Below are 72,089 nucleotides of genomic sequence, written 5' to 3' on the forward strand. Positions count from 1 at the left end.
CGCGTATCTGCAGTTCTGTAATATTGTATACTATTTTTTTGATTTTTTTTAACTAAGCTAAAGGATGATATACAATGCAAGTTTGTAATGCTTTGTTGGGGTCTTTGGGGTATAGAAACGACAGGGTTTGGAAGAGAGTACCATTTGTCAGTGATTCAGTTGTTCATAATGCTCTATCTTTTTGGGCGAATTAGAAGGTGGTGAATACGATGGATAATGGAAACACTGGAATGCAAACTATTGTGACCAAATGGAAATTACCGGATGCAGGAAGGTTGAAGATGAATACATGCAAATGCTGCTTTTGATGTGGAAAAAATGTTACGGGCCTTGGTTGGATCTTGCCTGACGTTGAAGGCCGCTTCTTAGCATCTAAAAGTCTCCGTATTCCTGGACAATATAGTGTGTTGGAGGCCAAAGTGTTCCGTATTCGGGAAGCTCTTAATTGGTTGAAAACACTGGAATGGGGGACGTGAACGTTGAAACGGACTCACAATTATGTTTTTATGCTTTACATTTGAATTCTTTTTATTCTGCTTTTGATAAACAGGGTTAACTTTAGTTTTATTAAACAATCTGCGAATCGTGATGTCCACACTCTTGCTCGGAAAGTTGTTTCTATGTCAGGTTGCGGGGAGTGGTTTGATAATCCTCCTCATTATCTTGTTGCTATTCTTTCTTCTGATTTAATGAATGAAGTTCATTTCTTCAAAAACAATAAACAATTAATTTTACTAAACATTTTTCTATGAACCAATAACACTATCTGTCACTACCACTACTACCACCAATCGTTATGCTGTGGAACCGCGTCCACCTTGCAAGGTGGACACTGTTCTACGACATAACAATTGCACTTGTGTGTTGGGCCGGATCAATATGAAACTGTAATACTTATACTGAAAAATGTAATACTAGTAAGAAATAAAGTGTGTGTTACTTTTGATGAAAAATGTAATACTTTTAAATCAAATGTAAAAGTATTATATATTTTCTCAAAATATTACATTTTCTCTTATAAATAATGTTGACAAGTGTTTGTTACTTATAAGAAAAATGTAATAATACTTTTGGAAAAAAAATATAATACTTTTAAATTATAATGTAGAAGTATTATATTTTTGACAGAAGTGTCAAATATGCCCATCTACTACTGCGAAGTGTGCGAAGTGCTCAATTCCCACACCATGAACTAAATTAAGTGTCAAATGGGTCCATCTACTAGCTAAATTTGTTCGATTAATTTTTTTTTTGTAGGTTACAAACAGGTTGCATATTCAATTATTAAAAAATATATTTATAAAAAAAAAAAAAAAAAAAAATCAGCCACCGGCTGTACGGCGCGGACAGCCGATGGCTGAAATTCTTTATATATATATATATATATATATATATATATATATATATATATATATATATATATTAATAATCGAATAGGCAACCTGTTAACAACTTGTAAAAAAAAATAATCGAACAAATTTAACTGGTAGATGGACCTATTTGACACTTAATTTAGTTCGTGGTGCGAATTGAGCACTTCGCAGCAGTAGATGGGCCTATTTGACACTTCTGTCTATATTTTCTTCAAAATATTACACTTTCTCTTATAAGTAATAAACATTTTATTCTTGATTAGTATTACATTTTTCAGTATAAATGTTACGAAGTATATTTTTATTTGACCCAATTCATCTCACGGACAACGATATGTGAGATGGTCCAATAATTTTTGCACAAATATCAATTTTGGTCCTACGAGAATTAGCAAAATGACAGTTTTGGTCCACATGTTTAATTCATACCAATTTTCATCCACGACTATTATTTTAGTGTCAAAATTCATCACGTCGGCCACCACTCCGTTTAAGACATGCCGAAATCTAAAAATTTTAAAGGGTATTTTCGTCCCTTTCAACTTAAAATTCCAATTTGAGCATGAATAAATAAATTTAAGTCCTAAGATCGATCTCAATTTGTAATTCTCTTCTTCATCCTACCTTAATTTGAGGAGGAGAATTGCGAATTGAGATCGATCTTAGAGTTTCAATCTCTTTATTCATGTTTAAATTGTGATATTAATTTGAAAATGATAAAAATACCTTGAATAATTTCATATTTCGGCATGTCTTAAACGAAGAGGTGACTGGCGTGATGAATTTTTGCCACTAAAACAATAATTGTGAATAGAAATTGATACTAGAACAATAATCGTGGATGAAAATTGATATGAATTAAACATGTGGACTAAACCTATTATTTTATTAATATTTGTGGAACCAAAATTGGTATTTGCTAGTTTTTGCTTATAGGAATTGTGACTTTCAAATCCTGGTTCAACCAAACAAGCCACAATACAAACAATTATAAATTGCCCGGACCTCCGACGACAAAGCTGCGCCCAACTCGTAAAGGAGGAAGAAGACATGGCTAGCGCTGGAGGCAAGGTTTCGTTCAAGGTCATCCTCACTTCCGATCCGAAACTGCCCTTCAAAGTGTGAGTATCCACGCTTTTGCCCTTCAATTTTTCTTGATCATTTTTCTTTTCTGAATTTCATTTTTGCGAATCTGTTTAACATCCGTTCAAATTCACCCTCGTTGTACTCTACTTCAGTTTCAGCGTCCCGGAGGCCGCCCCATTCACCGCCGTTCTCAAATTCGCCGCCGAGGAATTCAAAGTACCTCCCCAAACCAGCGCTATCATCACTAATGGTATTTGATTTTCGTATATGCATACGCATACAAATATATGTATATGTTTTTTCTGTGTCTATATTTATGAACAAATTTCAATTTTGTTGTGGCTGGTGGTTTTTAAAAATAAAAAATAAAAAAGTTTATTGTTGAAGCGTGTCTAACATATTGTACTACGTTTTGATTTCTACCTTGCCTCATGATGAATTGCAGAAATTCTTGTTGCACTTTTTTCTTCTCTTAGGCTGTTGAATAAAATCCCAATTGAAAAATAAAGGAAAATTAAATATTATAACAAATTTTCATTTACAGAATTAAAATGTGTAGTAAAATTTGTTTACTACTGCTTGTTACTGGTGTTTTTTTTTTAATATATGGGTTTTTTCTTGATGAAAATTGACTTTATTTTTTTTGGTTTTCTTTGTTTAGATGGAGTAGGAATCAACCCTCAACAAAGTGCAGGTACCTTTATTCTTCTCAACTTTATTCTGTATTAGTGCCTTGTGAAGTGCTTGGAATTATTTTTTATTTATGGCATCTTGCAATGTGTGCTTCTGGGAATAGGAAGTAATTACCAGTGATGCATAAGCTAACAGTCCCGGAGAAGTAATACAACTTTGTCAGGGAAAGGGATGGTATTAAAAGAACCCATGCAGTATAAAAGGATAGAAGCTTCTCTAAGGAACAACATTTTGTTTTTTTTCTTGTTAGCAACTTATTTTGCTCTAGGAGCAATTCCTGGTTGACATTCATATGTGCATTTTCTTAGTTATTTGTGGTATCTTTATTATAACCAAGTTATTTTAGCAAGTTCAAAATCCAGGTCAGACAAGTATTTGGTATCTATGCACTTTTCTCTTTCCTCTGTCATTTCCTTAAGTCTATTAATGGGCACACTTCCAAGTTTGGTAGTGTAAATTCCAAGGTCTATAAATGCCCGTCAATCTGCTTTTTTTTTTTTTTTTTTCCTATCCTGTTAGGCTCATTGGTGGTAATTATGGTGCCCACTTCCCATTCGGTTATTATCTATTGTGCTATGTGTGATGCAAGCACACTTGACATTCTTAGGTGCCACCCTGTTACTTAAGGTTTATTAATGCTGTTATATCTGATCATCAACATGTTATGAAGTACCCAAGAACCTATTGAACTTTTTAATGTGATCTTGTATGAGAATGTAGAACTCCCATTGACATAGTACCAGTCACGTAACTAACAGGGGAAAAGAAACAAAATCTAGAGGCTCAAACAGTGTGAAGTGAAGGAATTTTATATTTTAATTAGATGAAATAATGATAATAATGCAATATGAGCAAGTTGCCAAGTTGGATTGCATAGTGCCCTTGGAATGTGTATAGGCCGATTGATCCCCACTATAAGATGCCTGTTTGAGGTTCTTGGAACATTTTTCAGTCCTTACATCTTAATGGTTCCATTGTGGTTGCTACAATGATTTTCTTCATCACATAATGGTCTTGTTGGCTCTCCTAAATATAGAGTAAACTAAATGGTTAATTGGACCGTGGACATTAAAGATTGTAAGTTAAACTAGATCTTGGCTCCTTGGTTTTCCTGCATCTTTTAGTTGGAGCAAATAGTTTTCCTTTATTTTGTTTTGTGTAGGTGTGTGTTTATTTAAATAAATACACATACACTTACACACATATATGCATACATACATGTATGTATGCATATCTACATATATATATATATATATCAGAGTGGAATAAGTGGATGACTATCACAGGTGACTCACATTATAATTGGTAAGCTATTATTGGTTCAAGGAATGATAAACAAATACTCCGTAAGTAAATAAATACAGATCAAAGAGCTATGGAATGTAGGTGTAAGCAAAAGGAAAAGACTTTCTGTGTGTATTGTATTTCACATTGTTGAAAAGGGATAGATAAGCCTAGATATAAAGAGTAAATGACAAAGATATTACTGCAAGCAGCAAAGGCAATTTGATTAATTTCATGGGTATTATGTAGAAATTTAGTTAAGTTCAGAGGTTGTCATGATAGCAACCTCTAGCTATTGTAGGTGTTTACAGTGTGGTGCCTTAATTTTGAACGAGAATTACCCATATTCTTGCAAGTATTCTTGAGTAGGTGGAAGGAGTAACATGTAATATTGCTGCAAGTTAGTGGCATAAGTTGACTATAATTACTGCATTAATTCTTTGTTGGACTTATCCTTTTTCTATTAGTCCTACATCCATGCTTTGTCTCTCTCTATTTTCTGTTTTCTACAGATCTCTTATGTCACACTAATTTTATGTCTGTCTGTAAAATTTATCCTCTAAAAGTTATCAATTCTGATAATCAACGCAAATAAACATGAATAAATGTTGGTGCTATAGAGTTTGTGTTTGTGTTGACTATGGAGATAATATCCCTTTTGTGGAGCTAAGAGCCTAAGAGAGAATATTTGTTTATGGAGTTGTCCCACTCTCAATTGGATTTTGTAATAGAGGATAAGTATTCTGTATTCCTATGAGATGCAAGAAAGGGCTCCTTTGATGATGTAGAGTTCTTTTGGCACGAAGTCTGAGAAGTGAACGAGGAAGGCATGTATGACTTGACTTCTCCAATGTCCTATTCCTTTAGGTCTTTTCCTCCCAGGCTGTTGAGTTTGCTAGAGATTCTTACTCCTTTAGGTTAACTTTGTATTCCATGATTACTAGGAGTACAGTATTTCCTTCGTCTTTGGTCAATCATTATACCATGGACCATGGTCCACTTTAAGTTCATTATTAGTATACTGAATGTTCATTTCCATTTTTTGTATACTGAAATTTCATATTTAGATGTACTACCAAAAAATGAGCTTTCAGTACGTTAAAAATGAACATTTAATATACTAAAAATGAGCATTTATCTGTGATCCACATTGCGATGTGGGCCATGGTCCATAGTATAATTTTCTGTCTCTGGTAGGTTGGGGATGAGGTCCAGTGAGCATGAAGATGTCTTCTTTCAACTAAGTGCCACTGTAGGACTTAAAAGTTTTACAGTAAACATAACTCTGAGAAGATAGATTGGTGGTTTTGTGTTTTGCCAGACCTAGGAGATTTAACCTCAGCATGATCAGAATTTCCGATAATGAAATTTATGTGACACATTTGAATGGTTTATCATTTATACGATCAACATTCAATTTTGTTGTTTGTTAATATTGTCTTGTTGTGCATTGATTCCATGATTTTTAGATGAATTAAAACTTTCTTTGCTTTATTTCAGGAAATGTTTTCCTCAAACATGGATCCGAATTGCGCCTGATTCCCCGTGATAGGGTAGGAGGTTCTGCCTAGATGGATAAGGTGTCCTCTTGAGCTAGTCAAGAGACTAAGTCTGTATCTTATCTTCCAGACTCATTTTACTTTTGGCAAGTAATTTGTTGTCAAGTTCCTATGTTACAGTGTTATACTCAGACTAGAGCTGTACTGGGAAGTTAAGCTGAATAAATGTCCTAAACTTTGAACTGAAGTACATTTAAAGTTTAAAGCATAGCATGGAACTTCTAAGCTAAACATGGATCAGGGTTCATCTTATATTGTAGATCTTGGTAGCAGCTTGGTCTAAAATAATTGGCTACTGAACGTAACTTGAAAATGCAATTAGATCACTGGACGAAAATTTTTTACAATTAAGCCACTAAACACTCCAAATGTATGCAATTTTACTTAATAGCAGATTACCATCCATTTCAACATAACAACATCATGTTTTTGTTTTTTTTTTTTTTGGGTAGAGGGGAAGGTGAAGGATAACATCAGGTTTGAGACGATCGAAATTGCCACTAGCCACAAATTATGTTGTGGAATCGTGTTCACTTTGCAAGGTGGACATGGTTCCTTAAACTATTCATAATTATGAATATATAGTTCAAAAATTATGAACATATAGTTTTATAATTATGAACATAGAGTTGTGAACATAATTATGAACATATAGTTCTATAATTATGAACATAGAATCATGTCCACCTTGCAAGGTGGACACGGTTCCACAACATAACGATTGATGTTATACCATGGATTAGGGTCCACTTTGCATTGTGGACCCTGGTCCAAAAATTATTTGTCCGCAATTAGCATATTATATGCATTCAGTTAATAAATTACATGTATGTAAACAAATTGAAGACACATAATATGTTAAGGGAAAAAATGTAATTTTAGTCCCTCAATTGTTCTTTACTAGCAATTTTAATCCCTAACTTTTTACCGTTCTAATATACACCTATAACTCTTAAAAAAAGTTACAGTTTTAACCCATAGAGCAACAAAACAATTAGACTTTATTAAAATTAGACTTACTACATGGTATTTTAGTAATTTTTAATGTTTCTTCTTTAATTATAACATTATTTAGTCTCGATATTTCATTTGTAAAATAAAAAACATGATTTTAACTTGGTCGTGTAGAGAAAATAGGAACGATGTTCCACAACTGAAAAGAAAAATTTTAGGGAAGAAGGTTGTCAAATCTCTATTTTGCAAATGAAATACTAAAATTGACAATGTTATAAAGAACAAAGATAATAAAATTTTAAAATATCCATGAACTAAGTACAATTTTAATAGAGTTTAATAGTTTTGTTACTCCAAGGGTTCAAAATACAACTTTTTTGAAAAGTTAGGGGTGTATATTACAACGGTAAAAAGTTAGGGACTAAAACCGCTAGCAAAGAACAATTGAGGGACTAAAATTGCATTTTTTCATATGTTAACTACAGTCACATAATATGTTAATGACATATTATGTGACTACAATTAACATATTATGTGCATGTAGTTAACATATTATGTGTCTGTAATTAACATATTATGTGTATTCAATTATTTGCAAGTATATAAATTTGTTAATTGCAGACACATAATTTGAACGTTATTTTGAATTAGGCTCCACAATGCAAGGTGGACCATGATCTATAGTATAATTTGCAATCAATACAAACCTTATATATAATTTTATAGCATAAATGTAATACTTTATAACAAAACAAGTTAATTTTATTTTTCGTCTAAGATTTATAAGTTTCAATTCACTTTTAGTCATTATTTTAAAAACATTTCCTTTTGGTCCTACTAGTTTTGTGGCATGACCATTTTTTGTTCTCCATCAACAAAACCATTTAAATGGCATTAATACAAGGGTATTTCAGTTTATTCAATTCTAAGTGTTAATTCATTTTTTTCTTTTTAGGTCTTCGATTTATATGTGTCATTTCACTTTTAGTCAATTTTTTTTTTCAGAACATCCCCGTTGGTTCTAACATTATTTTGACATGATTAAACGACATTAAAAATGACGTTATTAACCACTCAAAATCCTCATTTTTTCCTTCTGGGTAATAGAACCTTACATCTTCAAAAATGTCATTTTTAGTGTTATTTAAACATATTTATTGACGTAGAATAAAAAATAGTGATGCTACAATAATGCTAGGAACAAAGGAAATGTTCTTACAAACACTATAAATATAGGACAAAAATAAAATTAACTCTAACAAAACTATAATAGATAGTTTATAAGAAATAATATTACTAGGAAAAATTTCTTATGAGATCGTTTCAAAGACACTCATCTATGAGACTGGTTGAATTTTTTTAATAAGTATTACATTTTATATCACAAGTATTGCAGTTTTGTTCATAAGTAACTCGTCAACCCTTAATATTACATTTGATTTAAAAATATTACATTTTTTATCATAAATATTACACATTCTCAAGTAACGATCAATCAATTTATCAATAATTAACATTATAATTTTATCATAAGTAATTGCTCAACCTCAAAATTATTTTAATATTACATGTTTCTTTAATAAATAAATATTACAACTACAATTTCTCTTATAAATAATAAATAATTTATTCTTTATTAATATTACAATTTTCACTATAATTACGGAGTATTATATTTACATCTTGAATTAATTTGTGTCATTTTGTGAGATAGTGTCACAGAAAACTTATCCATGAATTAATGCTGTTGGACAATAACATCAGTGTACTATATTACATGATATTATATTCACTTATTATTATTATTATTTAAATTTTTGAATACTATAGACTTTATTACAGTACTTTTCAACGTATATATTTCTGTCAATTAATTTTTATTTTCCGTTCTATTCTCTGACAGCGCACAGTCTCTATTGCATGGCCTCAAAAATCGCCGTTGATTACGGGGCTACCACCGACGCTCAAACTCCGACCTCGCCGCCCCCTTCGCCGGCCCACCGCCACTCTCGGCGGAAGCTACAGCTCCACTACCGCAGGCGAGGCGGGTTTCTCTTCTCCAACCGCCGGATTCTTCTCCGGTGCTCACTGCTTCTCCTGCCACTCCTCTACTTCTCCGGCCTGATCAGCTGCCTGCGCCCCCTGTTCTCCCTCTTGCACAGTCGTTCACCGCAGGGCGCCGTCTACCGCAGCCACGAGATCTTCCGGAGGCTATGGACCGACATTGATGCCGACAATTCTTCTACTGTTGAGGTTTGATTAGTTCCTTTTTTTCGTCTGCTCTCTCATTTTCTCTGATTTTTATCTTTTTTTTTTCGTATAAAATATTTTATATTTATCGAATTAATTGATTGCACGGGACTCTGTATGTTATCTGGACTAGAAAAATGCTAATTTCATAGGGAATGGATGATTTCATATTTGTTCTTTTGTTTGTTTTCAATTTTTATTTATTTTCTCACTTTTTATTTCATCACATTATGCAGTTGTCACATGTCTGGATATACAAAAGGAAGCTAAGAGAGCAAAGGCATTGCTCAAACACTTCTGCTGCTCTGCGTCTAGGTATTTCATTCTTCACTCTTCAGACTTTTTATATTGTTTTCTGACCTTGTTCATTGTAAGATGGATTTTGCTTCAGAAAATGGTTGGTTTTTAAGTGGCTATTCTTCATAGATGAAGATATTTGCATTATGAAGGAGACCTGATGTGAAATGTTTAGTGTCTTCAGAGTCATCCAATCTTTACATAATTATTGAGGCTAATGGTGGCCTTAATCAGCAAAGATCATCGGTGCGTGATTTGTATATAGTCAACCAGCAGATTTTCTAGTTTGGTTTCACATTTCTCCAAAATGTATGCTGATCACATCATGTCACCGTCATAATTGCTTAATCTGCAGATCTGCAATGCAGTGGCAGTTGCTGGGTTATTGAACGCAACACTGGTCATCCCTCATCTTGAATTTAACAATGTTTGGAGGGACTCTAGGTGAGTTTGTGAGATTTTCATCCTTGTTTTATATTGTTCCCCTTAAGGTTCACTCCTTGTGTGCTAGATTTTCACATTTTGAGATTGATGTCTTTGTCATCTCTTTAAAAATTTGTCCAAGTTCTTTTGAGAGTTTGTTATTTCTGCAAGCTTGAGGATGTTCTTCTGACCTTCTGTGACTACTATGCCTGGGAAAGAAATTAAACAAATTATTCCATGTGGAACATAGCATTTTCTTATACATGTGTGGAACATTATGTGTAAAACATCATTTCATAATGGAGCTGTCTCTCATTCCTTTTTCTTTCTATCAAAACCAAGTCAAATTTTGTACTCTAACATTTAGATTTCTTATAATTCTTATATGCTAATATATTTAACTGTCTAACTGCATTTAACATGTGATTTTATGTCACTGGATTCCAAAAGCAGGACCCTATTTTCTAAGCAAGATCTGTATCTCTTGGCATCACTCTATCCATGATTCATTTGTCTCTACACGTATTTGATATTTACCATATATGTTTACCAGAAGCTTTCATTTTTACTACATTTTTTATGAGCATTCTTTCATTTTGTACACTTCAGTGAGTTTGCTGATATTTATGATGAAGACCATTTCATTTCCACCCTTAAAGACTATGTCGAAGTGGTCAAAGAATTGCCTGCAGAATTGATGGCAATATATGGGTACAACATCAGCAATATCCCAAACATTCATGTCCAGGCTTGGGCACCTGCCAATTACTACTTGGAAGAGGTCTATCCTTTCTTGCTTGAGGAACGGTAACTACTTATCACTTTCTCTGTCCATTTGAATTTGATTAAATATTTCCTGTTCAATTAAGAATTTGAAAGATCTATGTTGTCAATCATTGGAATCACCTACCAAGAAGCACTACATTCTCTTGCTCCTTTCTTTCAAACTAGATGTACAAATACATTAACCTTGCATAATTGCTGTGCAATAATACTTATTCTGAACAAACTAGATGCACATTGATATCACCTCTTTTTTTATTGTAGATACACATGCTAAAAAGCCAAAAAGCACCTGTTGATTCCCCTGATGCACATTATTTTGTTGATGCTTTCCCATCTTTTCTTTAGCTGAAAAGCCCAAAGGTATAGCTTCAAGGAAAGTTTGTGTGTAGAACCAAAATGTTCAATGTGCTTTTGGGTTACTTCTTTGACATGGTTTGAAGCTTGTACATTTTGTTGAAATATGATATAATCATCTTCTAAGAAAAGCAAAGGAAAAAAGTTGCATTGCCCATAATCAATAAGCTAGTTATACTTAATGTAGTTTCTTTTACATAAATGCAGAGGAATTACATCCCATTTTCAAGTTGAGTATTCTGTGTGTATGCGCGTGTTGTTTATGAAACCACATATCAATTTCATTTTTTTCAATGGTTAGAAGAAAATGAAATAGGACCCTATTGCACTCAGAAAAAGAATGGTACAACATTATATCTTATTGGATAATTGTATTTCATAATACAGGGTTGTTCGTATTTCTCCTTTTGCAAATAGATTGGCAGTGAATGTGCCATCTCATATTCAGTTCTTGAGATGCCTAGCTAACTATGAAGCTTTGAAATTCTCTTCTGCTATATCAATCCTTGCAAAGAAGTTAGTCAGCCGAATGATTGAGAAGAGCTCCAGTTTTCAAGGGAACTATGTGTCCATTCATCTTCGATTTGAGGAGGTATAATCATCTCTCTATGTCCCCCATAGTGTTCTACTTTGTTGAAATGTTCTTTTCTTGTAACATTTAATATCTGATATCATGGTCAAAAGTTGCTCTTCATTCTCTTATTCTGTAGGACATGGTTGCCTTCTCATGTTGTGTGTATGATGGTGGAGAGGCTGAAAAAGCTGAAATGGATGCAATACGTGAAAAAGGATGGGGAAACAAGTTCAAGCAAAGAGGTCGTGTAGATTATCCTGGTCTGAATCGTATAAATGGAAGATGCCCTATCTCCCCCTTAGAGGTTAGATATATTTACACACTCATATATTCTAATAATTTTCACATAACTTCACATATTTAGAGGATTAATATTGAATCAATTTTCACAATATTAAATATCAAAAGTGGTGCTATACTGCTATCTACTTTATTCCTCCACTGTATGGATAAAAGCCAAAATTATTGTGCCAACTTCAACAGTTTTCTATATTTTCTAAATCAACTTTTTATTAATATCTATAATGCTTTTGTCTTTTTGAAACTCGTAAACTTGCATGTCTTAGCCTCAACATTTATTTAGTATTTATTCACACTTACACTAGAAACTAGAAAAGTTAGGATATTTATTTGCTTGCTCTCAGTTTCCAATGTGTGCTTCACATGAATTATACTTTGTTTGAATTTTTTCCAATATTTGTTTCCTAATACTTGGAAGATCTTTGATTCAATTAGATTCAGATTTTCTGTTTGTGTATATCCTAAGTACTATTTTGCTTTGTATGTTAATTTTTGTCAGGATAGGTAGGAATGATGCTTAGAGGTATGGGATTTGCCAAAGACACTCCAATTTATTTGGCTTCTGGGAAGATTTACCAAACAGCGAGAAATCTAGCCCCTCTTCAAGAGATGTTTCCCCTCCTACAGACAAAGGATACACTTGCAACCACTGAGGAGCTTGCTCCATTCCAGGTATTAAATCTTGGCTTAAGAGCTTTACTGCTGTTATATTGTTCACTAGACGGAGCTATCTCTTACATGACTAATAATGGATTCTAGAATGTTAGATGTACATGATGTTAGAAGATCTAAACATTGTTTCTTGGGGACTTACAAAATCAAAGTGTTAGTGTCTTAGATCAAGAGGATACTTGATTTAGAGGATTTGGGAGGCTGCTATATTAGAAAGGACGTGCAATATATTATGCGAAAACTCAATTGGGAAAAACTATGAAAGTCGCCTCTTTTCACAGCATCTCCCACTTGTGATTAACTAAGCATTTCATTTTTTGGTTTTCTAGAATTACTCATCAAGGTTAGCTGCTCTGGACTATATGGTATGCTTGTTTAGCGAAGTGTTTGTCACTACTCAAGGAGGAAACTTCCCTCATTTTTTGATTGGTCATCGGAGATATCTCTATAATGGGCATGCCAAAACTATTAAACCAGACAAAATCAAGCTTGTCGCTTTACTACAGAACACAAGCATAAGGTGATTGATATCATTTCCTATAATTTTGCATAAACTTGATTTCCTTTTTCTATTATTTTTTCCACCACTAAACTTTAATGGTTATAATCTCCATGTTGAGCATATAGCCATTAATGTGCAATCCAACTATTAGCTTAGGCTTTTAGTTGAGATGGAGCACATGCTTCAATTTAGTATCAGACTTTTAGTTGAGATGGAGCACATACTTCAATTTGGTATCAGAGCTAAATATATTTTAGAACTCCTTAAACAAGGAGATGAAAAAGGATTTTAATTAAACAGAGATGATAACCCATGGCTGTCTAGAATTCTGTATCTTTTTATGTTTTGTCCTTTTCTGTTAATTCCTTGTTCACTTTGCTGAAGATCCTGAAAATTAGTCATTATTGCTACATAGTTGGAATGATTTCAAAGATCAGATGGGATCAATGCTAGCTGAGAGTGATCGCAATAGCATCTTAGTACCGAGAGTGAAGAAGTCTTCAAGAAAGGATTCAATCTACTCAAATCCTCTGCCCGAATGCAGTTGTCTCTGGGAATCACACAGGTCAAACGCTCTAAAGGGTTCATACCTCATGGTAAATCAATGATTCTCATCCTATGAACATCAGCATTTGTTTATTTATGCTTTCTCCAGGTAGTGTTAATTGCTATCTCGTGTGTCTCTGTTGAAAGTCATGAACACAATACACAGATAACTGTTTGGGTGTGACTGACGCATAGTGCAAGGCAATTCTCCGGGCACTAATTTAAGATAAGATCTATGAAACATACCCTCCTTATAGGTTTTCTAAAATTAGAGATATTGGTTTGTCTCAATAGATGAGAATATGATGTTTCTCCTAGTGGAGATTGCAGAGGGAGGAATATTTCAAGGTCTGAACATTCGTATTTCCTTCACTGCAAAACTTTGCGCAGTTTAAGAATATGAAATTCGGGTAGATTGTATTGTTAGAAGTTTTTACTCTTCTTTTCTTTTTATTTAGTAGTATATTTCAAATAGTGTTTGTTCATGAATTGTTTAAGTAATTTTTGTTACTTTTCAAGCCAACGTCAATGACTACATATTTTGGTTATCTTTGATTTTGGAGATTTTATATTGGGAATATATTCAAGTTTTGGTTCCTCTCGCAGATGATGGAGGTGAAATAGCGATATCATTTTAATTTGTTTTGGTATTTTAATTGGCTCGGATAAAAGAAGCAAATTAACCAAAATTTGAAATCTTGAGAATTGATGGGGATATGAGTTATGGGCTGAACTTGGTGGGCTTGGTCTGATCCAGTAGAAGAAAAGGTGGGTCGAGGGAGGTGAGTCAGGGCACGGATGGGTGTCGGCAAATTATTGTAATGGACCAATGGACCATGGTCAGACCATGAATATTAGGTACATTTTTAATATATTATAAGTACATATTTTTGTATTGAAGAGACATTATTGTTATATTGAAAATACATTATATAAAATAATATATTCTTAGTATTTTAAAAATGTACTTTCAAAAAATGTACTTTATGTACATAAATAATGTACATTTAGTATATTAAAAATGTACTTTTTATTTATGATACATACAATTGTGTGGAGCATGGTCCATGCAATAATGATTGATGGGTGCGTGCCGCCGGCTACTGTGTAGCCTAGCGGCCTCCGTTTTGCTTGGTTGCACGGGTTGGGTGGTGCGTGACTAGTTGGGTGGTAGAGGGGCTAGCCCGACGTTCATCTAGGGGCGTTTGGGGTGGCGCGGCCAAATGGGGTGGTGCATGCCCCGTCGTCGCCGTGTCCTCCCCCTGCCCCTACCTTCTTTTGTGGGGGTGGGGCTAGTTGTCTCTGCGTGGGGTCGGCCATGTGTGGTGTACGTGGCTAGTGGGAGAGGAAGGGATTGACAACCTTACACGTGGATGGCACAACGAGGGCATGGTTTGCTATAACAGGGACGATGCTCTGTCTCTTTAGGACATCATGGTTTGAGCATTACAAGCCATCTGGTTTGGTTGTCATTTGCCCTCTCTTATAGTCTATATACACCATCATTTGATTCCCGCTAGCTACACTATTATCCCTAGTATTTCCTAATCCATGGACTATAGTATTTATTATTTATTTAATATTTTGGACGTCATTTTAAGCCGGTATTTAGGACTTTATAGCACTCTTTTGGGCCTAGTGCCCTAAGCAATAATACTGCTATTATTTTACCCTCATTCTATATATTTATACTTGATTTATGGTGGGTCTGTCCCGGCAAAACCATCAATTAGTTGTTTTTGTACCTGTAAACAAATTGAAAACACATAACATGATAATTACAAATGCATAACATAATAACTACAAACACATAAATCGTTAATTGCAAGTACAAAATAAGTTAATTGCAGATACATAAGATGTTGGTTAACATTATATCTGTTTGCAGTTAACATATTTTGTACTTGTAGTTAACAGTTAATGTGTCTGTAGTTATCATGTTGTGTTTGTAATTGTTTATCGGTGCAGAAACTGTTAATTGCTGGTACAAAATGTGTTACAATAACAGCCATTAACGTTCGTGTTTCATAAACTTACAAGGCCCGTCTAGCTCAGTTGGTAGAGCGCAAGGCTCTTAACCTTGTGGTCCTGGGTTCGAGCCCCAGGGTGGGCGTATTTTTAGATCTTTAACCCTTGTCATTGTTTGACGATAACAGCCAATTATAAGAAAAGATGTAGAGCGGGATTAATTTTCATTACAAAATAATGGTTTTATTTACATTGCCTGCTATACAAAATGGTCAATTCATATATATATATTTACGAATTAATACTCAAAATGGTCTTCGACTATAGTAGTGTTTCTCAATTTCGTCCTAAACGACTTTAGTGATCTAATGTAATTCCAGATTTTTGTATTTTTGTTCAATGTAGTCATCCGTTTGTTATTTCGTCAAATTGGTGCTAAATAGAGGGTAATTCAATAATTTCAATATTGGCCTCTCTTTTACCGTTTATTTAGTGCCAATTTGACGAAATAACAAACGGATGACTACATTGAACAAAAATACAAAAATCTGAAATTACATTAGATCACTAAAGTCGTTTAGGACGAAATTGAGAAAAACTACTATAGTCGAAGACAATTTTGAGTATTAACTCGTAAATATATATATGAATTGACCATTTTGTATAGCAGGCAATGTAAATAAAATCGTTATTTTGTAATGAAAATTGATCCCGCTCTACATCTTTTCTTATGATTGGCCATTATCATCAAACAATGAAAAGGTTAAAGATCTTCTCAAATTCACCCACCCTGGGGCGCTCAAACCCAAGACCACAAGGTTAAGAGCCTTGCGCTCTACCAACTGAGCTAGACAGGCCTTGAAAGTTCATGAAACACAAACGTTAATGGCTGTTATTGTAACACATTTTGTACCAGCAATTAACAGTTTCTACACCGATAAACAATTACAAACACAACATGATAACTACAGACACATTAACTATTAACTACAAGTATAAAATATGTTAACTGCAAACAGATATAATGTTAACCAACATCTTATGTATCTGCAATTAACATATTCTGTACTTGCAATTAACGATTTATGTGTTTGTAATTATCATGTTATGCGTCTGTAATTATCATGTTATGTGTCTTTAATTTGTTTACAGCAGAAACAATTAATTACAGGTACTGAATGTGTTAACTGCAGACACATAATTTTTGGATTAGAGTTCACAATGCAATATAATCCATAATATAACAATTGAACATAACCCTAATATGCTCATTTTTTTTGGCCAATTGAAATAATTTCAATACTTAACAATCAATTTCTGATAAATTATATTGTGAACCATGAATAAATGTTCATTTTTAATATATTGAAAGCACAACATTATGAGTTATGTGAGTTTGAAACACTGCTAAGTTTCTTACCCTCAGGTCAATAATAGAGTAGATTCTTTGTTTGAGCTAATTCATTCTATGGGGTCCATGTCATGTTACAGCAAAGAGTTGTTTCAAATATTTTGCAACCTTTTTGGATGATTTTTCTAAATATTTTCTAGCTATTTATCCCTTCAACACTTGAAATAGTGCACATAAAGATTGATCTTGAATCAAGAATATAAATAGTTAGATGCAATGCCATCCTTCATAAAATTTGAGATGCATATATCCCACATCAACCTTTTGGTGAGAGTATCAAATTAGTAAACATTCTATCATCACTGGAGACAATGGCATCAAAGTAAGCAGAACACTAATATGTGATATTTTTACTCACAGCAGTATCTACTTGTATAACAAAACAGGTGAAGTTGCAACAGAAGTTTTTAAAGCCATTAATGAGCTGACCCAAAATCAAAGTGTACCAATCCTCAGGGCTCAGGCTGTGTCATCTATGGAGAAGTGCAGAAAAACAGAAGAACATATACACAGGAATATGTAATTTAGAGCAACCAACCATGCATTCATCTCAAGCACCTTTTTGAGGTAGTGTTTCGAAAGCAGATACCGTGTTCTCGAATTTGATACGATGAAGTGGTGCACCACTCTGTTTGATAGCACAGGCTTGCTTGTCTTCAAGTGGGCAACGAGCTTTCAACATTGAAAATACATGATTGTTTAATCTCCTTGCTTTCTTCATAGCCTCTAATAAGCTATCCAATCCCTTGTATAGTAAAATATATACAGATTTGTCAGAAAACATATTGGTACAACCGTACAACTACAAGTTTTTGTGATGTTATAATCTCTGAACATGCTCCGATACCATGTTATAATGACATATGGGCCAAACCATACTAAATTCAATCAATTAGCTAGTCTAACCTATGGTCTTATAAACCCATACGTTCTCTCTTAACTTAATCAGTTAATCATACAGTTACAAAAAAGAAAAGAAAAGAAAATGAACAAGTGTCAAATAGGTCACTGAACTTATTGCTTTTGTGCAATTGGGTTACTGAACTTAAATAAAAAGTATACAATCGAACCATCAAACAAACAAAATATATGCAATTAGGACATTTTTATGATCTCTTTTAATGCAATTTAAGTTGAAAACATTTCAATCTTTCAACCCAACTGGTATGACAAAGGAAATGGCGATTCTTAGTACATCTCATGTAAGTAATATGATTGGATTCTATCGAGAAAACTGTCTCAATTGCACATATTTTACTTGTTTAATATGGTTTAATTGAACACTTTTTAAGTTCAGTGACCTATTTGACACGTTTTCCAAAAGGAGATTATATTGGTATCAATTGCAGTACCATATCCATAACAGGACAAACCACCAGAAGGAAAACTTATACCTGAACAAATGGAGGACTTTTTTGCGGTGATATGATTGCAACTGCTTCTACCTCTGCAACATTGAGGACTTGATGTGAAAAATCAAAAAGTTCAAAGTGGAGTTGCTGACCAAGCAAGTAGATTATTGTGCATCCACCCCAGGCAACCGAATCGCCCAACATTTCATGGCTGCTTGATTGCAATAACACAGATTCCTCCAAGTATTCCTGAATTTAGGAACTCCCATCAGATATGCCCATCACCACAACAGCTACTAAAAAAAAGATGGCATATAGCTAATTTAACACCATCAATCAGTTTTTAGACAAACTTATTTTCAAAGTTCCAGATATGTAATGAGGTGAAATGCTTTGTGACTATCAGCAGGACCAATTGTCAAATGACTATGACTGCACAAACATTGATTTACTTATGTCACGCGTAATATTTATCGGGTCTGAAATAGCAATGCAATATAGTCTCCAAATCATCCAAAAGAAGCTCTTTATTGCATTATCTTAGAGTTTATCTTCAGTGTTACTAGTATTTTTAAAAGTATAAAATTTGTCGACAAAAGGAGGCACAAAGCTTAAACCAAATAGAACCTGAAATTGTACTCATTAAACAACCAACACAATAATGAAGCAGCAAATAAGGACTTGGGCAAAGAAAGATTTCAAAAACTTTTCAGATTTAAAATGAATATTTTATGAAGAGTAATGATTAAAATAGAGAAAGTATCTCTTACAATTTGCAGGCCACTAAATATTCGGTAGAAGTCCTTCGAAGTTGTGATATCAATGAATCCTGTCTTTGGGGCTGCACTCCATTTAGTACAGTATTTATCTAAAGCTGCACTGGTGAAAGCAAGGGCATATTCCAGAACACTTCCAGTGTTAATATTTGCCTTATACAAGAGATCTGCAGTAACATATATAGATTAAATATATGGGTTATGAACTCGTACTAGCAACTCGTAAGCAGATCAGAAATATGAACAAACAATTTTTTGAAGCTACAAGAACACAAAATTAGCCATTAAGAAAGATGACCAGGAAAACTTTAAATAGTCTAGGAACTTATCTTTGGGGGGATAGTGTTATTTCTTCTCTTTTTTTTTTTTTTTTTTTTTTTTTTCCAACTAATAAATCAGAAATACCCAATTTATTGCCATAGGAAGCAAGCTTATTTTTATCTAAATGGAAAAGAAAAAAGGGCCTCACAGGTTTGACAGATGAAATCAACATCTTAAAGAATAGTAAATATACTTCTGCATGACAAACTGCCACCATTCATCCCTCAGTCCTCAGAGTGTTTCATATTGGAGTATGGTGTCAAAGTTTCATTCCATATATATCACATGCATGAAAAGAATATGTTGGAATTATATTATTGTACAGTGTTCTTGGCTTTTTCCATAAGAAATGTCTTGCAAGTTAATATGCATCTCTAATATTCATGGGAACTTCCATTTTTCAGTTTTCACTCTTTTAGATGAAATGTTTTATATTGCTAAAATATGATGATTGCGCAACCTCTTCCTTGAATGAAAAAGAAGCATATATTCACATATATGTATGTGTCCGAGTGTATTTACTTAGATAACTACATATGATATAGAGGATTCAAGTGAAAGCAAACTTGTTTCCCTGAATAAAATATAGACGGGCCAATAAGAAGTGTATATGGAAATATGGAATTGATAGTAAGCTAATAGAAAAAGAGGATAAACCAACTCTGCAGTATCAACTGAAATATAATCGCTAGTCGATCGGTTAAAATATAGTGCTTTGATTTTATTATTTATTATTATAATATTATCTAATATAGGTTTCCTCCTAGCTTAGTCTCATAATGTACCAAAACAGTGATGCTTAACCATGAAACGTTTTCATTATACCAGTGCTGGAATCATTATAAAGAACAATAACGAGTGGTTGGTAGATTTAACAGTAGGTAAATATATACCAGCAGCTTCTGCCTGTTTCGATATCGTGTTGAATGCGGAAGGGCTTAAGCAGCTAGGGGTGGACACAGTTGCAGCTGTTGCTGATTTAAAAAGCATAACCATAGGGCTATCTCCCCCTTCTTGAGATTGCAGTATCTGCCCATCTGTGCCCGGGATTAAGCCTAACCAAGGGGCTGTTTGCATGAAATGAGAGGTATCTACTTCTCTCTGCCAAGCACAAGATACAAGTTTTAACAAAATATTTAGCTTTCATGAATCTAAGATACTTTATAGAGAAAGAAATTAAGAACATAAATTCAGTTTGAAATGTAGAAGAAAACATTTGAAAAACATTAGAGCAGCTCAAGATTAGAACATTCTCTAATGCTAAACTGATGGTTGGTGTTTTAAATGAAGACAGAGATGGATGTCAGATGAAGAATCCTTAGCATATAACTTAGCTAATAAAGTTCGAAAGACTATGATTAGAAGAAAATTGGGGAAGCAGCGGCTTAAGTATCACTAGACTATTATTTGAAGGAGCTGCTTCCTTCTGTTGAATTTGGAAGATGGAATGGCCTGGCGGGTGGAGAATAACACCACCCGCCAGTTAGGCGGAAGCAATAATGAATAATCAGGACTAGGAAATGAATATAAAACTGAAATTATATTGGTATATTCTCTCTGTTTCTAATACAGAAACAAAGTACATATATATACACAAATACATAACTGTAAGTAACTACCCATAACTACCCATAACTGACACCTATTCATAAACAGACACAACCCTATAGATAAACCTAACTCTTTAGTTTTCAACACTCCCCCTCAAGCTGGAACATCTAGAAGTTCCAAGTTTGGATTAAAACATACACTCTACATTACAAATGAAGATTAAAAGCAGCTAGAGAATAACAGTGTTGGATGGCTTCGGAGGAACAATGCTATAAACAACCTTTGGGAATGAAGGCACTAGGGCGAAGCTTGTCACAAACAACCTTGGGAATGAAGTCACCAAGGGCGAAGATTAACACGAACACCCTCACAGCAACATAAGCATTCTAGGATTTGCCAATCAACAATCTCCATCAAGAACGGCAGAGCAACCAAATCATGAGCAGCAAAAGGGATGTAGTAGGGCCCATAGATTGTTGTATGAATATCGAGAAAACCACATGATTGTTGGTTATACCTCTTATAGGATAAGTGAATAACAAAAGAAGCTTCTGGAAATAAACAAAGTGCCAAACATGAAAACCCTAGGGACTAAGTATGGTATACCGAATATAAAGAAACAAATACGGTTATACCAAAAACACCCCGGAAAGAGGTTTGGCAACAAACCCAAAAAGCCTTCAAACTTTCACCAAAAGGTCCAAGGGCAAAACAACAATCTGAAATTTTCACTGGAGAATACATCACAAGGAAAAATACAATTTTGATGTTTGAAATACCCTAGGAAAGTAGGCTCTGATACCATGTTGAATTTGGAAGATGGAATGGCCTGGCGGGTGGAGAATAACACCACCCGCCAGTTAGGCGGAAGCAATAATGAATAATCAGGACTAGGAAATGAATATAAAACTGAAATTATATTGGTATATTCTCTCTGTTTCTAATACAGAAACAAAGTACATATATATACACAAATACATAACTGTAAGTAACTACCCATAACTACCCATAACTGACACCTATTCATAAACAGACACAACCCTATAGATAAACCTAACTCTTTAGTTTTCAACACCTTCTACCCATCCTAAGGATTACTCCATACTTTAGAGAAAGCAAAGAAATTGGTAAACTAACCAACACAATATCGAGAAGTCCCATCCAGTACAGGACACTCCCAATCTCTTTGATTCCACAAAGAATCTCAGCTTTGAGTTCAGATTTTGACTGCCAGCAGTTGAGTAGATCCTTAACGATCCTCATACAACCTAAAATCATACAAGAAAGTACTTAACACGGTAAATAACAACATAGATACCACTAGACTGCAAACAAGTGTAGAAGACCAATAAATTATAGTAACGAGCTTTTAATTTCGAGTAACTAAAAGCTTAGGCAAAATATTTTAATCATCCATTCCTCAAAAAGAAAGGAATCAAATAATGCCTTAGGATGAACATCATCAATCAAAGTTTGATGTGGTGAAATCAAACTTTTCCAAAGCTGCAGCTCTGTCCAGCAATTAACTCATACATACCAAACAAAACCTAATAAGATGGAAAGATGAAATCTAAATGCCACAAAGTTACTGCTTGTGAGCATAACCCTTTAATTAAGAATGTCAAGTTATTATTCTTATTTAAATGAAGAAAAATGAATTGTTACTGCTTTCCACAGCTTGGTTATATGACCACTTCATTCAAATATAGTTAAAGTATATATTGCTTAACGTTTCTATAAGATTTTCTTGGTTCCTATACTATTATATATTTGGGCTTTGGTTTAAGAAAAACAATCAGATAGAAAATATCCAGCCTTAGCTAGCATTTAGAACACTGACAAACAGTGAAGTTACATTTGATAATTACAGATGAAGTTTTCAGATAATGGAGGGCTACATGTTAATGAGATGCCAAAATCATTGCTCCTGCTGTCCTGCATGAATACAGGGAAGTGGCAAAGCTTCAATATCAGACTAAACCCACGCAGCTTCCCATTTCCACTAAATAGAGTTAACTGTCCCCTTTATGCCACAAATAATGATTTTCACAGTTAACTATACAAAAAGGCAGTGGATGTGACAAAATTATACAGTAATTGCAGTATAGAATACTAAACAGCCAGTGTCAATAGTTGCCTGCTATATACCTGCCACACCTCCATCGAAAGAAAGCAATCCAATAGACTTCGGCAAAGCTTCTTGTAAGCCAATAATCATTGGCTCAATTGTAGTTATCTAAATGAAATGTGTAAAATATTAGTATCTAATTAGTAGTTATTTCCAATAACTCATAACTTAGCTACATGATGCAGTTAAAGACTATGACTTGATCCACAAACTACTAGGATGAGCACAACATGGAGTCCATAATAAGCAAATAAAAGAGCTGAACAAAATGTGATGTTTTTCATTTCATTAAAGTAGATACTTTAATATCATTAGAGGTACTAGCTTTGCCATAAATTATAGCCAGAGTACAATTTCCAAGACACAAAATGAACAAGAATGCATTTAAGCTCCATTTCTTACCTTATTTGACACATGATCCAAGAGGGCTCTGATAAGCCAGGGCAATGATCTAGACCCCAAAAGCTTCACAATGGAATACATATGAGGGATTCCAAAAAATCCACAATACAATCGTGCAAAGCTCTGGTAAGCAGAGTTTAGATCCTAGGGCAAGAATTGAGACAAGATTGGCAAACTTAATGATGAGAACAATGAGAGCATGGAAAATACATGAGTTCGCACTCAAAGCAAGCCATTCATAAAAAGTTTGGTAACTTCTTACTGGGTTACCACAATAGAAGTTTGGCTTTGCATATGGAACAGAAGGTTTCTGCATGGGAACAGAAGGAACTCTTGATGATCTAACAAAACGCTGAGTCGTATTGCAGAGTATAAAGTTTGGCAAAAAGTCATTTTGCATCTCTGTCCAAATCTAGCAAACACAATAAGAATCACGATAAGAAATTTTTGTAACATTATCGCTATAGTGTAATCTTAATTAGTGGCGTTCCATGTCAAACAATTGCACAAAACATATTAATAACAAAATACCTACATTAAAAGAGGATAAAGAAATGCTGAATAGTAACACACTGCCCTTTAGAAAAGATAAGAAGCTTAAACAAATGTGATGGTCAACAGACAACTATTTAATGAGTAGGAAAAAAGAATGTTCTGTGTCAATCATGTTTCAGGGTGTAATCCAAAGGATATTGAGTAATTGAGGTTACTGACAAACCTGAGAAGCAAGCCGGCTAGAATATGAAACGAGAGATATATTCTCCTGCATTTCATTTATCATAAGATTGAAAGAATCTAGTGCAAGGTCTTTGGACAACAATTCATGAGCATATTGCAAGATGTCAAGAAGCTTTTCCAATTCCTGAAAGTAAAATGGCACAAAGAATAAGAAACAAACAAATTTTGCTCCTTATTAACAGAAGTCCTTATTGACAGAAGCCAACAAATCCTGCATGGGAAAAAATAAAATCAAAGTATTTTTAATTACCACAATGGCACATATATCTTGAGATTCAAAACGATCGAACAAAAACTCAATGTTGTCTCGAAACACTTTGTTCATCCTCTCAGCAATCAAACTCCTCAAGTTGATGGTCCTTCCCAAAAGCTATGCATCAGAAGGAAATCATATTGGCTGAGTAAACAACACACCACAAATGTAGAAAAAGAAGGTGAAGTAGAAACAATATTTTACTACTCCATAAGAAAGCAAGGCACTGTCTCTCCCTCACTCTCTCTCTATACACATACACACATGCACACACACACACAGAGAAGAAACCTAAAGAGCTACCTAGGGAGCTACAAGGTCACACACTCACACCTACATTTTGCACCTGCTAATACTAAGAGTGGATATTTTTAAGAAGAAAAAATTTAGTCGTAAAGCAGGTCTCACTAGGTAGATGTTATCACAACATATTTTCTTACAATGAACATCAAAGACTAGACTGAGAAATGAGAATAAATTGCCAACACATAAACTTGAAAATTTTGGCAACTTGAAAGTTACTAGACTTTAAATTGTACATATGCACACTATGGATGGATATCAAAAGTGAGGCAACTTTCAGAATATGCAATAAAGAGCATAAATATGTATCCTCACCTTCACTCTAGTGATCTTTAATAGAGAATTGAACTTCATTGGCTGGAAAGAAAATTTTTCTCCAGCATCTATGGCAAAAAGGAATGTTGGATCAAGTAGCTCACTGCACCAATGGAAGTGACAAATATAATTAAGAAACTTCATTGATAAAATCATAGTAAGTTATACTAAAAGAACCTGAAACTGCATACCTGGCAGCCCAACTTTTATAATATGTGAAAATAGTGTCGCACAACTTCGAGACAAATATATCAAAACAATTGTCCACCTAAAAGAGAACACAAATAGAGTTATTGTTAGAACACCTTTATAGCATGTTTGGTTCATGGAATAGGTTATAACATCCTACAAATAGACTTATTCCATTTTTCGGGAGATTAGCCATTCCCAAGAGACCCCCTAGTATATATAGATAAAAATTCATAAATAAATACACATTTTCATTATTATCTAAGTTGTCCTTAATTAATAGCTTATTTTTGTTATGTATTATAAATTTATGCTATAATAATAATAATAATAGTATTATTATTATTATTATTATTATTATCATCATCATCATTAACTTCCTTATAAAGGGAATTTTTGTCTTTTGAATGCTAATTTCATTTCTATTCCTTAAACTCACCAAACACTAGAATACAAATCCCGAAGCCTATTCCTTCAATAAACCAAACAATGGAATAGAACTCTATTCTATTTCTTGTCTATCCCATTCTCTTGGAATAGCATTTCTATTCCCCCAAAATCCATTCTTGAACCACACATGTTATTTGAGGAGAAGCCACCCCTCCAACAACTATAAAGAAATATGATCCTTCAAGATAAATACATAGAAACAGTTGTCCACCGAAAAGAGAACAAAAATGGAATTGCTGTTAGAACTTAGAACTCTTTCATTGGGGAGAAAGCTTCCCCATCCAATAACTATATAGAAATATCATTCTGGGAGAGATAATTTTACATAGAAAAGATCAATAGAACTTTTTTTAAAGAATGGTTGAAACTTGAAATATGACGTAGACTAGAAACAGTATGCTCCAAAAAGCATAGAACTCAAAACAAGTCTTACCAGCACCAGAAAGGAGACATTAGCCTTGAATATTAGGCTGGCAGACATTCATAGATAACAATGATCTTTGATAAGGACCAATTAAAACTGCCTAACAGTGTACATATAAATACAAGATAGCAGTAGAGAAGCATCCACATAGGAGTAGTTCTCAGACAGATTTCAACCTACGAACACTTCCCTCGAGAAGCTCCGTTTACCCTTCTTCTATCTCAAGTGATTTGAGTTGTGTTTTCTTCTTTCTCATTTTCCATTTATCTTATATGGGGAGTGGAGAGAATTTCTCATGTAACCTGATCTAGTTATACAAACAAATTGAAGATAAAAGGGTGGAACTTTGCAGTCTGAACTTGCCCCTATAGTCAACTAGAGCAAGAAATGGGGCAGACACTAGCATAAAATAGAAGTAGAAGTAAAAGAAGTGATGAATGGAGGTCCGACACAAATAATACAATAAGGTAGTGTTTCCTAAAATAAGACATCTAAGAATCCACACAAAGTGCAGAACTTAGCCCTTGCAGAGCATTTAATGTATTCCTGTGTTTGTTTCTGGTGCTACACAATCATAAATCCCTACACCCTATGTCAAAATGCTCCAATGTTTTATTACCTCAGCTTCAATTTCATCATAGAGGAAGCGTTGCTTGAGGACCACTAATGCTTGCTGAGCAGCATCATTATAGATGTCAAATGGCATCAAAATACTCTCAAGAAGACCTGCATTTTGTGACTCGATGACATAATCCACCAGCATCCATGGAAGGGAGCATTCAATAGGAAACTGCAAATGAAATACAAATATATTCGCATGAAAACATGGGAAATGGTTCATGAGAGAAAAGCATGGAAATTGATATTGAAAACTGTGGATCTGAAAGTTCATAAATTATAGTACCTTTTTTTTTGTAGCAATTGTACCCAATACACAATTTGTGGCATAACTGAACCAAGCCAACTTCCTAATATATGTTGTTTTTTACTATTTATCTTCTAAAAATCTTTCAATAATCAATCAATTTCTAGAGAACTCCAAAATGACACCCCCACTACATTAGTCATCATGGATATTGTAAATTGAGTTACAAGAAATCAAAGAGTAGGTAGTATGGTACTACCAATAAAAAAACTTTCACAAATTTTCACAAAATCTGAAAGCTTACTTATTCATAAACATAGACACATAGTAGTTAGGTACTAATTATACATGTACCTTGGATATCAATAATTTTATGCATCATACATGCAAACATCAAAATTTAAGGATTTGATTAGTTAATTTTATATTAGAATTAGGATTTAAACATATAATTGTCAGTATTAAGTGTCCCACATTTATAAAATAAGAGATGATATATGGGTTTATAACGCCATGGGCAGTTGTTATATTATAGACCGCGGTGCATAATCGATTATGCACCGCGGCCCATATACGGCGCCGTTTCTTTAAGTAAAGAAAAGGCCCGCCGTTAGAGTTAACGGAGTCCGTTTGTTTGGTATATTAAACACCAACTGACACTACAGTATATCCAAACCGACACTGCAGTTATATCAAAATGATACTGTAGTTATAGTGAAATGAAACTGCAGTGTATTTACTGAAACTGAATAACATTTCACATATTTGAGTGTATATTGTACAATGAAGCTGTAATTATATCAAAATGATCATGTAGTTGTGTTTTAATAAAACTATAGTGTATATAAAATAAAATTAAATAACATTTTCACATATTTGAGTCTATAAATATCGAATGAAACTATAGTTATATCGAAATGAAACTGTAGTTGTGTTCAACTGAAACTGCAGTGTATACAAAATGACACTGAATAACAGAGTTACTTTTTGCAAAACAGTGCGAAACGGCGAAAATAAACACTGTTAATTTTCATTTAAAAAAAAGACGCGCGGTGCATAATCGATTATGCACCGCGGTGCATAATATAATTTGCCCGCCATGGGTTAGACTAGCTAATTGGTTGGATTCAATCTTTTAGTGTGGTTTGGCCCATGTGCATTATATATAGCCCAATTGAGTGATCCTAACCCAATTTTACTTTATAACAGAATACAAGAGCTATGTCCTATATGAATAGTAATGTCTTTGCATTTTAGGTTCCTTGTAAAGATACTCTGTTGTACCAATCATTTGAATCTATCAAATTCAAGTACCTTTCGTCACATGGTATCAAACTAGGTTCCTTTCTCCAACCAAATTCCAATTTTTTTCCTATCAAAATTCAAAAAATAAAAATAAAAATTCCAGCATGATTGTCATTCTTGTCCAGATGCATCTTTGGTTGTTGTTTGAAGAAACTAACGCCGCAACCTTACTCACCACCGGGCGCCTCCTCACGCGCAGCCACATCTCCTCCATTTTCCTAGCCAGATCTTTAGAGTTAATATCCTCCTAGACTATAGTGGTTTTTTTCTCGATTTAGTCCTAAACGCCTTTTTGTACTTAAATGGGTCCCTTGACTTTGATGGTTTTACCTAATTGAGTCCTTTGTAAATTTCCCCTCTAGTAATACCCAATTCAGTTTTCGACTATAGTGGTTTTATCCAAATTAGTCCTCGACTATAGTGATTAATACCCAATTTAGTTCTCAACTATAATGGTTTTTCTCGATTTAGTCCTTCATTCTAATAGCCGAGGATTCAATTAGGTAAAATCATCAAAGTCGAAGACCTAATTATGCACAAAAAGACATTTATGATTAAATCGATAAAAACCACTATAGACGTCCTTTTGGTTTGGTGACAGAGTTCGCAAACCTTTGTGGCCGGAACGGGCTTAGGACATTAGTTGCGCAAATGACCGGGCTCTCCACAATTGTAGCATACTCTTTGTCCTCCTTGGCCTCCTCCACGCCCACTACTAAAACCGCCACGTCCTCGAAACCGACCACCTCGACTATTAGTAGTCTCACTATTATCTCCTTGTGACATAAAAGCATGTCTTTCTGCCATATTAACCCAGCAAAAGAAATCACCCAAACAAAAGAAACCTCAACAGGTTCGAAATACAACTTACCCAACCAATTCCTTCAACACACCTTATCACACACCATACCTCAATGGACTCACACCACCAAGACGAGACTGCCGGTACCAGCCATCGCCGGAGAAGTCGCCGAAAAACACCTCACGCTCCGGCGCGCGCGTGGTGTCGGAACTATCGGAGTGCGGCAGCGCGTGTAACCTCCAATGGCGGCGAAACTTTACCGTCCGACCAAAGCCCAGTGGGTCACTCTCCCTAAGTCCGCTCTGATACTATATAGAACGTGAACTGTGTGTATTTACTAATGAAAAAGAACATTGTACAAATAGCTATTTATACAAGCTAGAATAGTATTAGCCAAGCACCTCAACCACTCATTTTAAATTCAAAATGCTAAAACTACTATTGCACCCGTTAATCCAACATCTCTGCTAGAGGTCATACTTATGCATTCTTGAAATATTTACTTCTATAAAAAATTTGATAATCTTGCATTGATATACGCCAGGATAACGAATGATACTTTGATAAATTCTAAAAGACTAATTTAAAAATACACATGGGCATTAGACTATTCGCGCAATACGCGTGTTGTAACTAGTATGATGATAAAGGCCATCCTCAAAGCCAGATCTAGTTCAAAAGCTAAATACGTGCCATAGCTTTAGCTACATGTGAACTCATATGGCTAAATCACTTACTTCAAAAGCTACAACATTGTGATCTTACATAGATGACATTAATATGTGACATCCACGAAACTCAGCATATTGCTATGAATCCAGTAACAAACCAAACATATTGAAGTTGATTGTCAGAGTCACTCTGTCACTTCATTAGGGAAAAGATTATGTCAGGATTGATTACTACAAGCCATGTTAACTCCACTAATCCATTGACAGATATTCTAAGTCACTTAGAGATCCTAGGATAAAATATATTTGTAACGAGCTTAGCGCATATGAACTATATACTCCAATATGAGGTGGAGAGTTAGAATACAAGAGTCATGTCTTTACAGTTGTTAGACAAGTACCACTGTATGTAGGTAATGTATAGAAGTGTATTTACACTGATGATTTGTACAAGGAAAACTATAGCTATTTATACAAGCAAAGAACAAACTATAACCATAGGATTCAAATATTCAAACCTAGGGTTGAGAGTGATTCTCTCAACCAATACCCCATTTCTCTAACAACAGTTTAGGTTCCTTGTATATATACTCTGTTGTACCAAATTCAAGTATCTTTCTTCGCAATAATGGTGGCAAATAAAATAAATAGAAAGTCAGCATGGGTCAATTTTGACCAAAGAAATGAAATGGTTAAAATTCTAACAGAACAATTGAAAAGTTGGTACAAAAGTTGAAAACATTGGCTGCACTTACTGGTGGCAAGATTTGGCTTTTTTCATTATTAGGCCTACAGGAGTTATATTGAATAATTAGTCCCTCTATCCCATTTTATATGCCTTATGCACTATTTATCGATCAAGCTAACTCTTTAACAATTTCTTATAATTTGCAAATTCAACTTTTTGCATTTAGTTGAAACAGTTTCTAAATATATAAAATTTTCACCAAAACTAAATTAAACATTACCAAAAAAAAAAAAAAAAAATTATAAATAGCTTGAGACAAGCCTCGTTATCCGTGTAAGGCTTACAATTTGGAGCGAAGGGAGTATATTCTTATTATTATAATAAAAATCTTGTCCCTTGCTTCTTGTTATCTCTTTATTTTTTGGAAATTGCATGCCTTTCTGTTCAGCACTTCAGCACAACACACACTTCCATATTCATGCATCAAAGCATCAAATATGCAGAAATATGTCAAAGCTTTGTATTTTAGTGCTAGGTTTTGTAACCCTATTTTGAGAACTTCTGATGAAAATTTGAAAAAATTAAAAAAGGAAAACAGAAAATTGACAAAACCTAGAAAGTACACTGCATATTGTTCCACAGTTAATGACTCTCGAAACAGCTTAGTGGGCATATATTCAAAGATCTATATATACCTGAATAACACGGGACGATTCCAAATAAAATTCCCGGAACCATAAGAAACCAAGATCTGTAATAGCTCCAAGCGTCACTGCAAAAATTAATTTCATAATGAATTTTTTTAGAGGAAAAATAAAAAGTGTATTTTCATGATTTATTACAAGGGGAGTCAACAAATTTATAAATTGTTATGTCAAAGATAACTAACAAGAAAAAAGGAAAATAATCATAAAGAAAACCTCAAAAATAAAAAATAAAAAATATATCAATTGAAGGAATTTAGAGAACGTAGAGATACAAATGAAGAGGTGTAACTATATTCAAAATTTTATGCCCAAGATCATCATTAACAGAATAACAGCAATGAGCAGAAAAGGAACAGTATCTGATGAACCTGTGTAGTCCAGTACGTGCAGGAAAAAGCCAAGCTTGTAAAAGAATGTCTCTAACTGTTTCAAGTCATTGACAGGAATCTCTGAACCACTGTTTCCAAAAAGACCACCTGGCTTCCGCATATTTCCTCCTGAAACCACCTCATATATGAGGAATTGCAGACAGTGTACCTGCAAGAGAGTAGAACATTCAAGTACAAATGTAAAATGAAAAATGCAGACCATCTTGAGCTCAGGTAATTGATCCAATAATTAAAACAACCAAAACTGTGCACCTAAGCAAAATATGAGGATGCAATTTTTTAAATATACTAATTATTGCAAAATATTAAAAAAATGAACAAAGGTTGTGCTAAATATTCTCTGTCCCAATTGAATGCCTAATGTTGGGTGCTGACTGACTCACTCAGTCTCAAGTTGGCCACATTCCTGATAGGTTCAACAGCTAAAGATGGGGTGTGTTGGAAAATATCTGTCTTGTTGCAGCCCTATTTACTCTAGCGGTTGTTGCCTTGAGGAGAGGAGTAGTTTTCCATGGGCAGTCTAGTATTTATTGTGCATCTTTCCGTTGTTTTCATTATGCCTATATATATGATATGTAATCTGGAGTATTCTGAACTGAATAAGATAAGTATTGTTCTGTACTTCTAAACAGCTTCTTAACATGGTATCAAAGCCTCTTTTTTGGGGCTTGAAATTTCCTTCAACTTCCTACAGATGAACAGTGTTCATCGTCCTACCTTTTTCTATAGTATCCAATACTGGGAGCTCTCTTCACAAAATTGGTGCGAGTCCCATAATGGTATACTCGGTGATGGAACTGTCCAAGCACCAAGAAATGTTCAAGAGACTCCTTCAAGTCTCTTCTGTTTACAAAGAAAACACACTATCCTCCACCGTAGTTGATCATCGAAAAATCCCTCACATGCCGACACGTGACAGTAGAGGTGGCCACAGGCCGATTCAAGATCGAACCAACCTTGAACCGGTCCAGAAAAAATTGGGCCTATATCGGGCAATTTCTAGGCTCAAACAAGGATTGGGACCACCCTGTATTGGGCTAGTCTTGATCTAACCATTTGAAGGCCCGAGGCCCAAGCCCATTACATTATTTACATATTGTATCACAAGTCATGTGGCTTAGTTGGAAAGAATATTAGCTATTTAATTATAAGGTTAAATGTTGGAATTTTATAATATACAAAAAAAAAATGATAAATTAAATTAAAAATTTCAGGCCAACCCATGTGTATTGACGGGCCAATCCTGGCCCCCTCTAAGGAGGCCTAAGCCCAAGGCTGGACCAGCTCAAGCTCAAGATGTGGCCACCTCTACGTGCCAGCACCAATGGTAGTTCGACTCTTCTTCCCACATCACCCCACTATTCCAACCTCAACCCAGTACCTCACACTCACTCACAAGCTCGAATACTTACAAGCTCCAACTTGAACCAGTCAACTATGGGCAACCTAAGTTGGTTTACCTCATTGTGGTCTTTTGCTGACTAGAGTCACAAGACAGGGTTTATCCAGTGCACACCCTCGGGTAGTGACTGTTGGTTACTCTCGTCACCCCCCCCCCCCCCCCCCCCCCAAAAAAAAAAAAAAAAATCTCTATAGGAAAGACAAGAAAATATTGCAAAATCGTCTGTATAAAGCCCACCTATCCCTTTGCAAAGGGTACTCCCCCCAAATTATCAGTTGGTTTAGTGATGCCAAAAGCACCAGATTTACCCCTAAAAGATGCCTACAAGAGATGTTTTATCACATCAAAGAATCCAATCATAGATGTATAAGAGAAATATGGGGTTTATGTAATAACAGTAAAACAGGGATTTAGTGAGTGAAACCTGTGCAGCAGTTGGTGCTACTGGCCTTGGATAGAAGAAGTTCCCTCTGCTTTCTTCACCAGCATGCTGGAATGAGTGAACATCAGAATCAGGCCTGCTAGTATTTGCCATCCAATCTGCTGAAAGTGTCCTCATGTCAGAAAGAATCCTGAAAACATAAATAATGAAAAAAACACACAACAGTCAGAAAGTTCAAAAAAAAAAAAAAAAAAAAAAAAAAAAAAAAAAAAAAAAAAAAAAAAAAGTTAATCAATATCTTCAAAGCCAGGCACAACCGCACAACTTTCTAATCAGCATCTCTGGGCAACAGTGTATAACCAATTATTGCTATTATGCAGAAATGATGCAAAATCTCCCAAATTCAGCACCTGGAAAGATCCTTCTTTTTTCGGAAGGTAGTTCTCAACATTGTGGCCAAAGTATTTTGGACAAAATCTTGAACCTCTGCGTGTATAGTCTCCCATAAGGCATCAACAACTAATGTGTCAGCCTTCTGCATCATTGATCCAATACTTTTGATGTAGCTTACAAGTTCAGTCAGAGCTTTCCTTTCCTCAGCACTATAATTATATCGAACCACCTAAGGCATTCATGAAACTTATAATACTGTTCATAAAATCAACTAATCAAGTAAAAGCATTCATAAAAAGTTGGAGGAAACAACAGCGGTAATGACGGTGATGTTGTAACTAGAGAAACTAGGTCATAGAAGATCTCCTCTCCCCAAAAGGCTGGTAGTGAAAACAGAAGAATCCATTTCAAATGGCTGAAAAAAGGAGACTCCCAATAAATGAAACAATACTCAATAAGTTATCAAGTCAAGAGAGCATCTTCACTGGATAAATGGTGGAGATTGGTAAACTAAGAACTATTAAATTGCACTTTGTATCCCACAAAGCAGAGACCCAGGAATGCAATTTGAGTCAGATCTTTTATAAAAATTAGAATTAAAATAAATAAATAAAGTGGGTACAGAGATTGTGTGGATTGGGGAATGGAGTATAATGGAAACATAACAGAACAATAAGTTATCCTTCTCTGGTTCCAAAAATAAAAACATTTTCCTTTCCTTCCCTTTGTGAACATTCATAAGAAAAACCTATAAACTTGGAGTTTGGGAGTTGAAGCTGTGGAAGAAGAGCATATTGTAGGATTTTAGGGAGGTGGGTACACTACATGTTTAGCCAATACTGCCTCGCTGCAGTTCCAAATCTAACTAGGAATAATATTAAATATAAAATAAAACCTTTTCATAGTCAGAAAATGATCCAGCTGATTCATGCAACTCTGTTGGAACAGGATCCTTGCATGGGCGTGAAAATTTCCAAGCAGATTGTTCCCAAATACGTGCAGTCCATCTGCTTAACAACTGCAAACCTTCAACAACCATGTCATACATGTTTCCTTTGACCTCCTTCACCCATTCAATATCGGCACCTTCTATTGATTTCAGCAGGACAAGCTACACAAGGAGAATATAAACTTCTTTTAATACCACATGCTTTGCTAGAATTTATTTTAACCTTTTTAATTTTACAATGCTAAAAGTTCAAATTTATTGATATATGTTACACGCATATACAAACACCCAGGCATGCTAAGAAACATAGAAAAGAGCACCTGATTCATGGCTGAAGCAAAGCGTATAGTGAAGTCATCATGCTCTGCACGGATTGCCACAATATGATTGACAATCAAATACTGACGCTGATAAGTGGACTATGTCAAGGGATTGCTTCAGGTAATTCACTAGAAAACTTTTCATGGAAGAGTAGAGGGCAAGTGTATCTTGCTGATTATAAACAATCAAAAAAAACTGAAATGAAACTGCAAAGAAACATCTTGTGTGATCTACATGTTTCAGTGGCAGTATGTTTATTGGCAATTAATAAGCCAATAAAATGTGTGTGTGTGTGTGACACGAAAGAATATTCCAAAGTTGATAATGGCATTTATAACAGCAGAACCAAAATAAATAAAGCAATGAAAAGGATATTCTTGTGCCTCACGAGGAGGCAACTCATGAGTTGAAGGAAGAGTGAGAAGACGAGTTTGGACAGAGAACTTTGGGAAGTATGTTGACAACTCCTTTAAAATTGCTGCTGGTGACAGATGCAAATCTGGGAAAGCAGGGATGACGGGATCATTCTGCATACAAGATAAAGTTAACAAGGATCATTTTTTTTTTACAGCTTTTAATTTCTTTATTGGGAGAGTGGAGAGTCAATGAGGTACATACTTAAAACTTTCCAAATATGAACATCAAAATTCCATTAAAAATAAAAACAATAGAAGAACACATGGCACAACTATAGACGTACATGCAGTTGACATGTATTCTTGAACTCAGTAACACCGTTATTTCTTGCAGTTGGCATGTATTCTTGAACTGAGTGGCACCATTATGTTTTTTTAATTGATAATAGAACCGAGTACATACCTTAAATATATTTATCAATCTGTTGATTTTCACTCTTTTGTACAATGATTCGCTATCTTTTTCTGATGATGCTGCTAAGACAACTAGCACCGGCAAAACACGAAGTAGAACATGCCTTTCCGGAAACAAAAGGGCAAAATTCAATTCCAATGACTCAACGATGAAAACAATGAGAATTTGAAGAATGTCTTCAACACTGTAGCAAATCAAGGAGCTCAAAGAGGAAATGAATAGATTGGAAAATAGACAATATTTGAGAAAGATATTTAAATAACTAAAAATGTCTTATTTCAAGCATAGGAATGAGCATGGTGTATTATGTAAATAATCTCCTTCACTACTAAAATATAATATGGCAGTATAGATAAAGATGAACAGTAGTTTACAATAAACTTTAGTTCATGCATAAAAAATAACAAAACTTTTTTATGCAGCTGATTTTGTCATCTTCAGTAATTACAAAATAGGTAATACTTCAGTCATTTCAATTAGTTAATGCATGTACAAGCAAAACAATATCAAACATGTTATAACATACCAATATTATCATTTTATAATAACACTCCAGGTTTTTATTATTGTATTCAGAAACAATCCTAGAGAATTACACTCGTTCATGGGTACTTGGTATGTAGGAACTAACAGCACTATTAGTTTACAACCAAAAGTTTATTATTATTCTTCAGGTAATTACAAGTCAAATTTTATTGAGAAAGCATCACAGGTAACGCAACCAAAAATGCACACCCTTTTGCAACAGAATTTACACTTAGTCCCAATTGTCATTAAAACTTTGACTAAGGTTAAACGAAGAACTACATTAAGGATACTTGTTTACACGGAACATCTCAACATGCAAGTTCAACAGAATTGTCCATCTTGTGCTCAAAAAGATCTGCAAGTAGATCCAATATTAATGGTCAGTGTATAAAATCTAGTCCCTAGACAAGTACACCACAAACAGGAAAAGAGGATACAAACTTGTAAATCATCCAACTCTTCCCTCATTGAATCAGTATCTTGCCACTGCACGCTGACTTGAGTAAATGTCCTGAAAAGATGGATATAATCAAGAAGCAAATGGGTGTAACAATAAAAGCATCAAGGCATTATCACTTGGAAGGTACTGTGCATTAAATGCATTCCAAGAGAAAATAGATGGTCTGTTAAGGCTAAAATGAGAAAGAAACATTTACATGAGGTTGAGCTCCAACCTAATTGTGGTATGCTGTTCATGAGAGTGCCCAATGCACTTGGAGGGAATTCACATCTCAACGTGACTGGGACCTAAATTACTGTTTTTTATTGAGCTGGTGATCTGGAGATTATTCTAGATCTTTCTGTTTCACCCCAGGCCTTTTAAGGTGGAACCTCTAATTTTCCTTTGTAAATGATTTACTTTATGCATATAAGAAACATAGAGCTTTTTAAATAATTCATTAGAAGGCCAAGTTGTACCACAAAAAAAACCTCACCCCCCAAAAATATTACAAATGCAGAGAGGAAAGCATATTAAAATAACTACTATGCCACTATGAGTGAAGAATGAAGATTAAATAATAAATGGATAATCTTACCTCTTATACCAAGAAAAGTCATTAGGTATGCTAGCTTTCGCATTTTTTAGATGATCAAGTTGGATAAGAATATCAAGTAATTTCAACATGGACCTGTAAATAATTCAGAATCATTTTCACATCATCAATTTAGAACTGATAGAAAAAGACTGGGCAATTGCCAAATAGAGTAAACCTACAGAACACACTCATATAATTTTAGTTAATAACTACTGATAAAATTATATGGAAGATAGGTAATTATGAAATTTTATAACATGTTGTGAAGATCCTTTCCATATCTTCTTTTATACATATACAAACTTATGGATAAGAAGGAGAGACATCAAAATCTATAGGAGAAGTCCTTCTGAATAGCATCTAAATCATAAAACTAAAATGTCATCTTAACAAAGATCTCCAATAATATTGGAGATCAGAGAATGCCACAGTCAAAGCCAGGAAAACCACTCCCCAATACTTGAGATGCCCAAAATCCAACTTATTGAATCATCTAGATCAATTTTAGCACCTTGATATGGCTATCCAAATACAGTTTTCACTTCTCAGATGTGGTTACTAGATAGGGGAAACTAAGCAAAGACTAGAAGGGAATAAGCACCATAAATGCGTTATAGTGGGGCCATTTATTCGTCTTTCAGGCCTTGAAAAACGCTGCATATCAGCTGCCAACTGCAATAAATAGGTCAAGCACAATATCTGAGATAACTCCCACAATAGTTTAACTTTTAGTTGAGATAAACAGAAACAAGAGTTCACACCTTAGACGCTGCTGATGCCTGCCATCGCTGAATTTCACGCAGACGGCTCATTTCCAAATCCAAAACTTGATAAGTTTCTAGATATAAGTCGGCCTGACTTTGCTTCATAGAATCTGGTAGCTGCGACAGACCCAAACAAGTTCATTGTAAAAGTTAAAGTCCAAAAAAAAAAGTGCTAAAATTAAAAAATGGGAGCAGATAACAAAGGAACTAATAAAATCAAGCTTATAATTTGAAGTAAGCTAGTTCAGTAACTCACACCAGCATCTTTCAAGCCCCAAGCAATTAAATTAATCATGAGATTTATGGGGACATTACCAAGTTGCTAAAATAAAAAGGCAGATCAGTACTCAATTGCTTGAATGTCTATATCTTATTACTTGTTAAGAAAAAGTGCCAAGGACTCCTCCATAGCATGAAAATTTTAGCAGATTCTGTTCACCAGAATCTACCTTCCACTTTTCCATTTTGTATATACAATGAACTGTTTTATAAACCATCCATTTATCTTTCACAACTAACAAAAGAAAGATCCTGCTCAAAATTGGAACAAGATTAAGAGAAGCAAGATGACATGGATGAGCATTATAGATACTGACTAAACATTCTAACCAATATACACAGCACAAACAGAAAGCTATGGGAACAAAAATACTAGACAAGTAGACATTGATGAAAGTCTATGAAAACCAATCTAGACAAATGCATGCGCTGACCCTCATGTGTTCTAAAATTCTGCCTGTCAATGTTTCAGTGAGTATGACAGCATAATTATATGAGCAATAGAAGACATGTCTGTGTCAAAGGAGTTAGGAACTTAATGACGAGTTGATTTTATATGAAGTCAGGAAGCAAATTAATATGTTAACACAGACAGGTCTTCTTTTGTAATGTAATTGGGTTGCATCCTTTGATGTTTAGAATAAAAATAATTATCAAAAAATAGTGGCATCCAGAATATGTCAAAGAGTTTGAAATAAATTCAAAATTGTAGGTAAGCCACTGAACCAAATATCTTCATTTGCTGTATCCATATCAGTAAAGAGAGCATACTGTGAAAATAGAAGTAAAATTGCATGCATATTCCTTCTTTTCATAAACATCCTTAGTATTTCCTTCTGGGCATCCACAACATTTATCACCGAATTTCACCAGCTATTCTTTTGCATTGTAGTCTTTAAGCATTTCAATCATAGCACATACACCACCAAAAAGCATCATGCCAAATTGATACAAATACAAATATGAATTTTATTTACATATGCTGTCATCATTTTATTGAGAACCGTTTAATGAAAAATGAGTACATCCACGTTACTTTCATAAAATCCTATGTGAAATTGACAAAATGAGGCCTTGTAACGAACCTGAGGAAGAGCTTTTACACAACTCCGATATGTATAGAGCACAGATGTGATTTCCTTTCCTTCTTGAATAAGTGCATCCTACATGTAATTCAAACACTAGTAGTTGCAACAAACTGAAACTGTAATATATATATACACACGGACACACACACACATATATATATACACACACACCATGTCTGTGTGTACATAAACATGGAACAAAACTAGAACCAAAACAAAAAAAAAAAAAAAAAAAAAAAACACTAAATGAATACAATTACAATATCAATGTACATCGAAGGAAGAAAGAAACACATACCAGCTGATTAATAGCTTTAGTGTCTTCAGACAGAGACAGCCGATATGCAGACACATCACTATACTCTACATAAGATATTGCGGCAATATCAAATGAAGTTAAAATTGACACTCACAATTAGCTATGAAAAACAAATGAAGAAATAAGGGAAAAATGCCTTATTAGTCTCTCAATTGTTCCTTGCTAGTTGTTTTAGTCTTTAGCTTTTTATCGTTGCAATATACTAACCTAACTCTTCAAAAAAGTTGCAGTTTTAACCCATGAAGGAACAAAACTATTAAACTCTATTAAAATTTTACTCCGTACATGGGTATTTTAAAATTTTACTATCTTTATTGTTTATAACTTTTTCAATTTTGATATTTCATCTGCAAAATAGAGAATTGACAACCCTCTTTCCTAAATTTTTCCTCTCCAATTGCAGTACATCGTCCTTATTTTCCTTATACGAACGGGTTAAAATCAAGTTTTTTATTTTACAAATAAAACATCAAGATTAAAGAAGATTATAATTAAAGAAAAAATATTAAAAAGTAGTAAAATACATATTTACTAAGTAAAATTTTAATAGAGTTTAACAGTTTTGTTGCATAAGGGGTTAATTTCAACTTTTTTGAAAAGTTTGAGGAGTATATTGCAACGGTAAAAAGTTAGGCACTAAAACAAAGGGACTAAAAATGCATTTTTCCAAGAAATAATATTCAAAAGTTACAATTATGTTTAAAATTTTAAAAAAAAAAACAAAAAAAAACAAAAAAAAAAAAAAAACAAAACAAAACAAAACTGACTTAAAATTTGATAGTTACAATTGCAATTTACAAATGCCAAGAAAAAGAAAAACTGCTCCGAGAGAAGAAAGAAAATCACATTAATACTGAAATGCAAGTATTTCAAATCTGGGTATTTAATTTTAAAAATATATATGTAATAATCACAGAAGAGGAAAATGGCAAAAACACTAATGATACGCACCAATTGGGCTACTGGTAGCGCCTCCTTCAACTGAAACCCAAAACCCTGGTCCTTGAACCTCTGGTTGATCATCCTAGCCAACAATTAAGCAAAACAAGTAAAGTGATAAACTGTGGGGAAGAAGAAATAAAGTAAAAGAGAAAATTTTAAATCAAAATTGTCATAACAAATAACATCCAATCACCTCTAATGAGAATGTGGAGAGAGCAGCAATGGCTTCTTCAATGGGGACTGCCATTGTGATTGTAATTTTGCTTCAGTTCCTCGATCTCTGAGATAAACCAACTATTTTCTGTAGTATTTTCCGGATCACGGGAAGAAATTATAGCATTTCTTTAGCGTGGGCTGAAATTCAAGAAGTTCATGGAGCTAGGCAGCTAGCTGCGTTGAAATGCGAAGGAAGGAGAGTATTCCGCTCTCGGCTCAGTCGGCTGTGTGTCGGGAAGACGAAATGTGGGACTGTTGAAGCCCGTTCAACCAACGGCGTGTTTGGACTCCCTTGATCTTCCGGACAGAACAATATTTTAATTGGTTTTATTGCTATCTTAACTTATTTTAGGTTAGAGCATCCACATTGGTTGGGAAGAATGGGGAGATAATGTAAGAGTGATTAGGAAAGAGAGTGTGGGAGAGGAGAGAAAAAAAAAAAAAAAAACAAAACAAAACAAAAAAAAAAATTAAAAATAAAAGAAAGTAGTCAGACGCGTCAGGCGCGCCGACTGGCGCGCCTGACGCGCCTCCGGGCGCGTGCAGTGCACGCGCCCGGCTTTTGCCCAAGGCTGTGCGCGAACGCGCACAGCCTTGCTTCTTCTTCTTTCTCTTTTTTTTTTTTTTTTTTTTTTCTGACAATCTCCCTACATTTGCAGGGAGATTATTTTTCAATTATCTCATGTCCACACTAGCTATTATCTCATGAAGGGAAGATTTAATTCTGAATTCTCCCCACAATATCCACAAGTGTGGATGGCCTTATAACTTATTTTAAGTTGCAAATAAATTATATGTTTTGTTTGATAACTTATTTTAAAATTTTATCATAAATAGTTAGTAGCGTTTCAAAATAAGTTAGTAGTTACCAACTTTTAAATTTTTAATTTTAAATTAGTTTATAAGTTAGTAATAACTTATAAGTTAGTAATGTCAAACAGAGCTTATATCATTATTATAATTCACAGTAAGGAAAATACTATATATATATATATATATATATATATATATATATATATATATATATATATATATATATATATATATAGGTAAATGAGAACTTGATTCTCAAAATGAACTTATTTGAGTAAGAAAAAAAATTGAGATTCTGAAGGCTTTTAAATAGCATTTATCCGGTCATATTGAAAAAAGTATATAAATTTATACTAATATATTTACAATCTCACTTTTAAAAGAGTTTGAATTATATAGTATAAATGTTATTTCTTACATGTATGCCTATGGTACGAGGGTGTCGTATAAAATATACTTTGCACTCATGTTTGCCTTATTTTTGGGGATCGCATTTATGTATTTTTTTTTTCCCCTAATTGAAGGGATGTATTCCATCAAGACTTTTAAAGACTATTTAAAAGTTTACCGGTATTCGATTAATACTTTTCAAAAGTCTTTAGATCAGATTTAGATTTATAGATTCAAAAGTCCCTGGACCTCTGCATGTATACTTTTAAAAGTATAATGTCTACTGGTATTCGTTTCAGACTTTTATAAAGTCTTTAAAAGTTTACTGATATTCAAAAACTTATCAACCTTCATAGAGTCTATCAAAATAGGATTTCTGTAGACTTTTTCTTCATTAATATAAATAGATAAAATACAACCTTCTAACTCCAAATTAAACTTTTCAATTTCCTCTACAAACTTTTTTTGTCTATCTAAACCAAACAAATTTTTCATCAATTTCTATCAAATTTTACGATACATTTCAAATCTTTCATAAATATTCATATACTTTTTATTTTTATTATTATTTTCATACATCTATATATATATAAAAGTAAAATCCTCCTAGCCAAGTTTTCCCCCCAAAACTTAAGGGCATTTATGTAATCTAATAATAATATATTAGGAATAATTATATTAGTAATATTTTATTAATTAAATAATTAGAGATAAATAACCGGAAGAACAATGCAGTTATACAATATGTAGTAACTAAGGTAATTATTGTTAATTAAGCTAATTAGTGTGTAGTATTTTATTTATATATAAAAGCTATACTTATACATAATGTGTATATATATGGAATGCCGTGTATTGTTGGGCAGAAAATAAATAATTGGATCATGAGATTAGTATGTGCAAACACCCATCTTCTATGGTATCCTGAGATTGGATCATGAGTGTGGCTGGAGTTGGTAATAGAAGTGGCGTTGTGGAAAAATACAAAAGGATCTATAATTTACTTATAATATTAGGAATAAAAAAAGGAAAAATGGAAAAGATTCCATAATTCACTTAATAGTAATAATAACATGGTTTAAAGTAAAAAAGGAAAATGGAATCTCATTTGTAAGTCAATAATAAGAGCCATCTATGCACAAGTGTCATCTATTACACTATTATTAAAAACAAAAAGGATCTATAATTTACTTATAATATTAGGAGTAAAAAAGAAAATATGAAAATGATTCCCTAATTCACTTAATTTATAATAATAACAAGATTTGCAGTAAAAAGAGAAAATCGAGTTTGATAAGTAAGTCAATAATATTAATTAATTAATAATAATAATAATAATAACAATAATAATGATAAATGAAAAAATACAAAAGGATCTATAATTTACTTATAATGTTAAGAGTAAAAAGGACAAATGGAAAAGGATCCATAATCTATTTAATAATAATAATAATAATAACAAGGTTTGTAGTAAAAAAAAAATGAAATATGATATGTAACTCAATAATAATAATAATAAATAAATAAATAAATTAATACAAAAGGATCTATAATTTACCTATAATATTATTAGTAATTTCACTTAATAATAATAATAATAACATGGTTTGTGGTAAAAAAGTAAAATAAAAAAATAAAAAAATAAAAAGGAAAATAGAATCTGATATAAGTCAATAATAATAATAATAATAATAATAATAATAATAATAATAATAATAATAATCTATATCTCTATCTATATCTATATCTGTATATATACTTCTATACTATCTTTTTTTTTTTTGAAAGGTTCTATACTATATATACTATAATTAAAAACAAAATTATATTTATTTGATTTCCTACCCAAACAAATGAAACAATAATAAATAATAAAGGTAAATTAAAAATGGAATGGACATGTAATGACCTCTCCTATGTGGGAGGTTATGAGATTCAGACTCAGTGGAGGCGTTGTTGACTTTTTGTGCTTTTCATTAGGTTGAGAAAGTATGTTTGAACAGATACTACAATGTAGAGTCAGTAGCATTCAAAAAAAAAACATATGGAATGGACGTAAAACAAAAAGAAATGAATATTAATAATTGACTGGAAATTTAAAATAGAAAACGAAACAGAAATTAAAATTAAAAATAGAAAAGGAAACATAAATTAAGAAATGAATATTAATAATTGATTGAAAAAAAAAAAGATCCATAATTGACTAAAATGGAAAAGGAAATGGTCAGATCATTGCATTTTGATATTATATAGTATAATACATCAAATCACAATTATGTCATAAATCTTTCACAATTTTAAACAATTGAATGAATATTAAAAATGGAACGGAAATATTTTAATAATAATATTCTACATCATCAAGTAAAGGTAAATTGAAAATGAAAAGGAAATAATTCAATAATAATATTCTACATCATCAATAGTAAATGCATATTTTAAGCAATAGTAAAGGTAAATTAAAAATACCAAGGACCTTGTGGTCCATTGGTATCAGGTTGCTCCTCTATCTGGGAGTTCTAGAGTTTGAGCCTTGGTGTAGGTGTAAATTGTATATGTGGGTATCCCCTTCAGAAATATTTCTATAATAATATTCTAGATCATCAATTAAAAATGGAATGAAGATGGGGTAAAAATATCACTGCGTCTAATATTCTAATGGACTAATTCACTGAAAATAAAAAAGAATAATTGATTGAAAAAGAATAGTTGAATGCAAATAAAAAAATGATTCATAATTGACTAATATGAAAAAATAAATGCTTAGATCATTGCATTTTAATTAAAAATGGAATGGAAACTAAAATTGTACAAAAATATTTCAATAATAATACTATACATCATAAATAGTAAATGTATATTTTAAACAATAGTAAAAGTAAATTAAAAATGGAACGGAAATCTATATTCTATATTCTATTCTATATATAATTAAAAGTAAAATCCTGCTAGCCAAATTACCCCCAAAATATAGGGGCATTTTTGTAATATCATCCATTATTTATATATAGATATTATATACAATTAATAATATTTAATATATATATGGGCAGAAAAATATTATTATACTAGAAAATTAAGAATTTATGCATAGTGCATATATAAATTACACAGAATTTATAAAACTAATCAAATGTTGATGTTAATAATAATAATAATAATAATAATTTTAAAGTCAGAATTATAAATTTGGTATTAGGGTAATAATATATATATATATATATATATATATATATATATATATATATATATATATATATATATATATATATATAAAATCATCCTATTTCATTTTTCCCGTCCAAACTTTTGTAGTAAAGCTTATTTGGTATGTAAATGTCAAATGGAAATTAAATAAAATCTATTAATTGGTAATATTGCATAATTAGTACTATTATGTATGGTATTATATTCTATAATATAATTGATAATATTATTGTTGAAGTATAATAAAAACCCTATGTAATAATGTAATAATAATAAAATTAAATTACAATTAAAATTAAAATAATAACAATAACAATAATAACAACAACAACTAATCAATAATAATAATAATAACAATAATAATAATAATCCAAACAAAACGATATATAAAATAAAATTAAAATTAAAAAATAAGAAGAAGACAAAAGTGAGCCACTGGCTCCTTTGTAAATAATGTGGTATCATTTTGATCTCACATTAAAATTGTCTGGAAAGATGAGCTTTTGAGCTCCTCTATATAAATTGCTCCTCTTACAAACATAATTATTTGGCCATCAATGTGGGCAAGTATTGGTAAGTCCAAAGTCTTTTTTTTTTTTTTTTTTTTTTTAAGAAGTAAAGGAAAATTAAAAATGGAAAGAAAATATTTCAATTATAATATTTTACATCATCAAATAGTAAAGGCATATTTCCAAAAATAGTAAAGGTAAATTAAAAATGAAACGAAAATATTTCATTAATAATATTCTACATCATTAAATTAAAATGGAACGAAAATTAGGTAAAAATATAACTGCATCTATATTCTAATTAACTAATTTATTGAAAATTAAAAAGAATAATTGACTGAAAATGAATCTAATATTACTAATTGACTGAAAATATAAAAGAAAATGAATATTAATAATTGACTGCAAAAGGATCCATAATTGACTAAAAAAAAAAAGAAATGGTCAGATCATTGCATGTTAATTAAAAATGGAATGGAAATTAGAAATTGGAGGAAAATATTTCAATACTAATATTCTACATTATCAATAGTAAATGCATATTTTAAATAATAGCAGTGGCGGAGCCAAGATTTTTTGTCAGTGGGGGCAGAACATTACAAAAAAAAAAAAAATAGTTTTAAAAAAATGAAACACTTAAAGAAGTATAATTATAAATATTTTTGGATATATAAGTAAAAAATAAAACATATCAAAACTTTATAAAAATATTTATAATAAAATATGAAACATAATTAATTTGATGAATTAATTAGAATAGAAAATAAATTATAAAGTACACATCTCATTTTATATATATGAAATTGTGTTGAAGCAATAGCCTAACAATTAATAATAAATAGTCATAAAATTTACTAGCACCACAGGATTCGAGCCCTCGACCTAACAAAAGGCTAAACGCCCGCCTAGCCAACTGCACTAAACCAACACATGTTAACACTTCTGTGTTTCATTTACTAATACTTTAATTTGTTCTATATATACATATATACATACAAGGATAATATAGGGGTAGGGGTAGGGGTAGGGGTAGGGGTGGGGGTAGGGGGTGGGGGGGGCAGCTGCCCCCATGCTGACTCCGCCCCTGAATAATAGTAAAGGTAAATTAAAAATGGAACGGAAATATTTTAATAATAATATCTACATCATCAATTAAAAATGGAACGAAAATTAGGTAAAAAATAACACTGCATTTGATATTCTAATTCACTAATTGACTGAAAATAAAAAAGAATAATTGGCTGAAAATGAATATGATATTACTAATTGATTGAAAATATACAAGTATAACTAATTGAGTAATATTCTACCATTATATATTTTCACCAAAGTAATCCGTCCTGATAGATTGAAGGTGTTAGTTCTAGGCGAAGATGAACAAGATTGTGTTGCCACTACCATTGTCGTCTACAAAGAGGTTTAAATATAATCGGTGATATTAAGTTTTTTTTTTTTTAAATGAAAAAATTGCTATATATCTAGATAAAAAACACATATCTTCCATACAAATGAATAAGGATAACAATTCATTTATATAACTGAGTTGTTAGAGAACGAGCACATTTGACTAATTTATGAAAATACTAAACAATGATAAATAAAATCTTCAAAGTTATAGCACCGCATGCTTACATCTAGACATTAGCTATTAATTTGATCAAATATTTGCACAAATTCAAGCAATGATAACATCAAAATTGCACTATATAATATTTGATGTTCTAATTTAAATAATTATATATTAATTTATATATTCTTAATATATTACAACAAATCTATTCCGTGCATCGCACGGGTGCAAATACTAGTATTTATATATAAAAAAATCATAACAAAAATTATTACCAATAAATTTATTATTTATCGTCATTCACAATAATTTTTTTTGTTGCAACCAATAGCAAGCTGCTGTTGGTCGCAGCAGAATTACCATTGGCACCGAGATCTTTTTACAATGCATTAATTTATTTATAATTTATAAAAATATACTCCGTATTATGTAAGAAAATTATAAATAATGTATTAATAGAAGTTATGAAATGTTTATAAAGGTGTATTTAATTTAAAGTTTTAATGATTTTGTAGAGTTTTTAATATGAAAAAGTTTTTAAAAGTTTATAAATGTTTGTCCTACGAATTTTTATAAATTTGTACAAAGTTGATGAAAATTTTAAAAATTATAAAAAAGTCTATAAAAGTCATTTAAAATTAATTACTTTAAAAGTCTTGATTGAATACACCCCTAAGTGTTATTATTGATACTGCGTATTATTTATAGATTATTATTTAGTTATTGGACACAGGGTTTAGCGCACCATCAATAGTAACACGATATAGTTTGCGATGGTAACGCCATGGGGCCTACAACAGATTGCTTACAATTTACAAAATAAGTAATGGGTATTTTATAGTGGACTAGTGGTGTCATAATGACATTTAACTCGAAAATGGAGGGGATGCAACATTTCTTTGCTTTGAAGTTTACTCAATTTATATGTTACCTGACAATTTTTTCCAAATAAATTAAAGGGCCCCAAAACGTCCAAAACACCACTAATTCTGTAGGCTTTTGCATTATATATATATACTAGTTTTTTACGCGCATTGCGCGATTGAGATAATGCATAATGTTTTTTTTTTAAGTAGTTTAAAGTATATCAATGCAAGATTTTATTTGAATTATTCATGCATATATAATTGAATGTTGAATTTGCATATTTAAATAGGTAATTCTAAATTTACAAATGCAAAATAATATAGTCAAGATTGATTATAATTGTCAATAAAATAATTGTATAGGTATGGTTGAAACCAAATACTGGACATAAGGGAGGACAAATAAAAATTAAGGCATAAAATATTAAATGTATAATAATATTGAAGAGCTAACTGCTGATTACCAAACAAGGACATTGAAATGTAGTTTTCCACTTCAATTTGTTGTGTGATTCGGATACTCTTTTTGTCAATAAATCCCCCAAGTAGTTAATTAATATGATTGGCTTAATTATATTTTTTAAACAATTATTATTGTTGTTGTTATTATTATTATTATTATTAAATATATTTATACCCTTAGGTCATTTTACATGTAAATCTAAACAACTAATTTTTTTTAAATATATTTTTACCAACCGTTGATATAATTCGCTGGTCAAATCCGCTACCGCTAACTGCTCATTGTCAAACAAGGACATTGCAAGGTAGTTGTCACTTTAATTTGTTGTGTGATTTGAATACGCTCTCAGTCAACAAATCTCTCAAGTAGTTAATATTATTGGCTTTATTAATTATATTTTTTTTATTTTTTTCATGGTATTAATAAAATACTTGGTAAATAAATATATAGCTTATTTTGTATTATAACTTTGATATTTAATTAAAAAAAATAGTGCACAAAAAAAAAGATAATAGACAATGTAGTGAATATAATCAATTGATGAATTTGAATGTAAAGAACTTTTACATTGGAGAAAAATAAAGACAATATAACTAATAAAAATTATTTCTCTTAATTAATTTATTAATAATGAATAATTTTTTTTTAATAAAGACATTGTAAGGACAATGTAGCGAATATAAACCATTGATGAATTTGAATGTAAAGAATTTTTATATTGGAGAAAAATAAAGACAATATAACTAATGAAATTATTTCTCTTATTTAATTTATTGATAATGAATAATTTTTTTCTGAATAAAGACATTGTAGACACATAATTCTAAACTAAAGAAATGCATATGTATTATTTTTTGTTGTAGCTACTAAATCATTATTTAATTTAATAAAAATAAAATAGAGTACTAATTATGCCAACTTTGATTGGCATGGGGTTCGAACCTAAGACCTTTGTTATTGAAATCAATAAGTAAGTTAATGGTGAACTAACAGAAATTAACGGAAAAGATAATATTTAACGGAAAAGTTAACGGAAAATCATATTCATTAAGGATAAATTAGGAAATCTTAAGGAAAAATTAAAATCAGATCAATCTGAGCCATTCATTTGATTAAAAAATTTGACCACCATTTTTTCTACCCATTATAGGCCTAACTCTCTTGGGCTCTTATTAGTATAGTAGATAGTAGATATAGTGATGTTCCAATGAGAATCTTCACCATTTTCCAGTGAGAATCTGTGAATATGTATATAAATGTACATAGTCTTCTACATCAATGCACACAATCTAGCTAATATTCTATGCACACAATCTACATTGGAATAGTTTGTGTGCGTTCGTGTTAGTTCTTACGTTCTCACATAAATGGTGGTTCTCATTTAGTCATTAATATCTAAAACACATAATAAGTCTCAATAGATGTTATATCCTTGATTTATGTTCCTCTTTTTGTATGCTAATAAATGTATACATTTTACTTTAAATGTTATACACTTCATTATTATTAGACAAAATTATCCCTACTACATTCTTGTTTTAAAAAACTATCCTTACACCGTTACTTTTTAATTCTAACATTTATAACTCCATCATTATTACCATACACATATATCTATCATATCTTTTTCCTATTATTTAATTATCATTTTATTAATATCATTATATAATTAATTTAATTGTTGATTATATTTTAATTAAATTTCTATGAATAGTAAATCATATATGTGTGTATAAAATACATATATTATTTGTGTATATATAATTCGAATTATAATTTTTAATTATTGGTATTTAATTATTTATCAACGTTTTAATATTAGGCATGAATTTTCGCGCATCGCGCTACAAAATGCTAGTGTGTGTATATATATATGTGTGTGTGTGTGTGTGTGTGTGTGTGTGTTCAGTTTTATAATTAACTTTCAAGTTTGTAATCTAAACTAGAGTAAATACCCAAAATGGTCCCTCAACTATAGCTAAATTCACAAATTGGTCCTCAACTTTCAATTTTAACCAATTAAGTCCTTAACTTTGCAATTTTAACACGATTTGGTCCTTCGAACACTTCTGCATTAACGCCCGCGCCCGCGCCGTCATCGACGATCTCTAGAAGAACCTGCAGCTCTCCCCGGAGCACATAGAGGCCTCCAGGATGACGCTGCACCTGTTCGGAAAGACGTTATTTTCTTCACTCTGGTACGAACTCAACTACGTACATTGAATTCAAAGGGAGGATGAAGAAAGGGGACATGATTTGGCAGATTGCTTTCGGTGTGGATTCAAATGTAACAGTGTGGTCTGAAAATGCAACTGGAACTTTAAAAAATCGACGATGGACCATGAAATTGCATATATATCCTCAAAAATCATAGTCAACAAACGGTCAAATAGATGGAGGACCAAATCGCGTTAAAATTGCAAAGTTAAGGACTTAATTGGTTAAAATTGAAAGTCAAGGACCAATTTATGAATTTAGCTATAGTCGAGGGACCATTTTGGGTATTTACTCTCTAAACTATATATAAAAACAAAATCCTCAAACTTTAGCTTCCCGCCCAAAACAGTCCTATTAAGATTTGCATAATATTGTAAAATAGTGTAATGCAATTCCTAATACAATATATTGTTTTCTACTTTCCTATTCGTACTATAATTCTACAATATATTCCAGTTGAATTAAAAACTGCGAGCTTGCATTGAATAGATTACTAGATAGATACTTCATATTACTTAAGTTTTAAAGTGTATATGAATTAGAAAAAAAAATTGTGTCTGGCCGAATTTAGTTATGCGCATTATGTAGTGAACACTCCGTAGTCATATTTAAATTTAAATTGGGCACTCGACCTCATTTGATATTTGCACTTGGAGAGCATTAATTGGTAATACAACACGTACGTATTAAGAATTACATAATATTGATACTGTTTAGAATATTTATGTAAGATCATGTATAATACTGTTGCACGATAATAATGTTTAGAATTTAAAATGATGTATTTTAGTAAGGGAGCTCATAATAAAATGGCATGTCGCCTCAGCTATATTTTTTCTACGCCAATATGCAATTATTGCTTATAATACGCAGTTATTGCTTATTTTAAAATGCATTAGGTTTGCTAACGACGAGACTGATAAGCCTATTGTTGCTGGCGACGCTGATAATTAAGCCTGCTGCTATTGCTGATGACGAGGTTGATAAGCCTGCTGCTGGCGACAAGGTTGATAAGCCTCCTGCTGGCGACAAGGTTGATAAGCCTGCTGCTGTTACTGAGCCTATTGCTGACGAGGACGAGGCTGATAAGCCTGCTGCTGCTGGCGACGAGACTGATAAGTCTGCAGATGGTGACGAGGCTGATAAGCCTGTTGGCGTAGGCACCCCACAAGTCTTTGATAACCTTATTTTTGTAACCCAAGTTTATGCATGCTTTGAGTGCAGGGATCCCTCAAATTTAATTTTGTTAAATCTTAATCCATCTTAGCTTCTGTGAAATCTGCTCCCTGAAGTAAACTATATATTGTTATAATAATAATAATCTACTATTAAGTTTTATTAATTATAATGTGCTCATATTTTTTTAATTGGATGTATGTGCAGACAGCTGCTAGCAGGGAGAAGGAAGGCTATTTTTTATTTGTCTTCCGCAACATACGGAGGGACTAACATTACATTACTTATTAATATAATTGAATTACTTGAATACTTTGAATTTTAGCGGTGGTTTACAAATGAGTCTCATGAAGGTATTTATACTCATTTCACCTCCTAAACAGCTGGCGGAGATCCACTAAATCCTATGGCTAAGAATCAATACTTAGAACCCTCCATAAATCTCTACACAACCTTAAGGTTCTACAATGTTCTAGAAAATTCCATACATCTTTACAAATACTAGTGTTATATAGATGCTTCTAAAAAATTCTATAAACTATGGAAGCTATGAGAAAGTCAAAATGTTGCGAAAAGTAAGAAAATGTCGTAGTGAACGTTTATGTAGGTTAGAAAGAACAATTTTTCAGGAATGGAATATCTGTGACGTGTATAAGACACTGCCTTAAAAACAATTTCTCAAAAATTATGCATGCACCACACAATTTAATCATAGGTGAACCCGACTTCCGATGTTTAGACGAGAGAAGATGAGAGAAGAGAACAAGTGAATATGTATATTGAGAGATGGATATTTATAGTCTCTAAAATAATCGTCTCCCCAATTAACTCAAATTCTTCTTCATTGGTGTACAAAGCATATATGTAGTGCATTTCCCTGTATTTGTTGTGTATAGTATTTTCATTATATTCTCATGTTTCCTAGCTTGTTTGATTTAAGTGTTTATCTTCACAAAGACAGTGACACATTGCAGAATTGGGAGTTTTAACATATATGTGAGGAGTAAGAGTAAGACATTAGCAAATATATGTACCATTTTAAAAATTGAAGAACAACAGTGACAATTGACAAATGTCTTTAATATATTTTTTGAATATATTAACTCAATTAAGGCTTGAACCCACAATCTCTCATGTAGAAGTTCAACTTGGTATCATTGGACCACAAGGTCCTTAGTTTATGTCTTTAACATATATTAAGCCATATATATCTCCTTTCAAAAAAGCCATATATATCTTGAAAACAATTTAAAGATAATAAGAGAATAAATACAATTATTGCACCTGTTATGTTATTGCGGAACATAGACCATTATCTTGGTCTTTGCAACGCTACGCGCCTCGACGTGACAAGATTGGTAGATCACATTGTCGAAATAAGAATAGTTAATGGGACACATGAAGGAAGTCTAGACATTAGCTATTAATTTGAGCAATTATTTGCTCGAATTCATGCAATGATAACATCAACAAACATAAACGATCTAAACCATAATTTCAATTACACTATATAATATTTTATGTTATAATTTAAATAATTATATATCGATCTAAATATTCTTAATATATTATAACAATCCATTCTGTGCATCGCACGGCTGAAAATATACTAGTATTTATAAAACTAATCACTCCCTTTTTCCCTTATTTTCCAGCAATTCTCAATCATTAATCCAGCAAAGTGGATGGATAAGATCAATCATCACTTTTTATCTGAGAACATGTTCTCACATGAACTCTCTCTCTATCTCTCTCTCTCTCTCTCTCTATATATATATATATATATATATATATATATATATATATATATATATATATATATATATATATATATATATCCTCCCTCCCCCTCTCTCTGTCTGGGTTTGACTCTTATGAGAACCACACTGGATTGTCCATATAGTATATTTAACGGTTGAAAATAAAGTAAAAAAAAAAAAAGACATGGCAAGTTTCATAATTATTATAAACTTCAAAATTTACAATATTTATAAAACTAACCTCATTATTTTCTTATTTTTCTTCAAGTTTCAACCATTAGATGTACTAAATGGACAACCTAAATGTCCACAATTCTCATAATGAGAGTGGTTCTCATATGAGTCAAGCCCTATAACATAATATAACCTTATGCCAAAAAAGTGAAAGTTGAGTTGTCATGCCCAAATGTAATTGCCAAAATAGGTAAATTGATATATTATGGAAAATACATGTAATATAGTCACTTTGCTCACATGGTTAAATGCATCGAACAAGTTATTAGCTATGGCATGTAAATGGATAATCATTTGCTCTTGTTCACATTGTGGTACATGCAAATCTAAATGTTTAAAGTTATCTTCATCATCTCATGAGATTTTTTATGTTGATGCCTTTTCATTCTCAAGTATGGGAAACACGACAATATTATACAAATCATGCAGTAAACAAGTCACCGATCTTAGGTTTCAAATACCTAATTATTGTCTTATTGACAATAAATTGAACCCAATATATATCACAAGTCTTTTTTAGAAACCCATTTTAGTATTCAGTGGAGGTGCAATGTGCACTTAAATAGCACAACCAAAGATGCGTAAGTGTTATATATCTAGTTCAAATCTTGACACAAGTTGTCTAGGAAACAGAGTGTTGGATGAAGTGGGGTGCAAGTGTGCAATTATATATATATATATATATATATATATATATATATATATATATATATATATATATATATAGAGTTGCACTCGGGTGCGAACGGCTCGCCCAGGCGCGAAATAGGAATGGATTATGTTCGTCCACGTGTCCAGATCTAATGGATGAGAAACACTGATTTTTTAAAAAAAATACGGTGGCATTTTCGTAAATAATTGAACATCGAAGTGCAAGTAAAATGTATTACAAGTGCATGTAAAATGTATTATAGGTGCAAGTAAAAATTTACACTGAGCATCAATACTTAGTTGCACTTATAGTTCTAAGTAGTTGCACATATAGTTATAAGTAGTTGCACACATAGGTATAAGTAGTTGCATCTAGGTGTATGAATGTTTGCGAGTGGTTTTCAGGAGTATTACTACCCGCTGAACTCAGATCAATGAATGTTAACAAGACAAAATTACATGCACTTATAGGTGAAAGTAGTTGCACATATAGTTATAAGTAGTTGCACCTATAGTTATAAATAGTTGCACATATAGTTATAAGCACACCCAGGTGCATGAATGGTTGCGGAAAGTGAATGCTAACAAGGCAAAATTACATGCACTTATAGGTGAAAATAGGTGCACTTATAAGAGATTTTACTTGCACTTCGATGTTCAATTATTTACGAAAATGCCACCGCATTTTTTTTTAAGTTATTAGATCTGGACACGTGTCACGCGCTGATTCGTTCGCATTTCTTTCCTGGGCACTTATTCGCACCTGAGTGCGTCCCTCTATATATATATATATATATATATATATATATATATATATATATATATATATATATATATATATTAAGTTCATCAACATGCAAAATAGCATGACCCTGGGTTGAACTAGACAACTTGGAATGTATTAACAAAGTTCTAGCTATTATTTTAATTAGTTCTTCTTATCAATGAATCAGCAAGTCCATTTTGAGTGTGAGCGTGAGCAATTGGGTGCTCAACACTTATAAACCTCACAAACAAAATAAATAGTAATACCCCAAATTAAAATTATGGCTTACAATTTTATAATCACACTATAAACAATTTGGACTTGTGCGATCCAAAAATATCTTTTTGAAAATTTTACAAGCATTGAAAAACCATTTTTTCATTATATCATTATCTAAATTAAATACATACTTTAATTATAATGATATTAAATTATTATTTACATACACACATATAATAATAATAATAATAATAATAATAATAATAATAATAATAATAATAATAATAATAATAATAATTATTATTATTATTATTATTATTATTATTATTATTATTATTATTATTATTATTATTATTATTATTATTATTATTATTATTATTATTATTATTATTTTTGATAGAATAAATTCACCCGATCTATACAGTGTGTATGTAAAAACATATGTGAAGAGTGAAAAATTGGCTTTGGCTAGCCATTGTATAATTTCTCTAAGGAGAGAGTAGAGGAGAGGATTTGTGAGTTGTATTGAGAGTTGTGTTGTTGAAGGCCCCCCTCCCCCCTTGTGTTGAAGGGTTAGGGCCCTTATATAGGTGAGGGCTATAACCCTTTAGGAATAAAATATTTTTTAAGGGACACTCGATCCTGACTCGAATATCGAGTAAATTTCTCAAACGTATAGGGAGGTATATTTGAGAAATAATTCATATCAAATATTATTATTATTATTATTATTATTATTATTATTATTATTATTATTATTATTATACATGGATTGAAAAATAAATGTAAATATGAGTATCATCAAATAATGAAGGAATAAGGTTCAAATATGTCATCGAACTATACACCAAAATGCAATTAGGCCATTGAACAAAAAAAAAAAACATGCACTTGGGTTCCTAAACTAACCAATTTCGAGCAATAGTTCAATTTGCAGGGTTTTCAGGTTTCTAATAGGTCACCCCAAATTTTAAATATTTTTTTAAAAATAATGATTTAAAAAAAAAAAAAACGTCGCGCCGGCTACGAAGAAACTCTCTATATTCACATATATATGATATAAATAAGAATGGTTCAGTGTAAGAAAAATTGGAAAGAATTCTTTTTTTACGAAGGTGACCCTATCCATTACAGAGAATTAAGTTCTTACAAGTCAATACTCAAGACCCACGTAGGCTTACAAATCATGATAAGATCAAGTGCTTTTTGGGTCGTCTCAGACCTTACAATTAGTATTTATCCAAAACTATTTGAAGATACCCATACAAGGTTTACTTGTTACTAAATAAAGTCTAGCTTCCGTTCTTCTTTAGATCCCTTGTTTCACTCCGATAGTCTTATAGAGATCGTGCCAATGCAGAGGAAATGGATGCATTTACATACTATTCTAAATTAAAGTATCTAAAGTCAGTCAATTTTTTTTTTAATCTTAAATACTGGATTTTACGAAGCCTGCTCATATACAACATGATTCGGGTGTGATCATAGAAAAAATTCTCTTCAAGCAAACCTGCCTATGACTCACATAGGGTTTATGCGCCGATTGGAACAAAGACACATTTGGTTGGGAATTCCAATGTGACAGGCATTTGTCTACATAGACAAATCAATAGTTCAGATTACACACTCCCATAATCCATTTTCTCTTCAAAGAATTCCCTTCAACTCCCCATATTTATATTTATTTAAAATATTATTTATTTATTTGACATCAATGAATAGTTAAAGGGAAATATCCAAACTCATGTCTTATTATTTTCAATAATCCATAATTGTAGCAATGAAATACTATTCTTCCTCCCCCAAGTGATAAATGATAGATCACAAATCTTTATAAGATTTTCTCTACAAAGGCCCAGAAATACCTTGTTTACGTATCATTGAAAAGTGCATTAACATAAATACGGCAGTAAGAAGCGGCAATACAAAAGTGTGTAAACTATAAAAACGAGTCAAAGTAGATTGTCCCACACTAGCGCTCATGCGCAATAATTCTACCAAAGGTGATCCTATTACAGAAATAGCTTCGGGTACATCTGTTACAATTTTCACTGCACAATAACCAATTTGGTCCCGAGGAAGAAACTTCTTCGTCTCCGGCAGAGTCATTCTCTTTCTTTAAAAAAAATAAAATTAAATAATTAGCTTTAAATAATTATTTTTAAAAAATATTTTAAATTTGGGGTGACCTGTTAGAAACTTGAAAAACATGTCAATTGGACTAATGACATGAAATTGGTTAATTTAGGGACCTGATTGTATATTTTTTTAGTTCAATGACCTAATTGCATTTTGGTGTGTAGTTCGATAACCTATTTGACTCTTATTTCAATAATGAATGAATATAATGAAGTTTTCTACATGCATAGGAATTGAATTTTTCTTTTAATTTGTATCCTCAAATAGTGATAGCGTTACATGGTGGCAGTTCACCAAGGATGCAAAGCGTTTGTGCCGATAACATGTTATAAATTGGGATATTTACTCACATGAAGATCACTATATCTAAGGTAATTGAATTCACATCAACTCGACTCAAAGTTATTATATTCTATAACAAAGAATAATTTATTTAAATTAAATAATAAATTCTGGAAAAATAGAAAAATAGATATTGATAAAAAAAAAAATTAAAATATTATTGAGAAAGAGAAGAAATCATTTACTCTTCATTACAAGGATACATAGACGACATACTGTATTTTTTCCATATATTCCTGTGTGAACATGCATATTTAAAAAATGAACCATGAAATAGCCGCAAGAACCATCAAGAATCCGCTGATTAACGATCTGAACCCATTCGATCCGCTGCATCCGAGGCGGTGGTCGTGGTACGAACACACTTGGCGCTTCTTGGAGGAGCAGAAAGCGACCACATAGTCGGCCGAGGAGCAAGTGAAAATGCTGGTCGGATCATCGTACGCGTAGCTGTACGCGGTGGGGCAAGCCTGCTTGAACTTCTTGGAGTAATAGGTGGGCTGGCACGTCGACGGGTTCCCGTACACGCCCTTGCAGCAGTACTCGTCGGTGTTGAACACGTCGCACGCGCTCCGGCAGGCAATAATCTTCCCGTTGGCTTTAACGGCGAGCTCCGACGGGCAGTTGGGCCGGAGGTCCGCCACGCACCCGGCCACGCTGCAGTTCCCCTTGCCGTTTAGCGGCGTCACCGACATCGGCACGTTGAAGCCGTCGACGAGGCTGACGTCGTAGAAGTCCGGGGAGGCCAGGGTGAATTCCGCCAGCGAGACCGGAGTTTTGCCGGAGCCGGAGCATTTCAGAGTTGTGCCGCAGCTGCCGGTTTGGCACGAACCGTTGCCGGTCCGGTCGAAATTGCATCCGGTTCGGGCCCATATTCTCCCGCTCCACGACACCGGGGCCGTGTAAACCACGGACTGGCCGGGTTTTAAAGCAAACCCGCCGCCGTTGAAGCTATCCCCGGGGATCACCGCCGGCCAAATCGTTTCTTTGCAGCCGTTTACTATTGTGAAAACTCTCGACCCTTGACATATTCTTGCCCCTAGTTGAAAGCAATAAATTAAAGGATAATTTTAGTGAATTTTTCTTAAAATTTAATTTAAATATAAACGATTAGACTGCTTAACGAATATTTAATTAAAAGTGACAATATTATAAATTTATAATACTCAATACTTAATTTAGATCCGACCATTATAATGGCGAACGTAACATATAACTCATATGGGCTAAAGTAATTAGCTTGAATGCGAAAATAATTATTAAGAAAAAAAATATAAATTAAAGTATCCACCAATGCTCATATTATTTGAATGGGTTTTCCTTTCCACAAGAATCAAGGTTAATTAGTTACGCCCCCACTCTGAGGCTCAAACTCATAATTTTTCATATGGAAGTCCAACCCGGATACCATTAGACCATATAGTCTTGGTAATCTATCAATTAATACTCTTGTTTATTTTTATTTCTTTTTATTTTGAGTTTGAAGTTGCCAACGAATGTGTTACTTTGAATATTTATGAAAACTAAGGTCTTGTTTGGTAACATAATTAGCTTATCAGTTAATTTTAGCTTATTTGATCACTGTTAGTTGTTTAACTTGATTAAACAATCAATATGAGTGTTTGATTAATTAGCTTTTTTAACAACTTATTGCTTCAAAATACTAAAATTAAAAAAGCTGCTCAAAACAGTTTTTTTATCAATTTTTTTGGAAAATTCACCTTTTTGGGAAGTCATTTTGCATTTAATCAACTATCAGTTAACAACTAATTTACCAAACACTTTTCTACAATCAGCTAATGTTATCAACTAGTTAAAGCCACTAACCCAATCAGCTAACAAATATTTACCAAAGACATTCTAAATGTGACATATCTAATTTGCAGGCTAAATAAAAATGACACCTTTTAAATAGTTGAGAAGCAAAATTTATTGATTTCAAACTTGAAAATTAAAAGCTTATGTAATGTAATAACTGAAAAATGAAAATTAGAAATTACTTGAAAAAAAAATGAAAAATACCTGAAAGTATAAACAAAAAAGTGAAGAAAATTGGGAGATGAAATGCAGCCATGTTTGGTAAGAAGAATTTGATTTGGTGATGGAAGAGATGAAGAGGGAGGAGGAAATAAATTGCATGTTTTGGCGGGGGAATACGTGTAGGAGGAGAGCAAAAGTGGTGTGCAGTTAAAGAAATGATTTGCCATGTCTATAAACCTAAGGAGATTCCATTCCATTCTTCTTTAATTGCCTCTCATCTGGAACTCCTCTTCATTGGGTAATCAGTTGATAGGTATTAACTTTTAAACCACGTACGTACGGGCTATGTATACCAAAACTTGCTAAATACTGCAATTCCTATCCATCAACTTAAATTACATTGATATTCTCATATTTTTAATTGCAATCTATACGATAAAAACAAAGTTTTCTTGCTGATATTATTACCAGTATTCGATATTGGGTCATTTATATAGCATTACTATACCTTCCATATTCATTGCGGGTTGATTATTCGTCAGCAACGGTTTAACTTATGATGTATTTGGAAGCCCCTGCCCAAACAAATATTTTACAGAGAGCCGACAAGGAAATAACTGATTTTGATCCTTTGAAATAACTCAATGAATTTAGTAGATCATTTAATTTTAGTAGGAGGTCCTAATGACTATAGATTAAACCTATCTAATTTTTAAGTTGGCTATTCATGGCCTAGTTGTACCTACCGTTTTTTTTTTTTTTTTTTTTTTTTTGGTTGGGGGGGAGGGGGGGGGGGGGGGGGGGTCAATGTCAGCAATGCAATCCATACAACAATAATTTTAATCCAAATTATAGAGCTAAAAGTATTTTTATTGGCTATTAACATTATTTGCTCATTAAAAAAGTCAGAAATTAGACAATACAATATTTGACTCTGGCCCTTCAGACACACTACTTGGGCATGATTTGAACCTTAGTGTTGTGATTGGGAGGGTGGAGAAAAAGCCACTGGATTACATGTCCCGTTGCAAATTGGATCAATGATGTTAGAAGAGGGGGAGGGGAGTGGGGATAACTGGATAAGGGCACTTATTTATAGTACAATTTGCATCCTATGAAACAAGTGATTGTCATGTCTCAATCAATTATGTCCACTTATGAAATAAGTGGTGGTTATCATATCTCGATCAGTCTCGTCTAACACTTGTCATTACCATATAAGTCACCTCCTTGCACCCTTCTCCTTAACTAATTTTTACTGTTTCTACTTGATGTGTCTGATCTATTATGCAAGTCTTTATAATGTAAGATTGTTTCTTTCATTAATTCAAGAAGTAATGAGAATTGAAATCGGAATGAGCATTAAATATTTCGTAATGTTAATAGGTTTTGGTGAAAATATTTGCATATTTGGTAGTAGGGTGGAATTAGAATGATTACAAATATTGATGTTTGGTTATGTATGGCCTTATAATTGGAGTAAATGTTTTAAAAATATATAAACAAAAAATTAAAGCAATTGACCCTAAAATAATGACATCCAAAACACCAATATGATTTTTTTTTTTTTTTAAAAAAAAAGCAAAACAAAAATATGAGAGATGTAGTGAGGAGGCGACAGATTGGGGAGGTGACATATGAGGAAGGATAAGATTGAATGATACATGTTTTAAATTAGAGAATGTGAATTTTAATTGAATGTGTAATCAAATCGCATAGTTGTATTTTAAAAAGGTATCAACCAAACAATCACTATGATTTTCAATTGATTAACATTCCTGTGATGTGTAAAACCCAAGAACCAAACACACCCTAACTGGGTGTTCGGTTGGGAGGAAGGAAAGAAATTGTAATTCGGTGGGAAAAGAATAAGATAGGAATAATGTAAGAATTCAAATTACATTGTTTGGCAGGGAAGAATATATTGTTGGGGATGAGAAGGAAAAAGTGGTATAAAGACTAAAATGTCCTTGTGTAATAATAATAATAACAATCAACAAGGATATTTTTGTCATTTCTCACACTTTCTCCTTTCCCAAAAGCATTGAATTGCAATTCCCTCCAACCAAACAGTGTAACAGTGTACAGAATTGTATAATAGAAAATACAGAATTTTATACCTGAAAACACAGAATTTTATACCTGAAAATACAGAATTTTATACCTGACAATACAGAATTTTTATAACTGAAAATCCCATGTTTCGAATGTACAGAATATAATAGAAAACACAGAATTTTATACCTGAAAACACAGAATTTTATAACTGAAAATTTCCATATTTCGAATGTACAGAATTATATAATAGAAAACACAAAATTTTATACCTGAAAACGAATTTTATACCTGAAAACACATAATCTTTTTTTAAAATGATAAAAATCCCCTATTTCGAATGTACAGAATTTTATACCTAAAAACACAGAATTTTATACTTGAAAACACAAAATTTTATAACTAAATACACATATATTTCCATCGCGTTAATTCCCCACACAACTTAACAAAAAGACGTCGTTTTAAAAAGCAATGTGCGCCCGATGCACAGTATAACGATTTGCTACGAAGTTTGATGTTATTTAATTAGTAAATTATTTTTATGCATGCATTCAAAAAAAAAAAAATTATTTTTATGCATTAATGATAGGGCTTTTCGAACATTTGCAAATCAATAAGGTTGAGAGCTAAGATTATGTTGCTTGGAAGTATGTAAAAGTATAAAAATAGGATTTAGTATAATTTTTAGTTTTTGCTTTTTTTTTTTTCTTTTTTTTTTTTTTTGAAATGAGAAGTTAATGAAGTGAAAGCTATGAACTAGGATCTTAATCTTGGTGCCTCTAATTATTATTATTATTATTTTTTTGTTCTTTTGCTTTCCCGGTAATCCATTTGTATTTTCGACTGCTAAATCATTAATCCAGGTTAGATGATTATTCACAAGACTTGAACGTGGGATTTTTATTTTTATTTTTATATATAGTACTGTTAACCCTGTTATAGGTAGTATCTCTTAATATATACTTTTTCAACCTACTGAAGCCTAACGAGTCAATACCGCCTCCACTGAGGCATGTACCCATGACCTCCAACTTGGGACAGTCACTTCATGCCGCTGGACCACAAAGTCTTATCAGAGCCTGTCTTATTTTATCAATGCTCTTATACCATTAGGGATGGCAACGGGGCGGGGCGGGACGGGGAATGGGGTCCCCGTCCCCAAAATATTTCCCCATTCCCCGTCCCCGGGGGGAATTTCCGTTTTTTATTTATGCCTAATAAAAAATAAAAGACTAGTTTTTCAAAATAAAAAATTAAATACTAAACAATTTACAGTAATTACAACTTTTAATTCCTAAACAGTTTACTACACTAAACACTAAACATTTTAATTCTTAAACAGTTTGCACTAAATACTAAAATTACTAATTGAAATTCTTAATATTATTAATATTATATATTATATAATATATATATATATATATATATATATATATATATATATATATATATATATATATATATATATATATATATATTATTAGCCGGGGATTTGGGGACGGGGACGGGGTCGGGGCGGGGAATGCCCTCCCCGTCCTCGTCCCTGTCCCTGGCGGGGATTGGGGAATTCTCCCCATCCCCGCTCCCGTTCCCCGAAATCAATCCCCGAACCCGTCCCCGTCAGGGCGGGTTCAATTGCCTTCCCTAGATACCATATGATAGTATTAGAGTCTGTCTTATTTTATCAATGCTCTGATACCATATTATAAACAAACTCTGATAACATCAGTAGCAATCTTCTTGTCCGTCATTCGTGACCTTTAAGGAACTGAAGATGTCATAATAAAAAGAAACAAACAAAAAAAAAAAATCTAACATAAAACGAATGAAATTAATAAGACAAGTGCACATTGTATATTTGTAACTTCGCCTAGATTAATAAGACAAATTAAGTATTATACATACTTTATTATAATAAGATATTGTTAGAATATTATATAATATTTTGAGTATGTATATATTTATTTATTTATTTACATAATTTGAATTTGTTAAATAATATAAAATTTTAAAATTTGATCTAAAAAAATTGTATTTCACTTGAATTTTATCATATGATTCATATATAACTGAAAATGATTGATATATATATTTTTTATGTATAAAGAATATTAATATTAAAATATCACGTGTAAATACTACTCACATGAACAAATTAATAAAAAGAACACATGATATTTGCGACAATCTGAAATGCCATTAACTCTGCCTGCTCTGACGAGTTTCACAAAATCTTCAGACATGTGCGTATTGTACTTCATCCATAACGCAAGTGGATCTGAAACATCACAAAACACCAAAAGCATCTGAAACCAGAAACTATTCATATTAATTAATTTCATGCCTGGACACAATATGACAAAAATCAAATCTTTTTGGGTGGTTGGGTGAACTAGAAGATTAAAAAAAAATCTAGTCTTTTTATGTTGTTCTAGCCAGATCATTGCTAGATGTGGCTACTCAAAAGTCAAAACCTTCTTTGTGAAAACAAACTACCCTCAACTGCCACCCCTAAACCGGGGGTGGTTACATCTCCACATTGACCGGGTGCTTCACGCGGACCGGGTCCATAGTGTGGCCGAGCTCGGCTTGGCGAAGCTTGTCACATGGGCCGAGCTCCTTAGGCCAAAACGACCACGGCCCAAACACCTTGGGTCGAGGTGGCTCGGGTCGTGGCGCCTTGGATCCGTGGCGGGTTCAATGGACCCATGAGTGTAGCCCATGGATTTGAGGCAGAATGCACACTTTTTTAGTCGATTGCAGTGACAGTGTTGCTAAACCCATGAGACCAACCCATTGCTTTTATCCTATAGACAACCGTTTGCAGTAGGGGTGGAAATGGGCCGAGCCGAGCCGAGCTTTGAAAAATTAGGCCTGGGCCTGTTATGAAAATCTAAGGCCTAGGCCCGAGCCTGAGCCTGTATGTAGGCTTTTAGTTAGGCTCAAGCCTGAGCCTGCAATTAGCCTGGCCTGGCCTGAAGCCTTTTTAAAAACCTGTTTAATATTTAGGTCATTAAAAATGCTTCAAAGTAAGTCCTACCTTGAGCCTATTAAAGCCTACATGTTAAGACTTTTTAAAAACTTTAGTATATCTAAATAATATAAGAAAACCAGGACTATGTGGTCTAATGGTATCCGGGTTGGACTTCCATTTGGAAGATTGTGATTTCGAGCCTCAGTGGAGGCGTTATTGGCTCTTTGTGTTTCAGTAGGTTGAGAAAGTATATGAACAGATACTACATTGTAATAGAGCTAGTAGCATTCAAAAAAAAAAAAATAATAATATAAGAAATGTACCTAATACAAAATTAATACATAATTACATAAGTATATCACCACAATGCAAACATAATAGCAAATAAATATAAAATAAAACAAAACAAGTCACGACTTCAGCATGCTCGTTAAATCAACTCACATAATTAAGTTGTGACATTTCATTAAATATTATGATAGTAAGAACAATTAATAAAAAAATTACACAATAAAAACACTTATAGCCGGATTAACAACAATGTTTATAGTTGAGTCATAATTTAGAATGAAATTTTGGAGGTACATGATTAGAGTTTGGTATATATATATATATATATATATATATATATATATATATATATATATATAGCCAGGCCTGTAGGCCTGAAGGCCGAGCCTGATATATATAGGTCTGACCTGTTTAGTTTAATAGCCTTTGAAATTGGCTCAAGCCTGACCTTTTTACTAAACGAGTTAGGCCTAACTAGGCTTTAACTAGGTCTGGACATGCATAGTCCCCTACAAGGGGCCTGGCCTATTCCCACCCCTAGTTTGCAGGATTCAGAAAATATTTCTTTTTTATTATGCTTTGTTGGTTTGTACTCTTCTGTTTTAAGGACTGGTACCTAAATGGGGTTATAAATACCCCAGACTCAGACCTTGTAAACACTTTTAGCTATTTGAATGTATGAGAGATTTTTTCACCCTCAATATAGCTAGGGCCTAGGGGTCTCTTGGGTGTCTCATACAAAAACATTGCAGGCATTCCCTACGAAGCAACCGCTAGAGATAATAACAACAAACTAAAATAATTGTATAATTGAATAATAATACGCATACATCCATGCACTAAAAAACGCAAATGATAGTAACGACGCATTCTGTTTCGGTTAACACTAAGGGGCCGTTTGGTTCACGGAATGTTAGATTACCTTAGGGAATGTTAGATTGCTGGGAATGTTAGATTACTGGGAATGTTAGATTCTTGTGTTTGATTAAAATTGAGGTATGTAATATAATCATGTTTGGTTATGCAAGGTTATCTTACAATTAGAATTAAAGTGACAAAATTCACAAATATGCAAGGTTATCTTACATTACCTAATAAAATGAAGAGAATCACATTCCCTTCAAAATCCTATGTGGAGGGAATGTTGCATTCCCTGGGAATGTTATATTCCCTCAGAGAAAATGAACCAAACATAGGAATGTAAGCTCGGGAATGTCACATTCCCTTGGTTATATAATATAACCTGAACCAAACGCCCCCTAAATACTTAGAGAACGAAGTCATGCGGTCAATCAAAAGTCCTTCACAAATGAACCGTTCCGGAATTGCATACGGTACATGAAATAATACTTCGCCCCAAAACTATTGTGCCGAAAAAAAGAAACTTTCTCGCGCATGTTTGGTACGAATTAAATACCCAGTCATATGTTACTATCGTCAGACATTGACCATATTGAAACTATTGTTAGAAGTACATTTCTTATGGGCCATAATATTTCTTCTGCTTCTTTTGCTGGGCCACACATGCAAGGGAATGGGGGTAACACTTTGGGTCTTAATATGACAAGGGATGGCCTAAGTAATTTTGCTAATTCTTTTGTTACTAGGCCCGAATCCATTACCCCCTCTCCTACCCTCGATTTCTCTAATAATATTTCTCATGGCCTTGATCCAAATATGTCTATTGTGGACACAAGGCCATCCGGCCCAATTAATGAAAATAATAGAAATGGGGATGGTTCTGGTGACCCAAGTGGAAGGCCCTTTGCTAATATTAGTCTTAATCCTAATATATCTAGGCCCCATCCCACTTTGACCACTTCGGTCCACCCCCCTCTTTTTATTTCTACCGCCTTGGGCCAAGGTGGCCGTGAGACCAATTTAGGATTTAATCCTACCTTGGCCTCACGGCCAATATGGGCCACCTTGGCCCATCTCTCTTTATCTCATCTGGGCCGCCCACTGTGGCCTTGCCCCAAGCCCCTTTTAATAATAATAATTCTTCTTTGGGCTTGGGTGAGACAACAACTGGAATTAATTCCAATATTGTTGTCTCGTCCCAAGCCCTTGTCTCTTTGGGTTTGGATGGCCGTGAAACCACATCTGGAATTAATTCCAATTTTGTCTCACGGCCAAGAGGCCCAACCGTGCCACAACAAATTAATGGGCCATCTCGCCCATTCTCTTCTGGCGGTCAGTCCAGGCCGAACATGGCCATTTCAAGCTCAGGTATGACTCCTCCACCTCTTTTTGCTAATTTATTTCGTGGTCCATCTGTGCCAAGTGCAAATTTAAATACTAGTCACATCCCGGTGCCTACAATTTCTGAAAAGATTATTGAAACACACCGGGGTGAGGCTTGTATTACTTTTGAGGACCACGGAGTAAGTCAGATGAATCAATTAGAAAATAATTTGCTTGTTGGAAAATTTTCCCATGGTCGGCCTTTACTTTCTGTGATTCGGGAATTTTTTACCAAGAATTTTGTGCTAAAGGGTACACTTGAAATTGGTCTTGTGGACCCTCGGCATATTTTTCTTACTTTCTCTAATCCCCTTGATTGCATTGATATTCTTACTAAGGGACAAATTTTATTTGATGGAAAATTCCCGATGAGACTGTTTAGGTGGACTCCTGATTTTGATGTACGGTATGAGACTTCTTTGGCTCCAGTTTGGGTTTCGTTACCTAATCTTAAAGCTAATTTTTTCTCTATTCCGTGCCTCAAACAGATTGTGAAGCCCATTGGGCGGTTTTTGCATGTGGATGCCGCTACGGCCAAATTTTCTAGGCCGCATGTAGCAAAGGTCAAAGTTGAGTTGGACTTGTTGCTACCCCTTAAGCATAGAATCTTTATTCGCTTGGGTAGTAATCGTCCGGGGAGGGAGGACTGTGGTTTTTGGCAGTCTATTGAGTATGACAAAATCCCTCCTTATTGCTCGGTTTGTTTTAAGCAAGGCCATCTTGCGAGTGACTGTAGGGTCAGGGGGGCACGTATGGACCCATCTCGGGATGTCTCCCGCCCCACCTCGACTGCTCCGGTCGCTCCTCCTACTGTTTCTTTACATCCCCCTGCAGGTACCTCCAGTTTTGCCACACCTAGTAGTGTTGTTCCCCCTGTGACTGTTTCGGCAGCTGCAGGCCCGGCTCATGCTACTATTGGTGTGGACCGCGCGACTCAGGGCATGACCCGAAATCAGCGCAAGCGGTATAACCGCAGGATGAGATTAGCTAAAGGGAAAGCCCTTGTGGTTGACCTTGATCCTGGATCACCTCGGGACCATGTTGCGGAGTCCTATGATATTGTTTATGACAACTCGGCCTATGCGCCCGTTGTTGTGGACAACTCGTTCGATGCCTTGCAATATGCCCCGACTCTTGTGCCGCCTCCGGCTGCTCATCTTCCCCCTATTCCGGAAGGGAATGAGCGGCCTTTGTCGCCGGTATCTTCAGGGCGGGCGGATCTACATCGCCCGCATCAGGTATCGTTTTCTTTTACTCCTACTTCGCTTCCTTCTTTCTCTTCTGCTGCTCTTGAGATCGGGACTCCTCCCTGTTCCCCTCCGAGTGATACTCTTCGATTAGTCGTGGCTACTGGGGATAGCCCCCGGGAGGCCACTTCGGTCTTTCCATGGGATCCTCCTAGGGATAGGGATAAGTCCTGGTCTGATGGTGATGTCCCTCCAGCTAGCCATACAGTGAGTCCTTGGGCGTCGGGTTTTGCTTCAGACCCTGACACCCACACGGCTCAACGTATGGCTATGCCGATGGGACGCTCTTCTGCTTTTGCTGATCTAGGGGGCAACCCCCGTCTTCGTTCTTTGTTTGGAACGTACGTGGGGTTGCTTCGCAGGGATCCTTTCATCGGATCCGTGTGCTACTTAGATCACACTCACCATCTATCTTGTGCTTACTCGAGCCTTTCAGTTCTCCTGATCGGCTTGGGTATTTTCAGCTTCGTTTTAGTTTTGATCACTCTTTATCTTCTTGTAATAATAAAATCTGGCTTTTTTGGAATAATGATCTTTCGGTGAGTATTGAGGGCCAGTCTGATCAGTGTATCTCGGTGGCTAGTGCTCTCTCTACTGTGCCGTCCCCCTTTTGGATTTCATTTGTTTATGCTAAGACCAAAGAACGCCTTCGGGTGCCTTTATGGGATGAGTTACACTCCGTTTCGGCTAGGCTACCTGCCGGCGTTCCTTGGTCTGTCGCGGGGGATTTTAATTGTTTGCTTAGTGTGGATGAGAAAAAGGGTGGTTTGCCGTACCCTCATCGGCGGACCACACCTTTTCGGGACTGTGTGAGTACGTGTGACTTGATTGACGCGACTTTTTATGGCTCCTGTTTCACCTGGTGGAATGGGAGACGTAAAGAGGCGGCCATCTGGATGCGCTTGGATCGTTGTCTCTATACCTCGGTGTGGGACGCGATTTTCAAGACATCCGTTCGGCATTTGTCAAAAGCCACGTCCGACCACAGTCCCCTGCTTATATCTTGTGATCTTTTGAGTGCGCAGGTGGTTCCGAAGCATTTCATTTTCCTGAACGTGTGGGCAAAGCATGACGATTTTCAGCGGGTGGTGCGTGATAGCTGGTTAGCCCCGGTTTCTGGTGCTCCTATGTATGTCCTGGCCACTAAACTGAACAGACTTGCTAAGGCCCTCAGTGTTTGGAGTAAAGAGGTCTTTGGAAACATTTTTGCCCGCCTGAAAGAGTATGAGGACCGAGTACAAGCCCTTGAGAGGGCTCTCCAGCAACACCCTGATGATGATCACGTTTTATTGGAATATAAGGAAGGGGTTGCACTCTTACAAAAGCAAGTCATGATTGAGGAAGAGTTTTGGCAACAGAAGGCGCGCATCACCGAGGTACAGGAGGGTGAGAGGAACTCTCATTATTTTCACTCTCTTGTAAAAGAGCGCAGGCGGAAACTCTTCATACACAGAGTTAGAGATGATACAGGACAGTGGATTGAGGATAGGGAGGGTATTGCTGCACAGGCAGTATCTTTCTTTGAGCACATGTTTACTGCCGAGATTGGGGGCTTTGATACTGCTTTGCTTGATTGTGTTCCGCAGTTGGTCACTGAGGGCGACAATGATTTGCTGACTGTGGTACTGGAAGAGGAGGAGATCAAAGCCGCCGTGTTTCAGATGAGTTCAGTCAGTGCTGCTGGTCCAGATGGTTTCTCGGGGGCCTTCTACAAAGCTTGCTGGGATATTATCCGTGCTGATGTGGTTCTGATGGTACAGAGTTACTTCTTGGGCAGAGATTTCACTAGGGCTATCACGCACACATCCATCGTCCTGCTTCCGAAGAAGCCGAATCCAGAGACTTGTGCAGACTACAGACCGATCAGCTTGTGTAATTTCAGCAGCAAAATAGTCACCAAGCTGATGGTGGTTAGATTGGCCACGGTTCTTCCCCGCCTTCTGTCACCACACCAGAGTGGTTTTGTGGCCGAGAGATCGATTACTGACAACATCCTACTTGCTTCAGAGATGTGTCACGGACTGCAGGTACAGAAGCGTGACGTTGTGCTTAAGTTAGACATGGCTAAAGCATACGATCGCGTTTCTTGGATTTTCTTGACCTCGGTGATGCGCCGCCTCGGTTTTTCAGAGACATGGATTGACTTGGTGTTCCGGGCAGTGTTCAATGTTTGGTACTCGGTGATTGTCAATGGCGTCAAAGAGGGCTTCTTTACTTCGTCCCGGGGACTGCGGCAGGGAGATCCTTTGTCGCCTAGTTTGTTCGTCATCGCGACTGAGGTTCTTTCAGTTTACTTGGCCCGTGTCTACGAGGATCCTGCAGTCCCCCGTTTCACTCAGCCACCCCGCACCCCGCACATCCACCACTTGGCATATGCAGATGATATTATTATATTCAGTACAGCCAGACAGGGTGCCATTAAGACTGTCATCTCAGCCCTCAAGGAGTATGAGACTATCTCAGGACAGCTGGTCAGTTTACAGAAGAGTGCTTTCTACATGCATCCTCGTACTCCGGATAGAGTGCTTCAGAGAGTACGCCGGGCAACTCGTTGTATCCACCGCTCATTCCCCTTTACATATCTTGGTTGCCCTGTGTACGTGGGACGAAAGAAGTGCATCTACTTTAGCCCTACAGTTGACAAGGTGAAGGCCAAGTGTTTGAGCTGGGAACGCCGTGTCTTGTCGAAGGGCGGGAAGGCCACTTTGATTACTTCAGTTCTACAGGCGATACCCCTACATCTGTTCGCCGCCTGCGCCCCGCCTAAGCAGGTGATCCGGGACCTTGAGCGTTGTTTTGCCAGTTTCTTTTGGAGGCAGTCAGGTGGGTCCCGGTATCACTGGAGTTCGTGGAAGAATCTC

The 72,089-nt window shown here is 33.8% G+C and overlaps 4 protein-coding genes and 1 non-coding gene across 8 annotated transcripts; 3 read left to right on the top strand and 2 right to left on the bottom strand.

Moving 5' to 3' along the window:
* Window positions 1-2,350: 2,350 nt before the first annotated feature.
* Window positions 2,351-6,187, top strand: LOC109177361 (ubiquitin-fold modifier 1). The gene is made up of 4 exons (XM_019326712.1): window positions 2,351-2,494; window positions 2,612-2,709; window positions 3,121-3,153; window positions 5,937-6,187. The coding sequence occupies exons 1-4, from the start codon at window positions 2,424-2,426 to the stop codon at window positions 6,005-6,007; spliced, it is 273 nt and encodes a 90-aa protein (XP_019182257.1). The 5' UTR covers window positions 2,351-2,423; the 3' UTR covers window positions 6,008-6,187.
* A 2,650-nt stretch (window positions 6,188-8,837) lies between these two features.
* On the top strand, window positions 8,838-14,093 carry LOC109177360 (uncharacterized protein At1g04910-like). Of its 2 annotated transcripts, none has more exons than XM_019326710.1 (10): window positions 8,838-9,202; window positions 9,436-9,514; window positions 9,672-9,742; window positions 9,852-9,940; window positions 10,529-10,726; window positions 11,447-11,651; window positions 11,770-11,937; window positions 12,438-12,605; window positions 12,935-13,125; window positions 13,523-14,093. In XM_019326710.1, exons 1-10 carry the CDS (start codon window positions 8,870-8,872, stop codon window positions 13,713-13,715), a joined length of 1,695 nt encoding a protein of 564 aa, XP_019182255.1. In that variant the 5' UTR covers window positions 8,838-8,869; the 3' UTR covers window positions 13,716-14,093. The 2 variants fall into 2 exon arrangements, with proteins under 2 accessions (XP_019182255.1, XP_019182256.1); XM_019326711.1 differs by having other exon boundaries at window positions 9,681-9,742.
* Window positions 14,094-15,693: 1,600 nt separating this feature from the next.
* TRNAK-CUU lies at window positions 15,694-15,766 on the top strand. The gene has a single exon. It is a non-coding gene; the product is annotated as a tRNA-Lys (tRNA).
* A 1,466-nt stretch (window positions 15,767-17,232) lies between these two features.
* Window positions 17,233-41,423, bottom strand: LOC109177359 (protein PIR). 2 transcript variants are annotated; one of them, XM_019326707.1, is made up of 30 exons: window positions 41,090-41,420; window positions 40,906-40,978; window positions 39,934-39,998; window positions 39,633-39,710; window positions 38,266-38,385; window positions 38,106-38,176; window positions 37,505-37,597; window positions 36,909-36,978; window positions 36,758-36,822; window positions 35,928-36,123; window positions 35,484-35,635; window positions 35,108-35,201; window positions 34,734-34,949; window positions 33,856-34,067; window positions 33,488-33,635; window positions 31,641-31,809; window positions 31,261-31,337; window positions 26,854-27,024; window positions 25,363-25,439; window positions 25,172-25,274; window positions 24,551-24,670; window positions 24,281-24,424; window positions 23,825-23,974; window positions 23,563-23,706; window positions 23,181-23,268; window positions 22,170-22,300; window positions 20,375-20,582; window positions 19,155-19,327; window positions 18,427-18,633; window positions 17,233-17,777 (listed from the first exon to the last, which is right to left on the bottom strand). In XM_019326707.1, exons 1-30 carry the CDS (start codon window positions 41,141-41,143, stop codon window positions 17,583-17,585), a joined length of 3,864 nt encoding a protein of 1,287 aa, XP_019182252.1. In that variant the 5' UTR covers window positions 41,144-41,420; the 3' UTR covers window positions 17,233-17,582. The 2 variants fall into 2 exon arrangements, with proteins under 2 accessions (XP_019182252.1, XP_019182254.1); XM_019326709.1 differs by lacking the exons at window positions 17,233-17,777; window positions 18,427-18,633; window positions 19,155-19,327; window positions 20,375-20,582 and adding an exon at window positions 20,862-20,904 and having other exon boundaries at window positions 22,108-22,300; window positions 41,090-41,423.
* Window positions 41,424-58,591: 17,168 nt separating this feature from the next.
* On the bottom strand, window positions 58,592-60,661 carry LOC109177222 (pathogenesis-related protein 5). Of its 2 annotated transcripts, none has more exons than XM_019326536.1 (2): window positions 60,457-60,661; window positions 58,592-59,476 (listed from the first exon to the last, which is right to left on the bottom strand). In XM_019326536.1, the coding sequence occupies exons 1-2, from the start codon at window positions 60,506-60,508 to the stop codon at window positions 58,689-58,691; spliced, it is 840 nt and encodes a 279-aa protein (XP_019182081.1). In that variant the 5' UTR covers window positions 60,509-60,661; the 3' UTR covers window positions 58,592-58,688. The 2 variants fall into 2 exon arrangements, with proteins under 2 accessions (XP_019182081.1, XP_019182082.1); XM_019326537.1 differs by having other exon boundaries at window positions 58,592-59,473; window positions 60,457-60,659.
* Window positions 60,662-72,089: the final 11,428 nt, after the last annotated feature.

This window comes from Ipomoea nil, unplaced genomic scaffold (assembly GCF_001879475.1).
Source record: "Ipomoea nil cultivar Tokyo-kokei standard unplaced genomic scaffold, Asagao_1.1 scaffold0804, whole genome shotgun sequence".
In the NCBI taxonomy this organism is placed as follows: Eukaryota; Viridiplantae; Streptophyta; class Magnoliopsida; order Solanales; family Convolvulaceae; genus Ipomoea; species Ipomoea nil.

Excerpts from the sequence above, each read along its gene's own strand:
- LOC109177359 (XM_019326707.1), bottom strand. The coding sequence starts at position 41,143 with ATGGCAGTCCCCATTGAAGAAGCCATTGCTGCTCTCTCCACATTCTCA. Across the intron at positions 24,671-25,171 it reads TAAAGATCACTAGAGTGAAG|CTTTTGGGAAGGACCATCAA; the intron begins GTGAGGATACAT and ends TCTGATGCATAG. Across the intron at positions 18,634-19,154 it reads TATTTAGTGGCCTGCAAATT|GAATACTTGGAGGAATCTGT; the intron begins GTAAGAGATACT and ends TCCTAAATTCAG.
- LOC109177360 (XM_019326710.1), top strand. The coding sequence starts at position 8,870 with ATGGCCTCAAAAATCGCCGTTGATTACGGGGCTACCACCGACGCTCAA. Across the intron at positions 9,941-10,528 it reads AATGTTTGGAGGGACTCTAG|TGAGTTTGCTGATATTTATG; the intron begins GTGAGTTTGTGA and ends TGTACACTTCAG. Across the intron at positions 10,727-11,446 it reads CCTTTCTTGCTTGAGGAACG|GGTTGTTCGTATTTCTCCTT; the intron begins GTAACTACTTAT and ends TTCATAATACAG.
- LOC109177222 (XM_019326536.1), bottom strand. The coding sequence starts at position 60,508 with ATGGCTGCATTTCATCTCCCAATTTTCTTCACTTTTTTGTTTATACTT. Across the intron at positions 59,477-60,456 it reads TTTTTTGTTTATACTTTCAG|TAGGGGCAAGAATATGTCAA; the intron begins GTATTTTTCATT and ends ATTGCTTTCAAC.
- LOC109177361 (XM_019326712.1), top strand. The coding sequence starts at position 2,424 with ATGGCTAGCGCTGGAGGCAAGGTTTCGTTCAAGGTCATCCTCACTTCC. Across the intron at positions 2,495-2,611 it reads CCGAAACTGCCCTTCAAAGT|TTTCAGCGTCCCGGAGGCCG; the intron begins GTGAGTATCCAC and ends ACTCTACTTCAG. Across the intron at positions 2,710-3,120 it reads CAGCGCTATCATCACTAATG|ATGGAGTAGGAATCAACCCT; the intron begins GTATTTGATTTT and ends TTCTTTGTTTAG.